Source organism: Apteryx mantelli, chromosome 2 (assembly GCF_036417845.1).
Source record: "Apteryx mantelli isolate bAptMan1 chromosome 2, bAptMan1.hap1, whole genome shotgun sequence".
In the NCBI taxonomy this organism is placed as follows: domain Eukaryota; kingdom Metazoa; phylum Chordata; class Aves; order Apterygiformes; family Apterygidae; genus Apteryx; species Apteryx mantelli.
Window position 1 is genome coordinate 67,504,416 of NC_089979.1, and position 61,433 is coordinate 67,565,848.

The 61,433-nt window shown below is 41.7% G+C and overlaps 1 protein-coding gene across 1 annotated transcript; it reads right to left on the reverse strand.

The window, feature by feature from the left end:
* Nucleotides 1-3,307: 3,307 nt before the first annotated feature.
* Nucleotides 3,308-27,980, reverse strand: PXDC1 (PX domain containing 1). The gene is made up of 5 exons (XM_067290799.1): nucleotides 27,656-27,980; nucleotides 14,585-14,676; nucleotides 14,174-14,291; nucleotides 10,133-10,244; nucleotides 3,308-4,907 (listed from the first exon to the last, which is right to left on the reverse strand). The coding sequence occupies exons 1-5, from the start codon at nucleotides 27,909-27,911 to the stop codon at nucleotides 4,790-4,792; spliced, it is 696 nt and encodes a 231-aa protein (XP_067146900.1). The 5' UTR covers nucleotides 27,912-27,980; the 3' UTR covers nucleotides 3,308-4,789.
* Between the last annotated feature and the right edge of the window lie 33,453 nt (nucleotides 27,981-61,433).

Genomic DNA, 61,433 nt, shown 5'->3' on the forward strand with positions numbered 1-61,433 from the left:
GGAACTACAGTTCCAGTGACTGGAGTGGAAGTCCTACACATTTAACATGTTTATTGTGAAGTTTCACTCCACTTATTGTGGAAGTTACTGCACAATACTAGGATTATACTTCACTGATTGCTTTTGCCCATGTGTTTATGCCCTCAGCAGACCAAGTTTTTTTTTTTTTTTTATATTCACTCATAAGTTGGCAATATTTCCATAAAGATAAATGAACATTAACGGCCCGCCACCATTGCTACACTAGGACAAAAGAAGCTACATAAATCCCCACCGTCTTACTCTCTTTTTTTGGCAGGAATGGTCAATGGGAATTATCACTCCCTCACCAGCTACAATGAAAACAAGGGAGGGAAAAGGCTGCCTATGCTTCAGGATTTCCTCTACCCTGGGGATTAATTTTTATCCTAACTGGAGATAAAAAGCAACTTAGGAGCTTGGTGCAGTCAGCTGCAATTTACACTGATACAACCTGCTCTGATTTCAAGCATGAGTAAGCTTGTTCATACAGATGGGCTCCACGAAGGAGTTCCAGCAGTGCAGTTACCATCAACCATGGATAAAAACTAAGGCAAATCCCAAACATCTCTGCTTTTGGGGATGAATCCACTTCACAAGACTTCTTTTAACCCTCCCAATGGAGAAGCAGCTGCAAGAAGATAGGAAAGTTTTGGGCAGCTTGACAGTTGCCAGCATGGCTTGCGGTCTCCAATGTGAAAGAAATGGAGAAAGCTAAGAATGCTTTGGGATTTTGTTTTAAGGAAGTCCCTTCTTCTTTGAGAAATAAATTTTGTTCTGTGAGGGATTCTTATTGTGACAACAAATCAACTGACTGAAAATTCCCCAAAAGAGCACTGAGGAAGGAAAAAAAAAAAAAAAAAAAGCAACCTCCCACCCCCTCCCCATGAAAAACAAGACCTCTTTCCTCCCTCCCCCACAAAAAAACCTTCAAACAAGAATTTGCAAGGCTGCTTTCTGACCTCGAGAGAATCACTCCAAAAGAAGAAACATATTTGACCCACAGACTGAACACTAGGGTTCCACTTAGACATTGTTAATTTGCTTCTGAACACTTACTGAGGCAGATACCACAGGCCCAAGTCTCCCTTCCCTTAGGGACATGTAACTGGGAAGCCAACAGGAGCGACCCAAGCACTGCGTGAGGGCCCGGGGCGACACAGGAGAAGGTGGGTGCCTGCTCTGCAGTGGTCTTGTGCCTCCACAATTGCGGGTGTACTATGTGCCCATCCAGTCCTAGAGAGCAATTCAGAATATGATAAAACATCAGCCAAAGAATCACTGGTCCAAAATAGACAAGAGTCAATAACAGGATACAGCAAGAAGAAAAATTTCAATTGGAGTTTTCCCTTTCTCAGCAGAATGAGAGCTGTTACTACTGACTATCTGCTCACAAAATATCCTCCTAGCATAGCAGGACAACACTCTCATGGCTAACACATAAGCTTAGGGCTATTTACCTTTAACACAGTAATAAGGTTACATCTTAGCACATTATTCACAACTCACATGCATTTGTAGTTGTGCATACTTTCTCTTTTTCTTCACATTTCTACTGTTAGCCCTTGACCACACTGTATTTATTGAAGAATATATTCACTCTTTGGCACTGGCTTAACCAACTACAATTTTAACTGTAAGCTTTACACAAAGGCCTTTTTCTACCTTCATGGCAAAACATTCTCTTCTGACATTGGAGGACATTACTAGTGTGTAACTAGAGCTGGTTGAAAAAAAAATGGAAAAACATTTCAGCTGAAGATCACCATCCAGTCAACCTGTTGGTTTTGAATAAATGTTAGTCAAATGATTCTGCTGTTTTGAGAAGAGGAGACTCTCCTGTAAGGGAGAACTACAGAGAAACTGGACCAATCCTGCTTGAAACACAATCCTACAAAAATGCAAAAAAATAAAAACTCTGTCATAACGCACACAAACAGGAAAGCTCCATGGGAAACTAACATTCAATTTCCTAACTTTCTAGTGCTTGACTTAACTATCTTAGTTATCCTTTAACAAAACCTCTTGCACACACAATCTGCATCTTGGATTGTAAAGGCAAGTTTCATTTTATTCCTCAAAGACAAGCTTGGTTCTACTTCATCACTGATCTGTCTTGAACATATAAATTGACGATATGCAAAATTCATACTTTAAACCTCTCCCAGTTGTAGAGACCTGGTCCACATGAGAAAGTTGCAGTGATTTAACCAAATAAGGGGTTTTTTAATTGATTCTATGCACAAAGTAATATACATGGTCATTTGCATTCCTTTGACTTATCACATAAACAGATTTTAGCTAAGTGAAATAAATCACGACATCACCTATGGAACATATTTGGTCAAAATGGCTTTTGAAAAACCTAGGTGAAATTGGTGTAGCTTCTGTTAGTAGATTAGTTCTGTTGCATTAGACTCCTCCTTCCCTGAAGGCTTCACTGTGAATGCAGCTCAGCTAGTGCACATGAGGAATGTGGTAGTGCATTTTAAAAATCAGCAACACTTCTCTATTTATTTTTTAAACCATAGATTTTAAAGTGCTATAAAAAAAAGGATAAGTAGCTATCAGGGGGTTGAAAACTCACAGGAACATTCAAATGAACTAGGGGACAATATTGCATCAAAAGCCAAAGAGGCTGAGGTGCTCTTGTAAACATTACTCAAGGAAAAACTCAGGCACAGGAAGATGAACTAGAATTACCCCAAAGCAGCATGATAGGCTGACAACAGGGCCAAGAATTGAGATCAAATATTCCAATTCCCAGTCCAACACATTTGTTTACTAGATACTGCTTCTATCCTGCCACAGTTCAATGAAAGCACAGACAGTTAAGAATTAAAACTGATGAGATTAAAAAACAACAACAACAACAACAAAGCAACAGAAACCCATGCAGTTCCAATTCAAGAGGCTGCTCAGAAAGCCGCTGCATGAGTAACAAGGACATTTCCCTTTCTCTTCTACAAGTTTAATATACAAGAATATGCTTTACTCTCAAAAAGCCTAAGTGTCAGGTTTGATTTCACTCACAGTTGTGAAAATAGAGGATTCCTCCATGAAACTTAGTGGTATTAAACCATATAGACCTAGACACAAGATCAGCAGTCAGGCCAAGAGGTTTCACATGAGTATACACCATATCTGTAGTATGGGCAGCACATCGAGCCTGGAAAGAGTTGCCAAAACTCAAATATGTTTCCAAAACTACTGGAGAAAGAAAGGATTTGGCATGGGTGGGGAGGAGTCCTCAAAGAAAAATAAATGGAAGTCACTGTTTCAAGCTGTAGAGAGTATACCAAAGGTGAGTAATACTTTATTTCATTAAAATATATTTTAAAAACATACTGTGTAAAAGAATTAGGATTCTCAATAATTTATTATTTACCTTAGCAAATCCTGTTTGTTATTCTACAGATAGGAATGAAAAGTCTGCAGAAGGAAGGGAGCTGTACCAACTTCTTTAGGCCCAAGCAAAGCCCCTGCACAAAGAAATAAGTCCAAAATCCCTTCCCATTTCAATCCCTTCAAATTCATTTTTGCAATTAGATCACAAAAAGCTCAATGAAAGGTCATGATGTTGAGTGTTGAGCACTTGTAATTAGAGCTGGGAGTTCAGAGCACTCAGCAAGAGAGACCCCCAGAAGAGATGTTAATGTTACACTACTCAGTAGTAAAGAGACTGCAAGGTCCAGTCCCGCTCTTGCTCCTGCTGGCCTAACTCCACTGAAATCAATGGAATTACGTGACCATGAAGCCCGCATCCAGCCCAACAGGCATTTCTCAGAAAGCTAGACACACTCATTGAGCCAGGTTGGCAAGGGAGAGAGTGTTTTTCCTACCACTGTAGACACACTGTAGCTTATCATTAATTTTCAGTCCAAACACATCATAAATCTCATTGGCTTCCTCCCCATCCTCTGGGGAGTAATACACATAGGGAATTCTCTCTCTGATGTAAACAACTGTAAGCATCATTCCCATTTTCTGGTCTATGTGACAAAATTCGTATCCAAGTGCCTGTCATAGCCTGCACCATTCTTAGCAGGGCAGTTCAGCTTTCCCATCAGCTTTCCCAAACATTATGCACAGTCCATTGCAATGCCAGCTACTGTCTGCTTTACTATTTCAGGAAAAGGTAGCCACCTCTCCAGTGAGGCTGCTTTACTAAAAGAAGCAAAGCAGTCAATTCATGTGTTCTGTTTCCCTGGAGGCACTCAATGGTATTTCTGACATCTCACGTAAGGCACCAGTCATCTGGTAGCTGAGCAAAAAGTGACCTGCCAAACCTGTGTTAAGAAACTGCAGAGGGAACTGACAAAATTCAGCTGTTTTGTTCCATCTTCTCACTTACACAGCATAAAAAGTGTGATCACTACATCCTGGGAAGTTTCTGGTGGCGTCCTAAGAGAGGAAGCTTCAACTTGCACTGCAAGTCAAGGAGCATAGGCGACAGCAAACTACACCTCAAGTTTCGATGGCTGTGCCTGAGTGGCAGTTGCCATGGACATTGTATAGATTTCCTTGAGCCCCAGAGGCCACTGCTGCCTTGCTTTCACGCAATGAGAGTTTGTTGTCAGCAGTGAAGCTGCTCCTTAAAACACAGTGAAGGGGCAGACCACAAAACCACCTTTGTGGCATCCTTACTGCAACTTCTCTGCTGTTGGTCTTGCCTGTACAGCCTTATTCACAGAGATGCAACGCTGGAAACAGCAGAGCCTATGGACAAAGAGGTTAGCTGGATGCTAGCGGACGAGGTCACTGGGAAGCCTCAGTCCAGAATATCAGTTTCAAATGGGACCAGGTGGTAGTATGTCAAATTGGTGACATAAGCTGTTGGATCATCACTGTCTTCTAGCTCTGAGGTAAAGTCACTAACACTTTCGAACCTAAGAAGAAAACAAACAAAAAAAATGGCATTAATGTTCATTTTCAAAATCCAAGTCAAAGAAATAGGAAGAAAAGAATTGGGGAGAGGGAAAAGGCTAGAATATCTGAAGACTGATCCCTGGAAACTTTGAGAACAGATACTTGTGAGGGGACCATTTAGAAAAAGGGCTGCAGGCAAGAATGCTTCTGTTGGCACCTCAAGTTAAAGTTGGAGTAAATATAACATGTGGACTTGATTCACACCAAAGCAGTGTTGCAGTAGAAGTATTTCTAATGCTGATTTGGAGCTTCAGCTTTGTGAAGCTCAGTTTGCAAGACAAAGATAGTCCCAACTCTTTTTCCAAAGCTTCAATGTCTCTCTCATTCCCTCTCTTGGCAGCTTGAAATGCAAACCCATACCAAGTTGTCAAGGAAGGTCCATGCAGATCAACTGTGAATCACGAAGCTATAGTTTGTCTGACATCAGCCTACATTATGCTAAGGTAATCCACTGGAAACACCAGCAATGACATCTACTGCCATTTTCATTAAAGAGGACACAGCACTTATTAGACGGTTGAGAAATAAATGGAAATGATTGCTCTCCATATCCTTAAATAAACAGCAAACCACTTTCTTCTAACCCATAGAAATGAATGAGCCAAAGAGTTCGTTTTCAGTAAAACAGGATGGCTATTCCCCTTTAAACCTGTGCTAAAACACAGCTGCATGGCAGACTAGGAGACCAAGTTCTCCATCTCTTTCATTAGTAGTCTTTAGTAAAAGGGACTTCTGTGGCACTTCTCTAGTATGACAGTGACTGTTCACAGCACTTGTCATTATAATGCCTGAACTTCATTTCTCATGACACTTCCTCCTCTCATAAAACATGACACCTCATGACACTTCCTCCTACTAATAAAAGAATGTTTTCCTAGGACACAGCTTCTTTTTGTCAGGCAATTCTGGATACCTCTAAAAGATTTTTATGAGCCTAGAGGAGCTTTCACTGTGGTATATGGACAACTTCACAGAAAGTATTCAGAGCTGATCCCATCCAGCTCCTATGGTTTATTTATATACACGTGTGTGGTGAGGACTATGAGAACCATGGTGTACACCAGTAAGTCATCTTGTCCTCTCATTCAAAGTTACTAGGGATGAAGGAAGGAAACAGTAAGTGAACTATGGAAAAGTGAGTCACGCAGCTGAGGTCCACATTCTTCCATTTCGTTCTCACAGTATTTGGCAGCAACACAAAATGCCTCTGTTCCCAGACAAAAGCAGAATGGAAACTGCCTTTGTTTTGAGTCTGAACTCAGAACTCTCACCCTTTCACTTTATAGATACCTTCTCTGCATTTGGCTTTTGTACAAGGCCAAATGTTCAACACAAATGGGAAACAATGACTACAGTATCCTTCCTACAGATCCTTGTTGCCCTCCCCATGGCATGAGATTTAGATTTTGACAACCATAGACCATCCAAATATAAAAAATGCTCCCAAATTTAATTTCACTTGTTTGAGTATTTTCCTCCCCACTTCCTGACTCTTGTGGTATAACCAGAACTTTTGCAAGGATTTCCCACTGTCTCACTCCCACTCAAAACCAGAAGGCATCAACTCATTGAAACCTACACTTTCCTCGGTAATACATAATCTAGTTTCAAGGAGGCTAGAATTCCTAGTATAAGAAAACACCTTTCTTCATCCCAGATAGCCTAGCAGTTAAAGGCAATCACTTCAGGCCAATGTTTAAATCTCTGCTCTGCTCAGTCAGGCAACAGACTTGAACTGTCCGATTTCTTTCTCTCACACTCTAAAATTTGAAAGATCTTGGATTCATTCTCATATAGATTGAGAAAAAAATAAAATTGAAACTGAAAAACTGCACAAGATGGAAAAATAATTTCTAACCTAGCTCTGACTATAGGACATGTCTTTTTAGGGATATATTTTCTAACATCTTTTTAGGCTGACATACTTCAATTCTCTGAATAGCAGGCAGACAGATGAAGATTTAAAATAATTTTGTTTAAAATTGCATCTCACCTTCACATGAACTAGTCAGACTCCTGCAGTAAGGTAACTGCAGATATCCTTCTAACTCCACCTCAGACAACCCTAAAAATCAGGTAGAAGCATTGCAAGTTACTGGATAGCATGGTCTATGCATTCTGCAATGTATGGACACAGCTCTGTCTCTTCTCCACAGTCCTGCCTGGTCCTTCACAACTCAGCTATGAGGACCATAGCACTTTTTGAATAGAAATTCAAGGATTTTCTCCTGCAATGCCCTGGCCTATTTACTCCCAAAGTACCTTGACAGATACACTGACCTTACTGAGGGCCTACTTCTCATGCTGTAGAACAACTGTTCTTCTTCAGTTTCACTCTAATACGTTAGAGTTACTGCTCACATTTGCCAGGAAGAAGAGGAAAACAAGGTACACAGATGCTAATGCTCCTCATGAGCACAACTCACAGGAGTAACCCCAGTGTAAACACAGTGTGAGACAACAGTGCAGTTCCTCTCATCAGCCTATGTAAGAGCAGTATCTGAGCAGAGCTCCTTCCATCTACAGCTAAGACTGTAGTAGCCCCACAGCAGCATTTTCTTTTTCTGTCAAGACTAGGATTTTGTTTTCCTGGAAACATTCTGTATCTAACTGCACCATCTCCGTTCTGCTCTTTGGCATCTCCATCCATGCAAATCTCTCCTAAGGAACACAAGATGCTTGTGACAACAGCAGCGCTGCCCTGAAAACACACATTTAGTACTGCAGTGAATTTGCCAAAAAAAGCAGCATGTCCAACTCCACAGCCTTTGCTGCCTGCTGCTGGCCTAGAAGGCAGAAGTGCAAACAGTCCTGGGGGGGGGGGGGGGGGAAGGCACCTCCCTGTAACAAAACCAAAGTGTAAGTTAGAGTGCTTGAGTGCCTTTTTAAATTTTTTTTAAACCATCTTTCCTTTCAGAAGGACTGCAGAGCACTAGAACCATATATAAAGGACCATTTCTGCCAGACTGAGGTTGAGCACACTGGTTTCGCCACATTTTGCAACAGTACGGTGTACTTTAGGACACAATGTAATGAGTACTGCCAAATAAAATGAGAAAGAAAATGAAGGTATCAGAAAGCAACCCCTTCAGAACAACAGAATAAGCAACTCTAATTTGCAAAAATGCTACAGCTTCTTTTGTGACAAGTATCAGACTTTTCAGCTGACAGACAATTCAATATATAGCACTACCAGCAATCCAACAGCTAACCAGTGCAGCAAGGCTTTAGGGAAATGAATGCTACCTCCTGAAGCTCAAATTGATTCTCTCCAAAAAACAGAGGATTGCTTTGTAAAATGTCTGATTCAAGTACATGTGCAGCCAAAACCTACAAGTCATATGGAGTTTAATGTTGCTGAAAGGAAAAAGTTCCCAACTGAGGATATACAAGTCCACAAGGAATTAACTCTATTTTCAGAATAGAAAACACCAATCCAATAAATCCAATTTTAAAGAGACCAAAAAGGAACTGCATAGGATTTTGAAAGATTTAAAAGTTCCTTTCTGGGCTGCTAACCTACATTTAAAGTAACAATGTAGAAAATTTTTGCTTTTAAAAAAAGTTCACTCTTTACAAAACAGCTCTGCCATGACTTCCCAGCTATGAAATACACCTACAGGAAAGGCATATATAGAGCACTACATACAACAGACATTTGAAACTTAGCAATTTCTTGATTCTCCCTTGAAGTTACAATATGAATGCACAAAGCCAGGCTGTTACCCTGGATTTATTTCTTCCACTGCAGTTTCTGGGAAATCATGCCTACCACACAGATTTTCGTGGATTTACTTTATGATATTCATACTTCCTGGCCTTCATATACTCTGACTCCCAATATAGAACAGACAACGGAACAATAATTAGATGACAGCAGTTTCTGATCCCCAACCATTAAGTTTTACTAGGGTTGGAGCAGATTTTTAAAATCAAGGCTGTTGTTGGTTTGTTTTGGGTTTTTTTGGTTTGTTTGTTTTAATCAAAACTTTCTGAAATAATCAAAAGGAGACAGGAAAATAAACAGACCACTTTTCTGCTCCAGTGGTTTTTTACTCTCAGCACTAACACATGATCCACTATGAACTATGTCAACTTTACAGAAACCAGCCTTGTAGAATTTCTTCCAGTGTATCGCTACAGCCTTGTGTTAAACTGCTGTTAGCAAGATCTAGGTTCACAACAGTAAGTGATAAAACCCTGGTTCTTTTAAAAGTTAATAGAAAGACTTCAAGCAATTACAGTGGGGCCAGAGCTGCACTCCAGCCTCTGACAAAATCCTGTTAAATTCTAAACCTTTCTGCAAACTGGCAATGCTCATATTTCAAATGTGGCAAGACAGAGCTTTATGTTGAAAGATCAAACTTCCAGATGGCTTTTATTGCCATTTCCATCATTTTGACTGCCCTAATGACAGAGTAGGTCAATGTTTCTCATTAAAACTATGTAGATGTTTAGTTACCTGAAGCACATTGATGCTATTAAAGTGAAATATCAATCACCTGCCATGACAGAAATCCACAGGAGCTGATTTCCATGAATACCCATTTGTCGACATACTCACTGACTTGAGACCTACATAAAAGCCTTACTGGTTACAGGTCTCTGACCCCTGAGTACCTACGTATATAAGGAGGTAGAATTTACAAATAAGACTAGCCTAACTTCCTCTTCCTTAACGCAATACATGTGCTGCACCATGTCACAGCACGTGGAAGCATCAGAGCAGCTGCCCAGCTTCCTTTGATTAAGTTCAGGCCTGTGTTCCCCCTCTGAGGATGGTGTTTTGCTTCCCAAACAAATCACCTCCATCTTAGTAAAATATTTCATTTGTAAGGGTGTTTCGGGTTTCCACACTTGGGCTCAAAGGAGGTCTCATCACAATCATGAGAGAAAGAAAAAAATTCCTCTGGTGTAATTCTCACCTGGCAGGACCCCTAGGACAGCCACAACTTTTTCCATACTGACAGGACCACACTCCTTAGGGTCACTAATTCTCACTGCAGCAATTTTATCCACTTTAACAGAAAGAGCATTGAAGCCTTAGCCATCAGGCCCTTTAACCAGTCAGAATGACCACTGCACCAATCTTGCTTCTATACAGAGATTAACATTTTGCTAGGGAAAAAGAAAGTTATAGTATATCTTAAGCTGACCAAATTAGTCAGGAACAAACTATACTTACAAGTGTTCCGCTGAATCTACGTCCAGGTGCTTTTCCTTTCCATTGGGTATACTGTGGTCAATGACTATTGTTTCAGTGTTTGCTAAACAAAATCCATTCGATCGCATGATTTCTGTGGGGAAAAGAAAGGAAAAAAAGATATAAATGCTGGAGGTCCAGAAGGTTCTCTAAAAAAAACTGGACAATAAGTGTATATCATATGTAAATGGCATGGTTATGAACAGGGATGTGTACATGACATTGGAAATCTGTACAGGATTGCTGAAATGAAGAGTTGGGCCCACACGCTGGTTTCATAGCTTTTTACATCTGCAACCTGCCAGATCTTAAGCAATTTCATTTGCATCATCAATTCATGATGTAGAGATTACATTGTGGAACACTGAACATATCTTGCCATTGAAGCAAGGTCCCATTTCAGTCCCATTAATGCCAAATTCCTATCACCTTTAGCAGAATGGCAGCCGGTCCATAAAGTTGCAATCTTTCACTTCTTAATTGTGCTTCTCCTAGATGGACTTCCCAGGCTTAAACTAATTAAGCAAAAACCAAAAAGACAGGAAAAATGAAATACAAACTTACCTTCCAAGTTAATTCAATCACCATCTTTAAAAAAGGTAAAACAATGTCTTCTACATTGCTTTCAACTTTGCTTACTTCTTTCTCATGGTGTAAAATGCTGTCAGTCCAGCATAGCTAAACTTTACAGCTATTTCTACTGACTTACTACCATGGGGAGATTTTTTGCTTAAAAATAGTATTTGATGTGAATAAGAAGTTAATCCTGGTCTGTATGACAAGGGAAGGCAAACAAGGCAAATAGCAAAGATTTCCTCTGGTCACACAATCTCAGATGAATGCTAGGGACAACACAAAATTAACATATTTCTCAATTTAAAGCAGCACTGACTTAAGTAGGATGATTCATTATTTGCCTCAAAGTAAGAGGACCCTGTGTTACATCCTTGCATTATCAGCACAAACAAAAGGTAACTATTCTGTGGGCACGAAAGATAAGTATGGGTAATCCCTAAGACCTTGCCCCAGACAGACAAATTTCAACAATACAGTTCAAGTAATGTGTGAGGAAGGACAGCGGAGAAAGAAGGGAGGCAATTTTTAAGTGTACATTTACATACTCCTACATAAAGGTAAAACCAGAACTCACTTCCATGTTTCTGTTGACAAAGTGATCTTTGACTTTCAGTCTATATTTTACTGCAGCCCACTTTAACAGAGTATGTGTGGGGATAGTAAAATCATTGAATCCCAGGAAAATCACACTTCACTCATGACTCATCCTGAATGAACATCATACAATAGAACAAGAGCTACATCACAAATTCGAATTCAGCTTTCAACTAAGAGAGGGGTCCGTTTCTCCCTTCCCCATCACCCATCACTGAGCAGGACCGTGCAGGGGACAATTTGTTGTTTTAGAGAATACAAAATAGTTTTACTGTTATTCTGATTCTGCAGGTCACCTAGAAAGCTGCACCATGACCAACATGAATGCCACAGTGCTTTCCTAGAGTCCTTGATGCGACCTAAGAACAGCAGCATTTCAGTGCAGTGTGAACTGCTTTAGGAGTTAACATTTACTGCCATCTACTGACACCATTACCAGACACTGAAGTCATTTCCAGTGCGCAACATTCAGGTGAGGCAAATATCACCTGCCATCAGATTTCAGTCTACGTTTTCAAATTCTTTATGGCAACCACTTAAATGATAAAGCTAATTATCACAAGATGCTTTTGGATTGTTGTACAGGTAGGAAAGAAATCTTCCCCCAAATAATTAGGTATGACTCGTCTATTAAAATCAATTTAGGATTAAAACAAAACATGTTATTGTTTGGCTAGGATGGTTTCCACAGCTTCTCTACATACAGGCTAACATGAGGCTTCTCTTTGCTGCTAGCCTCTGCCTATCAGCCGGACACCCTCACACTGTATTCACAAATTTATTGTGCTCGTCTTCTATCTGCCGTACCCACCACACCATAGATTCAGCCATGCACACAAAGTATGTGTACCTGAAGGGAGGTACATCCCTTCAAAAAAATTAGATGAAACCCTTCAAAACAGCAAAAAAAGTCAAACCAGACCAATGTTGCAGTTTCTAACCAATGCAACTCCAAAGATATTTTTCTTGTTATTTGCCTGCTTGCAAAAGGAGCAATGTATCAGATGACAGTAGTCAGGCTTTTAAACATTTTTTATAGCATATAGTTTGAGGGCACTTAATTTCATAACTGGCAACCCCTGGTATCAGAGTAGCAACATATTTCACATGGAAACCACTGAATACACCCTCTAGGGTCAGTGCTGAGAGCACATTCAAGCATTTAGAAGCACAGTGAATAAACCACATTCAGTCTTTGCCTTTGGAAGAATGACACTAAGAACCTGCACATGAGAAATTTTACCTGTAATTTCTACCTGAACTCAGACATCATCCAAACCTCTCTAGTCACAGATGGGGCAAGACCTTTGCAGAAGGGCGCCGGGGGCTCTTCACAAGCACTGTGCTCACGGCAGCCTGCGCTCACAGGGAGCCCTACAAGAAGGCACATGGCCCAGATGGGCTGGCTAGACTGCTCCTCTCACTAACACTCTGTATTAAACAGCACATTTCCAAATAGTTACTAGTGGGCTAGCATGCCCTTTACAATCTAATTAAAAAAATAGCTATTTAACACTGTTAAAGATGACTAGTTTGCTTAGAATTAGTGCTCAGGATCGGCTACAAAAGTCTACCCTGTGGGAAAGATCAATCCTTAAGACACACCAGTTATATCCTTAGCATGTAAGCATACTGGCTGGCCATTAACCAATATGCTGTTAGTACCTATGAAAACTGACTTGTATTTCTTGCTAAACACTTTATGCACCTCGGAGGACAATGTTGTATTTCATTCTCTGAAATAACTCTCTTCTGTTGACACAAAAACAGCCACCCCATGGGATAACTCAGAGACTGCAAGCTCCTAAGGAGAAGTCTGAATTTCCCTTTAGGCCCAAAGGAAACTTTTCAACATAGAAATACAAAACTAGGCACATCAAAAATCCACACACCCGCTAGCAATGGTCAGTAGCAGATTCAGAGGGGAAAGACTAAAAGCATAGTGCAAGTATAGTATAAAACTCCTCTCCAGTACACCCACCAGCACTCTGTGGCTTAGAAATTTCCTGAGCCTCCGCCTGTGACAGGTCTCAATGCACATTTCTTCCATTTACTTATCTAATTCTTTTTTTGAAGTCATTTATACTTTTGGTTCCACAATATCCTGTTCCGTTACTTAACTGCTCTGTACGACAACAAAACAAAACTGTAACTTTTCTTTTGTTTAATGCCTGTTGTCTGACAATGTTAATGGATAACCTACAGTTCTTGTGTTTTGAGGTGTACAGGGCAATGGACTCTTGCCATTCAGTTTTATATACTTCCATCATACCATCAACTCTGTCATCTCTTCTCAAAGCTGGTGTCCTCTATTTAACCTTTTTCATAGAGAAGCTGTCCTTCAGCTTGAAACCTTGTCCTTTATTTGTATTTAATTCTATTATATCCTTTCTGAGATGGAGAGACCAGAACTGCACACTGTATTCAAGAAAGGGGAGGTTGTGCTCCTTTCATCTTTTGTTCTCCTCTCCTTTCCTAATAATGTCTAATATCCTAACTGTTGTTTATGAACGCTGCTTGGCACTGAGCTTACATTTACATAAAACTGTATCAATAACCTCAGAATCTCTTTCCTGAGTGGTAATAGCACTATCGTGTGGGACTATAGTGAGAATTGTATTTTCCCCATTTCCACTTGTTTGCATTTATCAGCCTTGAATTTCACCTGCCATTTTATTGTCTGAACATGCGCTGCATAGTTTGTCATGGCTAATTGTACATTCTACACTATAAAGCAGACTATGGAGCTCCATCTTTTGAATTGCTGGTAGAGAAAGAACGAGGGAAACGAAAAATAAAGCAATTTTCATTACATAATTCTTGCGTCCATTGTAGGAAGCTAGCCACTCTTACCTGATATTTTAACTGGACTTTGAAAGCTTGGCTGAATTTTATGGACATTGTCATTCTTTAGAACTTGATCCAACGGAGATCTCTCAAAGAACGTGAGGACAACTTCAGATCTTGAATACTTAAAAAGAGACAAAGAAACAGACAGCTGTTTTTAACCAACAGTTTTCTTTGTTCATTTCCTCCTTTCCAACTCTTCTTACAAGAATAGAAAGACTTATTACAAGCAACTGCCTGGACCTATAGTATGTAATGACATGGACCTGGCACTCAGCACTTCTCCAAGATATTCAGTAAATTGCTGCTTCTTTCAGAGTCTGGGGAAGCCCATCACTTTCTAATCTCCATGAGAGTGCATTTTGCCACCAAGGAGGAGTCAAAAGCTGGGTTCAATGTGGAGCTGGGCATACTCACCTTCCATGGCATGTTTATAATGGTCTTCAGAAGCTTTTCCACTTCATTAAGTCTAGCTTCTATATCATGGGCTTCTTTTATTGTGATGAGTCCTAGAAACAAAGTAAACAGATCATGAGCAAAGACAAAAACACACTTTCATGCGCACGTACACATCAGCAGCCAGAAGCAGCTTCTCAGGAAGACGAACAACCTGAAACATCATGCCTCCCAGAAATAAATCTTTTAACCCATACTGATGATAAACCATGTACCCCAAACTAAGGTGAGCATACTTACAAGCATGGATGCAGGCCTGACACAAATTCATCTGTTTGTGATTGTATTTAGGAGCTGGAAGACAAGCAGAAGTGGAACCACCTACTCCCTCACCCACAGCTGCACTATACAGCATTCCCAGCAATGATAATCAAACTGTCTGTTTTCTGCTTCCAAAAGCCATGATTCATCCTTTTTCTGTCAGTAAAAGGCAAAAAAAAAAAACCCAAAAAACAAAACCCAAAACAAAAAAACACAACCCACAGATAAGAGGAAAAGACTAAACACAAGCTAAACAAAAGACTTCAAGAACAGTCTTGTATTTCTCTGAATGTAAACCCCAGTGGGTGGTCAAAGGATGATTTCTCAGTACCATGTTCTTCAAGTGCAAAACAAAGTTTTGGGGTTTGTTTGTTTTTTTAAATCACAGAATTATCACAGAGCTGCAGAAGGGATTATAAGGGAAACTTTTCAGGATGATGCAGTACAATGCTTCTGATTTTGAAGAGCTCAATATGGGGAACTTCTACTGTAATACTATATTTCATATGTATAATTCGCAGGAAATCTGTAACTTCACTCTCCTCTAAGAGATTTAAGGAGATGTAACACAGGTTATATGCACATACAGGTAATATGAGGAGAACCTAGCCCCAAAGCCACCTATCCCTCTAATGCCCTTCTGTTTGCATTTGTGTGGCTTTTCCAAGGAACAGAGCACATGCATGAAAATTTAACAAGCTTCATAACTGAAAAAAAAAAAAAAAAGGAAATCCAAACAGCTGGAAGAAAAGACCCAATAAATCAAAATTGCCTAAATAAAAATCAAAACTAAAAATCTGCAAAAGAGTCTCTGAGAAACCACTTCAATATACTAAAATTTTAAGTGCTAAACTCTTCTCAGAGCACTCCTTTAAGTGTATCAGCACCTCCCTGCATAAAAGGTGAATGTACAGCTGTGAAACACACAAAATGGGGGTGGGGAAAAAAAATAACAAAATGTATCGGTCTCCACAAATCCTTGCTGTTTGTTACTTGTGTGACATGAGCAAATACAAACTTTCCAGATAAAGGTGTGACTGTTAAACTGTCAGCTTTCCTCGGATTACAGCTTTAAATAAAGGCAGAGATTGTCTCCAGAGCAACTAGGTTCATTTGACTGTTGTCCCACACAAAAATAGTCTTGCTGTGGAGGCTTTTCTACGAGTCCCTCATTTTGCCTTCTTTTGCCAGCTTCATTACCATTTCTTCCTCTCATACAGCTCTTCTGGCAGGAGACCAGAGCATACAGACAGGCATATATGCAAGGTAGCAGGGTGTCCTTTTTTTGCCTGATGTGTACTACAGTTGAGCAGCTTTGCATGGAAATTCTCTGAAATCAAATCATCTGCATGGGCCAGCTAATACAGACTGTATTAGTTGGGGTTTGCCTTGGCATTATAGACCTGAATCAGTATGGTGCCCTTCATCTTCCTAACTATTGGGCGTGAGTAGGCCTGGGTGGGACTGCTTCACCCCTCCACAAATTCATTCCCATCCCACATCAGAACAAACTTCAAATCTTTCAACAAAGTGTTTTCATCTTTCCAGAAAAGGCTGCCAAATGCCTCACAGCTCAGGCACCCACCTATGATGTTAGAAACGCGCTGTTGCTCTGCCATAGCCCACATCAGAGACACCCGAGCTAACCATTGTGGTGCCAGCTACTGCAGGGTGCCCCTGCTTCTCCTGCTGGTCTTGCTCCAGTTTGTACAAATACTGAAATATTCAGAGCAGAAACTACCAGACTGCAGCTCCCATGTTCCAGACAAACACCCTCACCACTGACCCACCAGGGATTTGGCACTAAGCTGCTCTCTCTCAAATCCACCCTGGACCTCAGACCCTTTCCCAAATTAACACATCTTGTTGAAACTAGTATTTTACAAGGAAGAAGGGTACTTTCAACCAAACAAATATATTCAGAGCAGCAAAGAAAAAGGCCAAGAAAAAGCCCCCACCTCACCAACAACACTGAGTGCTCATACTATGGAAAAACTGCCAGGCAGTTATGGTTTTCTCTCATTAGTAATCAGGGAAAGCATCTGCAGCTCCACACGGCCTTTTCATATTTTAGCAAGAGAATGTCACACAAGATCATCAGTCTGTGGCACTTCCACAGATCACCCAGTAGGAGGTTTTATAGCTTCCTGTATTCACCAGGAATTTCCACCCTTTGATATTGCTCTTTCTAGCTCTTGGAAAGGAACCAGTCATGCAAACCCTACTTGGAAATTGGCACAGAAAACATGTAACATCTGACACAATAAAAAATGTTTCTTACTGAAACTTTTAGTAATATCAGAAACAAAAGGCAGACAGCGTAGGAAGAAGAGTAAATGATACATCTGCCTAGACAAATTCCCATGTATGCTTAATAATTACAGAAGCACAGCTTTGGGGTGTAAAGCTGATGACCTTACACAATTAGTCACCGGGAATTCAGTTTGGTTGGGTTAAAGCCTTCCTTTTCATACTTCTAACAATCCACATACATGGAAACCAGTTGACTGGCACTATATATATATATATATATATATATATGTATGTGTGTATATATGTGTATGTGTGTGTGTGTGTGTGTGTGTGTGTGTGCGCCCTGTAATTTCTTCCACAATAGCTACAAAGTTTGTTAGGCCCTTATTTATCATCATTTAAAAGTCTCTAACAGCTAACAGATGCCCTCGTGGTTTCCAGTTAGTCATAGGCTATGATCCAACAACTCATGGGATTGCTAACAACCCAGCCTCTGCCCTAACCCATGCAAGACGCTGCCCGCCTACCCAGCCAGGAGCAGCAGAGGCCCTCGGCCCCTCATTTCGCTTTCTTTCAGTGCTTGCTAACTGCTTGCTGTCATCGACCACAACATATACGTGCACAAGTAACACTGGTTTCACGAGATGAAGTGTCCAGTGGCAATACTGGTTTCAGGTGCTCTCAGCCTTCCCTGCTGCTCATTTCCTCTCTCACACCACAACACTTCACTCCCTCTGTTTTGCCAGCATAATTAGTTGAGCAGTGGGGAACACCTCAAACCAGTATTGTCAAAGATTTTACCTCAGAAAACCCCAGCCTTAGCAGGAGAAGCAAGACTGCAGGCTAGGACACCTGGTTCAAACTCCTTTCTCACCTAGGCACTAGAATTGCACCCAAGCTTTCCATCTCTGCTATCCATACTTTCTAACAACTTGCTCATACACAGGGACTACCTTTCATGGGGGTTTCTCCCCCACCTGTCTTCTTTTTTCTATTCAGAAGCTTTGATGAGGTGGGGAAAAAAAAGAAAGAAAGAAAGAAAGAAAGAAAGAAAGAAAGAAAGAAAGAAAGAAAGAAAGAAAGAAAGAAAGAAAGAAAAAAAAGCTAGAGACTGGTGTAGGATCTCCTGACACTGCAACGCCTGGACAAATAGCAGTGACACATGTGCTGGCTGACTCTGTAGATAAAAAGTCCGTCACTTCCACAATTCATTAACCCTGACATGACAGCACCACAGACTGGATGCATCCAGAGTGCACTGAATTTACCACACATGCACTGGCCACATGCATAGCATCTGTATGGCAGGTATGATGGGTCCTGAAGCCTTTGTCTCCCTGTGCATGGACCATAAATATGTGCCTATCTTTCCACTGGAACTTGTAGACCCCAGGAACCCTTATTCAGACAGCTGGCCCTAAAAGTAAAGACGCTAATAAAACAACTAGTAGCCAGGAACCAGTTGTGCTTTCTTCCACATGTTCAGTCTTGCAACAGAGCTGAGCGCAGAGCTGGGAAATCTCTTAGCGAGGTCATGGTGAAACGCTGTTCTCATGCCTTTTCCTCTGCCCTGGCTGCTGTCTGACTGCTAATTGAAAACATGTGCAAACTCCTCCCAAGAAAACTTTGCTCTCTGTCTTGTTACACATAGCGTGCTTTGACAATTAACTATCATTTCAAGTAATTTAAATGCTATAAACACCTATGTTTATAGGGCTTGAGGTAAACTGGAGCCCCTCTGGCTCCTTCTTTACCACAAGACCTTTTGCCAAATACCACAGACTTCTAAGATTTCTTCACTCTGAGCACAAGGGAGCCTACACACTGGGTCATGGGAGGGACAGCATAGGCGCACTGTGTAAACGGGGGTGGTGCTTGCCTATATCTCGGATATTTGCTTGTAGCAGGCTTCTGCTGTGCATGCAAAATTAGCTCATTGGCTATGGGAGTTAAGAAAGAAGGAGAAAATCCCTTTGACATCTCTGCCCTTTTCCTGACTGAGAGCCCTGAGTAGATTCCTTCAGGCTGGATGAATAGGATTTGCCCACAGTTTGAGACCACGCATACGTAGCAACTTTACACGTAGCAACGCATCTCTGGAAAAACACAGCACAAACAGCAACACAGGTCTGCAGAGTCCTTCCTGCTCTGGGACCCCTGTGCCAGAGGCAGCTGCAGGAGAATCGGAGAACAGGCAACCAGCTGCGTACCTGGCAGGCTGGGTCATGGCATGGGAGAGAGGCCCAGAGCTGAAAACGAGCAAGAAACGAGCTCAACAGAGGAGGAGAATAAACTAGGAGCCAACTATTGATGTCAACACACAAGCCTTGATAGGTCTGTAACATTACTGCCATGTGAGTCACCAAATCTGCAACTAATGACAATTTGGAAATCACATGTTTTGACACTGTATGCTTTTACTAAACGAAGGGGGACAGGAATTGCAGCGCATGCTCCATGGCTTGTAATGAAATCATGGTGCGATCTTGACGACCAATGTCCATGACGAGCAAATTGTTCCAATAATTCTCTAGTGTCTTCCAAGGAAGAGTGAGTTCATGCCTAAGTCAAGTGCATCTCACACACCATCCCTCGACGATGACACAAAGGAGCCTGCTTTTCTAGTGCTGTGTTGCTATGTGTAAGTTGCTAGGTATACATGACCTCAAACTGTGGGCAAACCCTGTTCCTCCAGTCTGAAGAACTCTACTTGAGACTCTCAGTCAGAAGAGGAACAAAGAATGTCAGAGATCTCTTACTTTCTCAAAATTAATTCAATAACTATGTGCTGAGGGTAAGGTGTCCTTTCTGGAGATATGTGCAAGATGGAGTGGAGTTACTATTAAATACTGTGTACTGTAATATGTATATGAAGATTAAAATATTGAATTGAGCCCTTCTCACCTAATCCTGTCTTCATGCCCTATGGGGAAGCCCACAGAATAGATACCAAAGTGGAAAAAGGAACAGCAGATAAATCCAGAAAGAAATCTTACCACATTTTGCTAAACCTGTACTGCAAGAAAGATTTAAGGCCTATAGATTCAGATCTTGAGCTCATCCTCAACCCCTTTGCACAAGTTCATGAGAGGCAATTAGGGATTTCAGATCTTCAGGGAAGACACATAAGCTGTCTTGCACAGATGACTGCTACTCTACTCTCTCTCTTGACCAGAGGCCATATGACTTCAACAGGTGATATGTCCCCTTTCCCCACTTCCAGTATTCGTTAACACAGCCATGCTCAACCTTTTTTTTTTTTAAACCTTGTACCCTCATCCCTCCTTCTTCCCCTCAGACATGTTCTAACACATGTGCACACACACACAGCTCAGGATAAGGATGCAACAATAGTGGGAAGATCCCAGCCACGAGAAGGGATGCACAAAATCATGGAATAACAAACACTGGAAGGGAGGTTGGGTTGTCATCTGGTTCAATCCCTCCCTCAAAGGAGGGCCAACATCAAAATCAGGCTGCTCGGGGCCTTGTCCAGTCAAATTTTGAATATCCCAAGGATGGAGATTCCACAATATAATGCAGGAACTGAAGCTACTGAGCTGGGACATGGATGACAGCTGAAAGGTGACAGCTCAGCTCAATCATTCCTCCTATTTTACTCTGCATTGCTTCTCATTTCCTCCCCTCTGCTGAACTGAGCTCTTTTCAGTATCATTTCAGCTACCATCTGTCCCTGTTTCATGGCCACATTGCCTCTCTCCTCCCAGCAGCTGCCCTAGTAACATCCCTTCCTTCCCACAGACATACGTTCCCTGAACCTCACTGTCTGGAAACCACTGCATTATCAATGTTAGACTGGACTCTTAGGAAGACAAAACAGCTCCCACCTATTACTGCCTTGCCTCTGCATGGACAAGAAGGGGCTCTATAAAGGTTGTTGCAAGGACAAAGGACATCTAAAGGTAGGAAATTCAAAAAACAGAGGTGAGAAAACTTGTTTCACACAACTTTTCTTCAATAATTCTGCAACACCACAGGAATCCCTGAAGTCCAAAAACTGAAAATATCCAAAGAAGGACAGATAATTACAGACAATCAGGCATATCAGATCTCCAATTACTAGAAACCACGATCATTACTTTTCTGTTCTCTGCCAGTTATTTATGCTGTCTTCTGGAACATCTGGTTGTCATCACTAGAGATAGGATGCTAGAGCTAGCTATGGCACTAGTTTGACTTAGTCTGGTAACTCTGGCTCCAGCAAATCCTCTTTGATGTCTCTTATTCTATATTAGAATGTCTCCTAATTCTGTGACACCCTTCTCTTGGAGCAGATATTCTTGCCCCTTCCCCTCATGGGGAAATCCATCCATCCATCTCATGTGTCCCTACAGTCCCTAAGCCATTATGAAGCCTTTACTATTCATGCAATATCACAAACAGAACCCATCTTGGTGGCATTCCCTAAGGAAAAGGGTATGACGGAGCTGAAAAGACAGGCAGAGGGTATGGATTTTTGAAATTTCTTGTATGTTGTGCTGGCCTTTGTAAACTCAATTGTTGAGGGAGAAATTAGGGACAGAAGTAAAAATATAGATGAAAGAAGGTACTATTTGTACAACTGTCTGACTGAAATCCCCCAGAGCAGGGATTACAAAGCAGAGTAACCACAGAGTGAAAGGAAGTGACTGTGACCACTTGAACAGTGGCAGGCCCAAGTAACCCTACAAAGCACAGGAGGCAAGCTAAAAGCAGAGAAGTCCAGGCCTTCAGCTGATGGACATGCATTATTAGTTATGGAACCTCCCAGGAGCTCTCAAGGGGGAATGACACCTCCCAGTGACAGCATTTGACAGACAGACTTTCCCAGCACAGCTCCCTGTTTTGATGCCCGATGAGCCACAAGAAATAGAAACATGTCAAAGAAGCACAAGATAAAAGTGAACAAAACAGTCAGAGCCTGATGAAAAACTGTAAGCTCCTACAACCATTTTTAGTGATGGTTTGTTATCAGCTGAGAGCTATCAGGAAAAAAATAACCTCAGTTCCTTTCCTCTCCACCTAAATTCTCCCAGACACTGCCTCAGTCCATCACAAAAAGACAGTTTGTGTTGATCATTATAATGACAGAGAGTGCTTCATTTATCTTCAGCATTACAGATGAACCATGACACTCAACCAATAAAAAAACCAACCCAGAAGCCCCAAATTTAATCTCAGTTATACAGTACTGCTAGAGTCTGATAACTAAGAGCTGCATCCTTTGTCTGCCAGACAGAAGCTCTGAGCAAGGTCCACTAATGAACTGTTGACAATGTCAACAATGAAAAGAGCACAATAGATATAGTGTATTTATCTTATTGTCACAGCACTGAAACAGCTGCTGTCTGTGGAAACCACTATGTTGCTTCTGTGGAGCTCCCTCTTTTCATAAATCCAACTCCCAGATGGTCTTGTAAACAACAACAGCAGCATAATGCAGCATATATAATAAGTTATGAATACAACATTCACAGAAAACCATGCAAAAAACACAATGCTCCTAGGCTGAATCTTTTCTTCAAGAACTGCCTTCTGCTTCATGCAAGTCCTTCAAGCTGCAGCCCAGGAGGAGCTGCCCATGTGCTTCCTGGTGCACAGCAACTCTGACACAGAAAACAGCTGATCATCTGCTTCCCACATGAGGCAACCAAGCTGGAGGGCAGACACAATCCACAGAGCTAGAGTTTAGCATTAGTCATCTGTGAAGGCCTGCTCCGGGTCTGCTACGGGTGAAGAGTGAATTCTTCTATGCCATGAGGCAAGCTACAGATGCAAAGTTTCTACAAAAAATCTCCACTGCCACTGGATGACTTTTACAGGCTGAAAGAGGTTGAGAGCCAGCACAGCAGAAGATAATAGAAAAGTTCTCAGGAGCCATGGATAATCGGGGATGCCAGCTGTCTGGGGAGAGAAACCTGAAGGCAAAGAAAGGGAACAGAAGGTAGTTCAGGGAAAGCAACTGGAGAAACAGCCAGAGATAAAAATAACAAAAAGGAGAGTGAGGAAAGGAAAACAAAACAAACAAAAAAACAAAACAAAACACAGAGCAGAATGACTCGCTGGAGGGATAGAAAGAAGGAAGGGGGAGGGAAAGAGCAGTTTGGAAAAAGAGGTCTTATCTAGTAAAATAACCCTGTAGGACTGAAACGAATTTCTGATTTGACAGCTCAGAGTATCTGAGCAGGATCAGGCACTACATGTAGGCATGACACAAACAGCCACAATGGAAGAGCATCTGAGCTTCCAAAAGGCAATATAACATTAGTATCAGATAGTGAAATCCTAGCAGAATAGTATTGCCAGAAAACACCCTACCACTCTAAAAGCAAAACTTCGAAAGGTTGCTAATGAGCTCTTCTGGCTTCCTTGTTCAGCATTTAAGGGTCTGATCCTGCCCACACTGAAGTAAGAGGCAGGCATTTGACTGTAGGGATTGGATCAAGTTCTAGGATAAATCTTAAATATTACTTCTAAGGAGTTCTCGGTTAGTTACTGGTTTCCAGTATCTACTGGGCCCGTTGCAACTATTTCTAAATCACCAAGTTTAAGTCAGCTCCTAAGTCCATAGTGCTGCCTTTCTCATGAAGAGTTATTTAAATACAAAGTCATCCATTTTGAAGATACAGGCAAACAGACAGATTAGTAACAATTAGGCTGTGCTCTAGCTCTGCTAATAGAGAACTAGCCTGTGTTTCTCTGTGATCCTCTTTTGTGCATTTGCCTAGGCCAAGGGATGGGCACATTTCAGACACAAATAAAATACTAGCAAGTTACTGTAACATCATAGTGAATCATATTTAATCACCCTGCAGGTATGCACATATCTAACCTTGTTTACCAGCTTACTAGTAAGATGCTTTGTGTTGTTCAATGTCCTTGGCCCTTAGCATCATAATACACTCCAGATACACACACAAAGTGCACTTTGCCATGTGCTGTTATTACTTATCCAAGACAAGAGCAGATTGTGTGGAAGCCATTCTCTGCTGAAACCAACAATAATAGCAACAACCATTACTAATATTGCTGACATATTAAAAAAGTTCCTCTTAAGAAGTTAATAACATCAAATAGCTCGAGCTTTCACTCCTCAAACATATCCCTTAAATGTTACATACTGTAGTTTGACTAAGCTGTAGGAAAATTCTAGTTCCTTTAATGCTACTTAAGCAAATCTGTAGGAACTTTGGATTCCTTCAATGAAATGCAAATTTGATTTGCAATGTTTTACCACTTCCTCCAGATAAAAGGCACAACTAATATTCAGCTACTTTCAGAAAGCCTAAGATAAACACACGCACACATATACATATATACATATATATGTATAAGAATAGTCACACACACAAATGTATATGACTGAATGCTAAGACACACAAGAGCGTGAGTTTGTCAGGTGTTTTTGTTGGGCTAAATACACTGAGCTTTAATGTGGGCAGCAGGACCTCTGCTGTAAAAGAGAACATTAAGAAACTGTACTCACCCCAAAAGTTTTCTAAAGATAGGACATGCTCCATGCAATCCTTACTTACAGCCAAAGCTTTGCTTAGGTGTCATTTGGTTAAATGAGATTTTTACGTATCCACTATAAGGTTACAGCCAGTCATCTTAAAATGCTAGTATGATGAAATATTCTCTATGCAGAGAAGCACGTCCATGTCCCCACCGTGCAAAGTAATTTTCTTTAGAGCAGCTTAATTTTAAACAGACTATTATTGAAACTGTGAATTGCGCTGGTTTTGCTTAGAAACTACTCCTGGCTTTTATTCCATCTCTGTCGAAAGGTTAACCCCCACCCCCTAACCAAGCTGAATAGATCATGATCTCCTTACATTAGGTTTCAATTTCTCAAATCCTGGGCTGATGCTTTGCTCATTCCAGATTCTACTGAAGTCAGTACATCTATTACTGGAGATAAGGATAAGGGAAGGTTACTGGCTCAAGATTTAATGCAGGAATTGAGTCTAGGAGGCTGAGGATGCTTAGTGTTTCCAGCTGTTCATGCACGAATAGTGTATGCTACCTAGGACTGTCAAGTAAAGATATCAATTTTCCAGTGCAAGTGAATATAATCCCATCCAGCTCCATCTGCACAAACAAAGTCTCAGAGATATGTGAAAACAGTTTAATATTTTGCAAAAGCTGCAACGCATTCTGAGGCGGGGGAGGAAGCGCGCGGACTGGCGACACTGAGGAATGTGAACGGCTTTAGGAAGTGCAGGGCCTCCTCTGCCTTAAGCAATGGCGAGGAAGCAAGCTGGGAGGGGCAGGAGACCAGGGCCAACAAGGACCCAGCTACTGAGCAGAGTCTGTCTCTGGCTAGACCCAGCACATACCCCAGCCTTGCTCCCAAACTACTTTTCAAAAGCCCAGAAAGCGAATATGTGCAAGCACTACCTTGGGAAGTCAAATTTTAGTGATCCTGGCAGCTATGCCCTGCTGTTCTGGACATGTTGTCCCAAGTCGGGGATTCGTTACCCGGTAATTCAGATAATGGACCCGCTGGACACCCATTAAAGCAAAGGCCCAGGCACCACAAAGGCACTGCTGCTTAGAATTTACTGCCACTCAGCATTACTAAAAATCAAGCCCAGGGTACTTCAGTTTGGGCACCCACAATGCATAATAAATTTTCCCTATATTTTAGATCCCTGCTCAGCAATCTAATCGCTTGAGTCCCAGAGACGTGGCACAAGCACTTATTGACTGGCACGCAACAGGGCTGAGAGGTGGGAGCGGGGGGATCTGCAGAGGAAGCCACAGGACTCCTCCAGCTCCCGCCTGCACCCAGGTGGGGGTGACAGTCCCCCTTGGGCATACAGCTCCTCAAACTGGCCCGACCCTCCACCCTAGCTGAGCAGCAGATCCTGGGCTGCCATTCCCCTGAAGCAGTGTATTCCTGCTGTCTGCAGAGGGCACTCAGGGCTTGCAAGTGTTAGCAGAATTCACCGAGTGTCAGCTGAGAGGAGATGCCACATCCAAGGAATGAGAATGAGCAAGAGCAACCCAAATGAGGCATTTTCCATTACCAGCAGGTGAAAGGACAGTGACTCCTATGACCACAGAGCACAGCAGAAAGAAAATAAGGAGAGGAAAAGGTATAAATACGTTTAAACCAGACAAAAAAGAGACCTCGCTAGAGGTTAGTGATTTGGCAGGACAAAAGAAAAATGCAGTTGCAAGTGACGGAGCCCGCAAGACATATCTCACTTTAAATACCTGTCAAAAACCACACTTGGCAAGCTAACCTGGGAGACACCCTCTCAACGCTACCTTCCATCTCAAGGAACAGAGTCTGCCTCCACAAAAGTAAGACTCAGAAATAAAACTGGTGGATTTACATCGGTATGAAGGGTGGAGAATCAACCCCTAGAATTTCAAAACCCAGTCCCTTTGCAAAGAGGTTCATGTTTGCAAGGTTTAAAGAGAAACTGAGAGCAGCAGAGAACTTTCCCATTCTCTCAGAGAAAAATGTACACAACATATTGGCTTCTCCCTGTTCCCATTTAATCAAATCATTTATGTGGTTACTGAGACAAGTGGGGAGACTGGAAATGATAAGCACACATCAGTTTTTAGATAAGCAGATGCTCCACACCACCTTACTTGCTTGAAATATTTTAGAACAAAACACATAAAATGAATCTAAAAAAAAAAATTCCCACCGAACAACACCAAAATCCCAGAAAGACTAATAGGTACATTCTGCTTCTGTACAGATCGGCCTGAGTATGGGTGACATCGCCTGAACTTGGTTGATCCACTTCAGAAGCTAACAGAGAAGAGGAATATGGCTTTAACTGCTGGTGCAACTCCCCTGTTTTCAAGAAAGTTATGTGAGGAATTATTTTAGCTCCCTGAGTTGCTCCATCCACTGGCAAGCACCGCAGCTTTTTTTTTTTTTTCCTCCTTGTGGCAAACAACATACCAACGTGCAGAGATTTTTCAGCTACAGCCCTTCTCCCGCCACCAAAATCCCCCCTTCACACATCCCTGGGGAAGCGTCGGGGGGAAGCCGACAGCAAGGGGGAGGGGCAGCGACAACAAGGGCCCTTTTGACCCCCAAAACGCTGCCTGCGCCACAACATCCCCGGGGCAGACAGGGACACCCGGGGCGGGGGGAGGGGGGGTGGTCTGGGACACTTTCCTGCGGGAACCCCGACTTCACCTCTTCTATGGGGGCTCGGCCGCCCGGACCGCGGGGCAGCCTTTCACCTCCGCTTTGCATTTATTTAAAATAAAAAATAAAAATAATTTAAAAAAGAGGCCCCGGGAGGGGCTCCCAAGCCCAAAACGCCTCTGCAGCTTCCCTGCCTCCCTGCCCGGTGCGGCCCCACAGCTCCGGCTACTCGCGCCGCGCTCTCCCCGCACGGGGCAGGGGCAGGGGCAGCCGCCCCGTCCGCCCGGCCACCCGCCCCGGGGGAAGCAGCTGCCAAAAGCAAGCACGCGAGAAAAAAAAAAGAAAGAAAGAAAGAAAGAAAAAGCGGAGGCTTGGCCCCCAGGGGCTGCTCAGACCTTGGAGCAAGGGGGACCGGGAGAGCTCGGGACGGTCCTCGGGGAAGGAGTCCAGGAGGCGCTTGAAGAGGCGGCCCAGGTCGGAGTAGCTGCGGTGCAGGTAGAGGACGTTGCGGTCCGACCACTCCGTGCGGATCTCGTAAAACTCCTCCTCGTCGCCCCGCCGGCTGATGATGAGCCGCCGGATCCCGTTCACCCAGCAGCCCCGCACGTACATGTTCACCAGCGAGGTGCCCTCAAACACGGCCGAGGCCATGCCGCCGCCGGCGGAGGGCGAAGCGCACCGCCCCGCGCTGCCGCGGCCCCGCGCCGCTCCCGAGCTAAGGGGGGGAGGAGGAGGAGGAGGGGGAGGAGGAGGAGGAAGGCGGGACGGGACGAGACGGGACGGGACGGGACGGGACGGGACGGGACGGGGGTGCCAGCCGGCCCTGCCCCTGCCCGCCGGGGCCGAGCCGCCTCCCGGCGCCGGAGGGAGGGCCCGGCGGCGGCCCGCAGACGGCGGCGGCCCCGCGGCCGCTGCTGCCCCCCCGGCAAGGCGGAGCCCGGCGGCGCGGGGGCGGCTCCGCGGGCGCTGCGCCCCCCGCCCCACCCGCCCCAGCACCCCCGCGCCGCCGAGGGACGGCGCGACCCTCCTCTTCCTTCCCGGGACGATTTCGCCGACGCCACGCACACGATGAAGATTTTCTTTCCCCTCCCAGTGACCCTAGAAGTTGCTTTTATGGTTTGTTTTTTTTTAACTTCCAGCTCGGCCCGCTGAGGAAGGAAGGGAGGGAGAGAGAGAGAAAAAAAACCCCAACAGTTTATACTGCCTCTAGCTGCTTCATGCGAGGCTGTCAGCCCCCAGCACCCCACGCAGTTTAAAGGCAGCTCTCTGTGCCGTGAGACACCTACATGGAGACCCCAAGCAGCAGTGCCGGCACCTCCGGAGAGAGGGGCTTTGAGGGGGGCTGCAGCAGGAGCAGGGCCTCGGAGCAGGGCTGCCCTGAGGCTGGAAGCTCATCCGTCACCAACAGGAGAAGCAGGTGGAAGAGCAGAAGTTGCTGGTGACTGGGATATGCTTGGCCTCTTCTTAACAGGCCTGTGCAACAACATCCCCGAGGAAGACTGCAGCTGTGCCGCCTTCGAGCAGGAGGCCTGCGCTTGCAAACACTTGCCCTCCTTCCGACACAGACCCCAAGCAGTGTCTTAACAGCTACAGAGCGGGGCGTTGGGAGAGCTCACCAGGGCTGCCACCGGCCAGCGGCGCCTGAAGTGGTCAGACCCAGTCATCTGTCAAAACTAGAGAGGCATTTTACAGCAAGGAAGTGTGGAGGAGACACCTGGAGGTCTGAAAACCTCTAGAAGTTGCAGAATTAAGATACACCTACTGAACATGAAGTAAATGACAGCACAGAGATGTAGGATGCATCCCCCAGGACTGGCCTCCGCTTGCAGGTTGTGGCCTCTGGCACTGAGCCTCCTGCTTCACTGGGGCTCGGCTGTGCGGAGAGAAAAGGTGGGCGACTTTCCTGGCTCATGCGGTGGCCGAGGATGGAAGAGATCCTTCCTGTTTGGGTATTTTTGGGAGGCTGGAGGTTGTTGTACTCACACTGCACGTTATTGAACTAGAGTTGGTTTGCCAGCATGACAGCTGCGGATCGTGAGGCCAGGAATTCACACAGTAACAATTCAGCTACTGTTTAACAACTCAGAAAAATCAGCAGAGGCCAGAGACAAGAGCTCTGTTATGGATACCAACCAACCAAGCGGTACTGGGAAAACACCCTAGCTGAATCAGCTTGGGGCAGTACAAATAAGCACAAGCTGAGTGAGGTGAGGGATATACAGAGGTGAAAGATGTTTAACAGCTTTTGGGAAGTGCACGGAATAACTGAATCACACTCTTTTCAATGTACAAGGTATTGCTGATAACTGGCTAAATCATTCTGATGCCTCATTGCACTATGATAAACCAATTCCAAATCAACAAATGGTATTATGCCCCAGTCTCAGTTCAAATTAAGTATTCAAATACTTAATTGCATTTTAGTTCACTTTGAAGCGCAATCATATGGTAAGAAAACAAACAACTGAGCCATATTATTCCAAACAGAAATACATGTGTCTGTTTACTGTAGTCCCGCTCTACAACATCGGCAGACTTTTCATTAGAGAAATCTAAAATTTTTAAAAACAGGATCAGTGATACTGAAGATGTTGAACTGGGACCTGAAGCGTGCAGAAGCAATTCCTGCCAAAATGACTTCACTGAAAACAGGATTGGGCCTGTAGCTACTATATAGAAGTAGACTAAATAGAGGACCTAAAGGTGCATGCATTCCAGGCAGAGTAATATACCCCAGCATGGAGTGAAGTGTGTGGTAAAGGCCCACCCACTTCACCTTGGCTCACCACAAAAGGGTGTTCACAACACTGGCAGGCTAGACATCTCTTGTGTACCGGATATTAGCTGTTCAGAATATTCAATGCGGTTTCACAGGAAAGGAATTGCTGTGAACCTTTGTAGTGTAGGAAGATCTCAACACAGTTCTTTTTGTTCAGGATAGGCCTTAATCGGGGAGGCCTCTCCTCTTGTTCCAGTACATGGTGGTCTCCCCAGTTCTTCCATGTAAAAACAAAACAAGAAAATAAAATGCCTTCTCTTCTAACAGTCGCTGTGGTAACCCAAAATAACCACACATCCTAAGGAAGTGAAACTTCTAGGAAAAGAACTGCAAGACTAACCCTTTTTTTTTTAAGATATCAGCCTTGTGTTGCTTATAACTGTTCAAGCAGTGAAAGCACTTGACTTGTGAGCATTATTCACTCCTACTGGTATTTTTCTCCTTTGCAGTAGAATGATTTTTGCCATTGTCAGCCTGCCCAACAAACCATGTGTAACTCAGCAGACCTCCAAGGCTCTCAGCAGCTTGGAAAAGCTCATGCTACAGCCTGATTCTGCAAGATCTTGGTCAGGGGTCCTCAACTTCAGCTGGGTTAAGGGTTGCATCCACCATCCTATAGGCTTAGGCCTGCTCAAATATTAAATGTTTGGTTCTGTTTTTCTCTTTCAATACCAGTGCCACCCTTCCAACTGAAATAAATTATTTAAATTACGCAAATCCTATGTGCCTGTCACTGCCTGCTCCTGGAAAATGAGCCTATGCCAAAAATTTTGCATTTAAAGTGCTTGATGCTGACAAACTGATGCCAGATCCTGATTTTTAGAAGTACGAAAGGTAGAAGTACTCACATGCCTAATGCCTCACAGGTACACAAGCATTTGCTGGATGAGTTCCTTATTCCCCAGTGACTACGGCATTGTTGCAGAAAAAGGAATCTTAATCCAGTTAGTGCATGAAGTACAAGATGCCCTTTTCAGAGCGCAAGGATAAACTGTGGCAGAGCTTTAAAACCTGCCACAGACCACTTCCGCCATGGCCACCTTGTTGCCTGCGGGCTGGTCGATAACACACTGGAATTTAATCTTGTTCTCAGCTCAAGCAGCCAGATACATCCTTCTACCTACCTGGTACACTCTTGAGCTTCTCTATCACAGTGGTGTGGTCCAGCCCAGTCATTAAATCTGGGCAAAACTGTTATACATGAAGACTGGCTTAGCAATAACTGTCTGTTACTGATTGGCTCCATAAAAGTTTTGCTGGAAAATGTTCACACAGAGAAAATAAATGTTTGCAGTAGAACAGTGGTGTTCCAAGGAGCAAGGCAGGTCTCGCAAGATTATCTGCACCATGGGACGGAAAATGGATGTTCGTAAGGATGGATAATCACAAGGGACATCGACATCTTGCAAATGAAAATATCTCTTACTATTAGCACCTTCTATTGTTGCTATTCAAATTGTGTTTGTTGTGCACTTTTAAAAGTAAATAGAGGGTGGTCATTTGCATTTGACTAGTTTTTCATGTATATGCAGCATGGGCAGAGACACTGCAGCAGCATCTGCTCTTCATCAGAAAATGGGAAACATATTTGTCTTTTCTTAAAGAAAGGCTTTTATTAAAAGATATTTATAGTCCTTTTTGTGTGACATGTAGGGTTACTATTTTCCAGATTTAACTGATGAGACAAACATAATTAATGGCAATTGCACCTTAGAGAATAAAGATGCCAGCTGAGTATGTATTTTACCCCCTTGCATTATTGTGATCTTATTTTCTCGTTGCAGTCAAAAAATACTACCAGAATGCATGTATTTTCTTGGCCAGTTATTATTTTGATTTCTACCTAAGAATTTTTCAGTTTTGCATTTTACTTTCACATACTGGTAATCAGTTTCATGCATTTAAAATACATGCACTGTACCTACCACACATGTTGTTAATTGGGTCGCTGAAATGACCCAGGCCCTGTGAAGATTACTCTGGCCAAAAATTGACTCTCAAGCCTTCAAATGAGGAAAACACAAAGTGGTTCAGCAAAATTGCCTGAACAGGAGAAGAGGCTTGGGCCAAATCTTCATGTTTGGCTTGGGTTGGAAACAGAGGTGAGAGGTGTTGCATCTCTGGAGTGGGCACACATACAGGAGATGGTTCTCATGAAGAGCCAAAACTGAGCTCAAGAACAGAGACAGGCTGTGATTTGAAGGCAGCCTGGTTTTGGCAGCACTGTTAGGAGATCCTTCTTCTGCACCACAGTAACTGCCCCTGCGCATAGGGCTGCCAGGAGATCTGGGTAAAAACCACAGTATTGTGGCATGGAGCAGGAACAAGGAGTCAGGGGCACAGAGGTACTCCTTCAACTGCTACTGCCACCACAGCCGGGCTTTTGGGAAAAGCTGACTTGAGGAAGGAGTCTGAATAGCTGAGATGCACCATCCTGGGAACAGGCTAGAGGAGCAAGGTGAGGATAATGTGTGTCATGGGGAACAGAGGCTCTCTAGTTGTTTAAGTTTTCCTTTGCTCAGGGAAGCTGACTTTACACATTCCTGAAAATAACCAAAAATTGCATCCAAGGTGTCTGGCTCCATTCATAATTTCTCTAACTGGAATAGGGATTCAAGACCCAAATAATTTAGCAAGCCACTTAAGTCAAAAAGCAGTAACAGGTCCTAAGCCTGGAGTCATCAAAGATCTCCTGGCTAGTGACTTTGGAAGATCATTCCTGCTGTGAAAAAAATGCACCACCTAGACTCCTCAGTGAAGAATAAAGTTACATTTCCAGGCCTCTCTCCCCTAGCAGATTTGTAAACACAGGACACCAGAGTCTTTGCAGAGAGAGTCAGTTAATCTCATTCTGCTTTGCTGCCAGTGCAGTACTGAAATAGCTAAAAAAAAATATTCACCTATTCCTCATGTTCAACAGTACCAAAAAAACATTTGGAAAACATAGGGACCGAAGTTTTATCCGCTTACACAAATAGTAAAAAGAAGATAATGAGCTTTAAAAAGCAGTCCATACCTCTGTAATACCTGCAAACAATGTGGAGTGGGTACTCATATTCAGTTCTCTCATGATGGGCACCCTTCTATTAAAAGTTTGGGGGGGGGGGTTATGTGCAATCCCAAGGCAAAGCAGTTCCTGTTTTAGTCTTAAGTTCATATGACAAGATCTTCCCTTCTGAATGCCTCTGGTGAAAGGGAGCCCTGGATTAAATGAGCTAGTGACTGAAAAATCCTTTTATGCTCCTATGGGGTGGTTTGACTGCGAAAGATTTGAATGCACAGCCAGAGCACTGCCGGGACTGTGTATTCTCACTTTGTTCTCCTCCTCACTCCTCCAGGCTGATTCTGTGAAGTACTGAGCCCTCCAGGAGCCAATGGGAGTTAAAAAAGTGCTCAATATCCTTCCAGCTTTGGCTACCTCATAATGTAGCCATTAATGTATGCACAACCTATTTTTAGAATCCATAACATGTTTTCTGGGTAAAAAAAAAAAATGCTTGAAAGACCCTTTCCTCTCCCTCAGAGTTGACATTGAATTTGATTTAATAGAAGAGCCTGAAATTCTTTCCATTAAAAAGTGTATTATAAATGCTCAAGGAGCTGTAACTGCATTTGAAAGCTAAGTATATTCCTGCCGAAGGGGTAAACTAGCTTCATCTAACAGGAGAATATTTCTAGTTGAACAATTTACCCTTTATGAACCTTTTTGCTGGAGACAACACAGAAAGTATATCTTCACTATGTTTCTGGCAGAACATCTACCTGCAGATTACTAAAAATCACTGGCATAAAAATTATCTACATTTTCAGACTCTTAACCTAATGCAATCTACCAAATGGGTGCTGAAAGGTCCACAGTACTGGGTTTCAGTATGGTTTGCAAAGATCCCTCGTCTGGCTTAACACTGCCAATATGTACTGCACATCAAAATAGGAAGCCCCAAAGTGTTTCACAGAGACAAGCATCATTATTTGGAGTCTGCAGAAGTGGAGACAGAGCCACAGAGCAGAGAAAGCAACTTGCCTAAGACTGCAAAAAGAGGTTGTCCTAAAGGTTGCAATATTCTCAGCACTTGGCACATGGACTTGTATACAACTTTTAGAGAACATACTTTTTCACAGGGAATAAAATCACATTGCATATGTCCCCTAGCTCCTTAAATGTGCAACAAAGCAGTATGCACACACTGTGTTTTGAAAATCATGGCGCTGCTCTAATGTTCTTCCAATAATTTTTCTCATCAGTGTGAAGAAAAATCACTCAGTTTAAAAATGGTAGGCTGAGAATAATAACTTCAGACAGGGTATTTTGTTGCGACTGTTGTTAATAACTGGATAAAATGCTTCCTTTTCTCTCCATACACAACCCCAGGATAAGCAATTGGCCTCCTTTTAGACCGTCAGAAAATTCTGGCTCTATCCTAATCAATTATCATCTCACTTAAAATATACGAGCAGTCCAGCTGAACTGCAGTAGGCTACTCTCGCACATCAAATTAAGGGCACATGCTAAGTGTTTTACTGTGTGAATATGGAGCCCTTCAACATCTGCTCATGGTGAGGAAAAGTTCTCAGTGAAAGAAATATGTAAGGAAGCCACAGCAACAGGAATGCGGAGTATGAAAGAAATGCACGATTGGACCCTGAGCCTGAAGAACAAGTATTACTGAGTTGCATTCATTCACATAGCTGCATCCGTAAGATGCAGCTCATCAAGGTTTGCTGCTTCAAATTCTTCAAGTCAAAACAAGCATGAGTGATTTGATGTGTCTACATGGCATAATTAGAGATGTAAACAATGATTGCCATAGCAGAAACTGAAGCAATATGCTAAGTAATTACCTGAATTATTTCAGTCTAGCTATACTCTGCATCATTAGTATAATTTACAGGAATTAAATTCAAGCCCAGAATACTTTTCATAGTTCAGCTTGTGCATAACAACCTGTCCTCAGTTTTCATGACGTTTCTTCCATCGCCAGGATGGCCCTTACTCTCCCCTGTTTTTAGTTATCTGAGCCGCAAAGGAAAGACCCATTAACCAAAACAAGGTTAATTATGCTTTCATCAGAAAGGTTTCAGAAAGAATTTCTTCTGAAAAACAGCAGGGTGGGGAGTCCCTTCATTCTATCCCTTTTCCCCCTAAAAAGTAAAATAAAACCACACACTGAATGTCTCTACATTTCAGAGTTCTTTTCATGCCTGGTATATCTATGTGAATGTATCAGATATGAATGAAGCATGAATACTATGCAACTGTTTTTCCTTTTTTCCCTATATTGCCCAGCACTCTATTTTTCTAACTCTTCCCAAGAGCAAGAAGGAAACCATTTCCCTGCCCCCTTCTTCTTTGTTTCTTTTTCTTCTTATTCAGGAAGGGGCTTGTAGTGAATCTGTTAGAACTATTGTGCTAAATTCATCAGTTCTACTTAGCGCAGCTCATGTGTGAATCAAAGCTCTTTTCTCTATGAGAAAAGATATTTTGCTTTATACTGTTCTAAGTCAATTACTTTGTTGGCCTTATGTACTTTTTCTTCAAGCCAGACATATGATAAGTATTTTCCCTAAAGCCCTTTTTATTATTTGTCATATTATAAAGACTGGAGTACCTTAAACATACATATGGTTTGGTTCATGTACACATTACAGAAATTGAGTGAGAAAGGTCACAAAAGGTAACATAGCACCTTCTTATGAATAAAGATCGAGATCTGGTGGACTAGTCTTACTGCACTCAATATAAGGAGGTTAATAAAGCATCTACAATTTTTTTTTTGCTTGCATGGGACAGTGACAATTTTTGCCTTAACAAACAAAGTCAGTTACTTCAGCCAACAGTTGAATCTTAACTGAACACACTGTGAAGCCTCAAAGGAACATGAACAATGAAGCAAGAGACATGCGATGGTTTCAGTACAGAAGAATGTTGGAAAGATAGCCTCTAAGTATGGTGAAAGCCTTTGGGCTTGATTGTATAGCTACTTCAAACACAAAAATATGCAGGGTTTCAACATTAAGGATTTGTTGTTGGTTTCTTTTGGCAGAAAGTGGGACACAAAGTCAGTGGGAACTGTCTGGTTCTTGTTTCCATATGATTCAGGTATAAAGCTCATTGTATCCTTCTGATAATCCCACTATCCATCAGCTTAAGTTTCAAGCACAGTCAGGCCCATGTTAGACCAACTAAAAGAATCTACAGAAGCCACCTGGCTTCAGCAAACTGTTTTCACATCCCCTGGGGCAGAGCCAACAAACACTGCAACATGCTGCACCAACCCAACTTGTTTTGTGAGAGAGCGAGGGTCTTTACAGTCAATGTCAAAAGTACAAGCCCTCAAAATCTGGTGCAGGCAGAGGCAAAGAGATAAAATAATGCAATCTTATCTTAATCTAAGTATGGTAAAAATTGTATCTACTAGCTAGTTTGTTGATCGAGCTGGTTCTCTCAGTTGTTGCCTGAAAAAAAACTATGGCTTGTTTTTCTCTCCTGATGCTTAGGTTTCTTGGTCATCTAATTTCCCATTAGCCTATCTCAAGCTAGGGTGACAAAAACTGCCTAGAATGGTTACTTGTAGCTGCTAAACTAGAACTCTAATTTTTTCACTTCCTATCACCGGTGAACATCATATCCTAGTTCTTATGTTATCTCATGGTAACTGCTACACCTAGGCCTAAAATGTTAAGGTTAAATGAGAATCATAGGCAATGAGCTGGATGTTTCTTCTCTGAACAAGGGGTGTAAATTCCACTGTTATGTGCAAGTCTCCTTAAGTTGTATTTATTTTTGGAAAGCTGATGAACAGTGTAGATTCCCAGTGCATGCTCTGATTCAAAAAATTGTAGTACTGGTTTCACAGGAGTATGTTCTCATTGGGTTTCAGTTGCTTTCATGTAGCATTTGTGAACCAAAAAGCACAAGACTGTGTTTGTGTAGCAAAGCTCCCCAACAAAATGGACCTGGAAATATAAGCACCATTAATATTAGTTTACTCATAGGGTCCCAAATGCAAAGCAAGATTCATTAGTTGCTGCAAGAACTTTCTCATCACTCAGCTTGCAGGAATGGATAAGAATAGAGGGGTAACAATCTTTGTGAGGATGAATGGCAGCAGAGGCTGCCTTCTCCCTCAGCCCTAATAATGCTCCCCATAAGCACTGGAGGGTTCGCTGCATCTGAGCACTTTGGACTGATGTAAGTAGGCAAACCTAACTTCATCAGTGCAAATCACTAAGGAGCTCTGGTTGCACCCATGTAAAACCATGTGCCAGCATAACTAAACAAAGGTGCCAATAGAACACATGCAGAAGTAGGCACAGAAGCTGAGCTTTATACTAAAATGCTTCAGTGGGGCCAGGATTTGAAATTTCTTTTCCTTCCTACAGAGGGGGAACCAGGAAGGCTCTAGGGAAGACAGAGGCATCTGCATAGATGAAAAAGAAATGAGAGACCTAGGGAAGACCTACAGGGAATAAGATGACAGTCTAAAGCTTCAAAAGCACAGCAGCATTCTTGTCTTTGTAGCTGCACAGAAAAATCAATACTAGGGCCCTGTACCCTCCTTCCTATCCTGAAAGCAAGCAAGAAACACAAAGGCAAAACAGCATAAATATCAGCCATCTGCCTGGGGGGAGCTGTCAGTTGCATGGTCCCCAATCAGTGATGGACTGAAGCAAGCCCTTCCTTCTGGCAGGTGGGGTAGGGACTAGCTTTTGTTCTTGCCTTGGCTTGATTCAGAAGTGCTACGTTCTCTCGAACAAGAAGTTCAGCAGCTTCTCTCTTTAGAGTGGCTGGATTCTCACCACATGCCATAAAAAACCCCTGTCTTCAAAGCAGTGAAGAGCTAAGTTTTTATATATAGTCAGCCCCTTGCGCAACAGCTCAGTAAAACAAGGGAAACTCTTTTGACTTCCTCTCCTCCACAGTTTAATTTTAAAATGTGTGTGTCGGGAGGACATTCAGCTGCCTCCTAATTGTTCCCCAGCTTCCTGTCAAAAAGATCCAGACTTAAATCCCAGGAAACTTCTCATTCCCTGTCTGAGGCAGAACTCAGGAGAACAATAGCTGGCTACAATCAATAGCACTGCAGCAGAGACTTGTTAAAATATACATTTGCATTGCTATGTGCTACTGAGAAGTGTCAACATATAATAGCAGCACACAACAGTTAAAGCACAAATGTATTAGTAATTCTAAGTGCTGAAAACCACCAACTAACTTATCTTTTAGCTTCTCTGACTGCTAACAAGAATTATCTCCCTTTAAAAAGAAAACCAGATGGATGAAATAAAAAGGGCTACAAAGAAATTTGCTACAGTACAGAGCAAAACCATGGCACAGTCTTGTTTAAAGTATAAGAGCCCATTTTCCCCAACAGCATTATTTTTCATCTTGATGTTAGTTCCCAGGACTGATGATGCTATAATGCCTGAAATGGTGAAATAGGGTGGCCCTAAAGTCATTATTTTTCAGATCCTTCTTGATGCTGTATCACAACTTTCCAAATTGATTAGCAGTTTCTTTTGGTGGAAGCCCAAAACTTGTTTATCTCAAGGCCCTAAAAGTACTTTCCCAAAGCCATAACTGATACCCAAATAAACTGGCCTGAATTTCCCAGCAAAAGCTTCTTTCCCTTCTGGAGTAATGCCACGGCTGTCTAGCATGGAAGACAGGGCATGTGCTGCTAACCCCTTCACATGGTTGCCAGTATCAGACAAGACACCCCAGCATGTGACTCAGGGAAAAAAATATTAGGATACATAACAGACTCCATCTTTCTATAAAGTCTCAGTCTTATTACCTACCATTGTCAGCACAAAACTAGTAAAAATTACATAATTTATTCCAGGTTGCTTCAGTAAACCTGAAAAGATTTCCTCTCTAAATGTCTCCCTCTTCAAATCCTACTAAGGTTTCCTCTAACAGCAGGGGACATAAAAAGAGAAGCAGATTTGAGGCTGACTTCTTTGAGAAGGAAGTGAAGTGTCACCTCTTATTTTTCTCTCGCATTGCTGACACTCATTTGAGTCTCCTACTCAACACTGGGAACATCCAAGATGTCAGCTCTTCCAATTGATTTAGAAATTTGAAAAATCAATTCTGAAAACAGTGAACTGGAGTGGAGGCCCAAACCCTGCTTGTCTGGCATTAAGAAAGAACTACACAGTGAATCAGTCCTTCTGGTCCTACGGCCTGCAAAAAAAAATGAAGTGCAGATGCGATTGTATAAACATTAGTGGCTTGCTTAGGGAGATCCAGTCAGACCACAGCACATCAGTTAGATTAAGAGGCCAAGTAGAGCACAACTTTTTCTGTCCCTTTGAGGCCTGGGAAGATCAATGATCAAACTCTCTGAAAATCAGACTACTTACTAAGAGCATCTCTGCATATGAGTGTCTGTTGCCTACCCATAGGCAATCAAACTTGACCAATTCATACAGCCTAAAAATGTCAAGATCACCAAGGAATTCTGTGAAAAAACAGGAGTAAAACCCTTATTGTCCTATCACTACAAGCCTTTCTTTCTTCCTTTGTTAGAGTAATGCATTTTGTACAGATTTAATAAGCTCAGTCTTAAAGTCCTTCCTAAAACAGATTTGGATCCAAGCTATACTGCATGTTAGCTAGTGTAACTGAAATGAGAATCTGGACTTCCATTCTTCTTCATCCCTTACTAGAGAGCCTCCCATCTCCTTCAAAATAAAGTGTACTTCTCAACTACAGAATTAACAGTTTGTCTCTACATGAGTCATTAAGAGGGTATTTTTGCAATACTTTTTGGTTTATTAATAGCACTATGGAATGTCTGAAAAGTAGTGGTGGCTGTTACAACTAACAACCATTTTAGTAATAGAAGTATCGCTTCATTTTGCTTTTCCTATTAGAATTCTGAATATGCAGTAGAAACCCCCTGAGTGCATCTCAATCTCCTGTGGAGATTGTTACCAGCATGCACATTTTTAATAGAAGCATCATCACTGCCTTGCTACTTCAATGGACAGGAAAGACCGCTGTAATGAATTCGTAACAATTACTAGGCCACAGATTTTGTGTGTTGAGAAAGGATCATTGAGCTCTTACTTCCTTAAAGAAATGATCATCAGAAAGCTCAAGGGCCTGCTTCTGATCTGGAGAGGAAAACCCCTGGTCACAGTACAGGCTGGGGGCAGCCCGGCCAGGGAGCAGCACTGGGGTGGTGGTGGGCAGCAAGCTGGGCAGTGCGCCCTGGCAGCCAGGCAGGGCAACAGCATCCCAGGCTGTAGCGACAGCAGCACAGCCAGCAGGTTGAGGGGACGATTATCCCCCTCTGCTCAGCATTCATTAGGCTGCATCTGGAATACCACCTTCAGCTTTTGCCCCCCAGTTTGAGAAGAAGGTTGATCAACTAGAGCAAGCGCAGTGGAGGCTCAGGGGACTGGAGCACGTGCCCCTAAGGAGAGGCTCTGGGAAGATTACGGAAAAGGCAGATCCAGGCACTTTATGGAGGTGCACAGCAGGAGAACAAGAGACAATGATTGCAAATTGAAACAGGGGAGGTTCCGACTGGATATAAGGAGGAAAAAAAAAGCATGAGAACAGTCAAGCAATGAAGCAAGTTGCCCAGAGGCTGTGCAGTCTCTGTCCTTGGAGGTTTTCAAGACCTGATAGGACAAAGCCCTGAGCAACCTGGTCCGATCTCATTACTAACCCTACTTTTGAGCAGAACGTCGGGACTAGAGACCTACTGAAGCTCCTTCTAATCTGAATGAGTCTATAAAAAACTCTGAAGCAATAAAAGATGCAAGATACCTACACAAACAAAAAATATCCACCCCTTGTCACAGTAGATCTGAAAAATGTTAGGAAGCCATATTCTTCAGATGTGATGTAAAACACAAAAACAATAACCCCCTTGTTCCTCAAAAACATGTAATATTGAGCCATTATACTACAATCTACTCCAGATATCATTCTCTGACACCTAAACTTTGTTCTGATCAGTCACTTTGGAGATTAATGAGTATGGGATTCAGAAGAAAGAAATCTCTTCCTTTCTTCTGGCAGGTATTCAATAGCAAAGCAAAGAAGGGAGTGTATTATTAAAGCCTAACTGCTGTTTAAGCTTTTGAAACAGGACTTTTGCCTGGCTTTTCCAAGAAAATCCCTGCTTGCCTGCTTTACAAACATAAAACCAAACTAAATCCACTAGTGTCATCCAGGGAGATTCTTACCCTGTTTACACTGGGCTGAGTCTGAACAACTCCCCAAGAAAGAAATTCCATTTGATATACACCACAGGGGCTGAGAAATCTCATCATAAACAGATGTACAAAAAAAACCCCAATCAAGCTAGGTATTGTTTAGGAAGAATGAGAAGACATCAAAAGAAAGTAGTTATCACATATCATTCTGTGTGGGCACAGCACGTAAGTAGGAAGCCACATAACACTCCAACCTCCTATATTTATGTGTCACATAAATTTGCCAAAGGAGCCTACAGGACTTGAACAGGGGAGGTCTGTTACCCGCCATCTGCACAGGGACATCTAAAGTACTCTCAGATGTAAGGGGTCCCGCATGCTTACTGCACACCCCATCAAAGGCCCAGACATGGCATTGCTTTCTCACAGAATGGAAGAAGTCAGAAACCACTTGCAAGTCATACTGCTGTGTTAAATCTTGTAATGTTGAAAACTGTGAGCCTGACTTAGTGCTTCACAATGACCTAGATCAACAATGACCAACTTGAGAAAAATGTAGAGAATCAGGTTGCACCTAAGAAAGAGTTTTTAGCTGGATCTTAGGTGTATTGTGGGTTTCTGATCTAGAAAGACCATACATATGGCAACTTCTAGGGTGAAAAGTAAGTTCTATGCTGAAAACCTGCCTCATTTCATGCTTTGAAATGCTACATCCTGTTTTCAAATTAACTTCTGTTATTGCTTTGGTAATGTAAGTTTAAATACTCATTCATATACCTCTGTATTTTAAAAAGCATTCCAGAATGAACTGCTCCCCCTGCAAGAAAAATGCTTTGAGGAATTTGTAGGAGTATTGGAGCTTTAGCAACAGTATGCAAAATAAAATATTAAAATAATCTAATGCCTTTTCAAAAACCAGCCCTTCAAAAAGTGGCATTTTCATCTGTTCAGGTGGTAAAAGCCCTGCCCAGGAATTTTCTCTGCTCTGAAGTCACAGCATTTCTGCAAAATAGGAAAAATTGAATCTGGAACATAGGGACTGTAATTATACTCCACCATTCAAAGTAAGGGGGAATAAAAAGCACATGCTTCCTTGAATCTTAAAGCTGTAATGGCCATGACCACGAAGGAGATAGTAGAGCCTCAGGACAAAATTCCAGCTTTACTGAAGTTGACAAGGGCTCTCCCACAAGATTTCACTCCGAGAGCTTGAACCTGGCCTTGTGCTGGTGCAGCTCTGTTAGTTTTAATGACAGTATGCAATGATACATGAATCCCACATTTCAAAAGGAAAAAGTCTGGACCCAAAACTCTTCCTCTGCCTCACACACAGATGAATAAGCATTCAAGTCTTTAGTTCAGTAAATGATATATGGAATTTTCAATAAATAGAAAAGTTTTTTTGTGTTTTCAAGAACAAATTTCAGTTCTAGGTAATATTCAGTAGCCTGTAATTACAAGAAATTTATGAAACTTTTCTTCAAAAACATGAGGGATAATTAAACTTTTCCTTCAGAGAAAATGTGGTATCATTCAGACCAAACCAAATTTATAAATGTGGCTAATGAAGAAGTTTATTATGTGTATGGACCTACACATTCTTTCCAGGAAGGTGCTGTGTATCTTTAACATGCCCCTGTACACAGAGAAATACCACCTTCCAGGAAGAGGCATAGTGTTTATAATGGGAGAAAGTCAATGATCACAAAAGATTGAGTAAAACAAAGATAAAAAATAGGTATTTTTTAAATGGTATAATATCAGAGAAAATGTAAGAAGGGACAATTAGAACTCAGAGGGTTAAGTTCTTTGTAATGTTCCTAGTGAGAATTTTGGAGTTCCTGCTAATAATCAGTGTCAGAAAGAAAAATAAAGAATAACATTTTAAAAAGGAAAACCCATTCCTCAATTTTGCTATTCCACAGAGGAAACTTACTGCACACAAAGGAAGACAAAGGAGGTTGCAAGAGAAAGAGACTGCTTCTCTAGTAGCAGTGGGAAGCTGAAGAAAACTTGCAAGGTACTTGCTGGCAACCCCATGGGCCCAGTCCTGGAGCACGACGTATCAGCAGTTCTAAGCTGGCTTTCTCTATTAGGGGCAATTTCACTTTCGCCATACTGATTCAGGATAAGTGAAACCTTTAATGAACTGTGGCTCATTACAACATGCTGTCATGCCCAAGCAGCATCCTGTGTGATAATATACTAAAGATCAGTGATCCAGGTCAGACATGATAAATACTTACCACTCAGTTCACACCTGTCATCATCATCCAGTAACTAAAGGAAGCACATTTTAACACTCCTGCTATGTAGTCTTATTATATACTTTTTGTTAACCATTCATACCTTGTTTGCAAATTGTGTTTTGCATCATGTTTGTAACCCTGTAATTCTGGTTGGATTAGATCATCTGCCATGGATTGTTACCAAGACCTGCTCAGAAGTCGTATAGTTTTGTAAAAGCTTTTTTAGAAGTTTCTCAATTTGTTCCTAGTTACCTCTCTTCAGTTCTGTTACAGGACTATAACTACAACCCAAAAGCATCTTTTGGTATATGGCATGTCATATAATACAGTACATTCCAGATGGCATATAATTTATTTACTGCTTTGCAACAGACAATATTAGTTCTGTTATGCCTCGGGTAAACTTTGGCAAGATATTACAAACATTTCAGTGTTAGACTTATCCTTAAAGACATTCTCCTTGGGAAGTTCTCATGCCCCATAATTTACCTTCATTTTAATCTATTTTCAAGGATTAAATCCCAGATGTCTTTGTTGTACCCAGAGAGAATTAAATATACCGGAAATGCTAAAGCCTGTAATATCACCATCTTCTCTTTTGCCTTGTTTATGGTCATTCCCTGTCCGTTGATATACAAAGCAGTCATTCCCTTTAAAGCCTAGTTGGGAGAGTATAGAAGGAAACAGACTTTCTTAAACCATTGTTTTGCCGTAAATGATGCAAAATGCTTACGGTCATTGACTATGAGTAATGAAGTAGTCATTTAAGTGGCAAGAAGCCCTATTTTTGGACTAGGTCTTCTGCGGTCATTTAGACTAATAAATGAAGTATGATCTTTCCCTGGTATCTATTCCCAATAAGGAGAGATCAAATTATTTTAGACAGGTACAATTTAATATTATTACAGAATGTAATAATGCTTCCAAACTCATGTTGACCTCTCCCTTTGCTGCTCCAGTACCCTTAGAGGAGCCATCTAAGCCAAAAGCCTTGGCATAAAATCTTCTACCATATAGAATACATCCATATAGTCTTACAAAGAGTCTCACAAAATCTGACAACTAGTCAGAACTCAAGAACTTCAAAAATTTACTGTAGTTTGAAATTAAATAGTCCTTATACCAGGTAGTCCTGCTACTGTGCTGGCAGAACAAACATAGTCCAAAAGAAATTAGGGGAGGACAGTATCTACTGAATGCTCCATGTTGTTGTTTTCATTAAGATCATGAGGATTTATTATTTGTCTCACTGTAGGGCTTAGACTTTCCAGGAGAAAAAAAAAGATCAGGGTCTAAAGAAAGACAGAAAAAGATAGTTCTTATTCAGTCTGCCTATCAGAAGATAAAAAAACAAACAAAAAAAACACTTAAACATGCTCTTTCCTCATTTTTCTGACATAACTGGATTTTGGTTCACGTTTTCTTAAATCCTGCCTGAGGAAAAACACTCTCCTAACTGGGGTCTAAACTGTTCAGAAGGCCACACTGAGGGTTTAACAATAATAGAATTATCACTATTTTGTAATTAAGGGAATGAAAACAGCAAGGCTGAAGGTGCTATGGAACCCCAAAGCCACCTTATTGTCACCTTGGACTGCCACTGTTGTGTGCTCTGGGCAAATACAACTAGAAACACTCTCTGCCCCAAAGAGCTTACTAGTCCAGTTCTGTGCTATTTAAGATTTTATGTTATTGCTATTCATCTATTTCTAGAGTGTAAACTCTCTAATGCAATGATATTGTTCCTTATGTGGTACATCATTGCTTATTGCATACACTCTAGGACATAAATCATGCATTTATTTTCTGCTTAGGGTTCATAGTTTTCCTCAAATTTCTCCACAACAATTTCACATGGTTCAGTCGTACTCTGTCCAAGAACACAATTTCAGCAATATTTTTAGATCATGGGAGTAGGAGAGCATTCTGCTTTTCTTCACCCTAAGTATAGAGTCTAATTAGCCTGTTTCTCCAGCTTAATTTAGTCAGTCATAACTACTGGAGAGGAAGATGACATCTGACTCACTTCCACAGTAATTAATTGTGATTTCATAAAAGCATCATTATGTTATTGATTCAGACAGAAGGAAGTCGAAATAGATAAATAATAGTTAACAATTACAGATGTACTAACTATAATCACGCAGTGTACTTGTAAAACCCTTCAACCAAGCAATTCAGTTACACAACCTCTGTTTAAATATAATAGAAGAAGATACATAAAAAGCATACATAACTGCATTGGAGCAGTGGCAAGTGTTCATACTTGCTAGGTAGTTAGAATATAACACAGGCAGGCTGTCAAAAAGCTTCATTCAGAATGAAACACTGAACTAGGATCAAGGACACCCATCTCTAACTCAACACTAAATTTCTGAAACTTTGAACAAGTCTCTTCTAATTAGCTTTCGGTGGGAAATTGTTTTCTCTGGTCTAAGAAACTGGTATTTCAGCAGTTTTCCCTATTTTGTGTCACCATCAAAGGCTTTTTTCTGGGTTAGCAGAGACCAAGCCTGAAGCCTTGATACAGATGAAGAACTTGAATCTCATCTATACCCACAAAACCATGAAGTACACATTTAGCTTTACTGAGGCAAAACCCTCCATACACCAGCATGTTCAGGATCCCAAGAATACAGCTCCATTTATGCTGTCTCCAGAACAAGGCCAAGTTTAGTATGCCATGGTCCTTTCTTGCCCACACAAAGCAATTTATCACCCTGTAAGCTGTCCTGATGAAACTGTTGTGAGACCAGTCCAGACTGTAAACTGGACCAGGTAAAAGAAGAAAGCCTCGTGTTTGTAAAAAGGTGGTTTCATCTTTCTGGTTTTATAGCATGGCCCCCCAAGCAATTGCTTTGACAAAAATAGGAAGGCAGTAGAAAGAAACCACACTCTATTTTAGTGGCTCCGTTGCTGAGACTGTTTCCATACTCTAGTTCCATTTTAGACAGCAGCAAATCGTGTATTTACTTTATCTTAGGTCTATACATGTTTGCTTGTATTTGTCACTTCAAAAGCTCAGTTTGTCATAGCAGGTTCTTAGCCTGAGTTTCCCCTAAAGCATTTTAAATGCTGTCTGTCTGGACACTACTTGTATATATTAGGTCAAAATTATTCTCTCAGTTGCGCTCAGCTCTGGGCAGTAACTCCCTCCTGTGTGGTAAACGCTACAAAGACCTTCCCCTTCAAAAACTGAAGGGAGGATAAAGATGGTATTTTACTAACATAGAAGTCGGCCACTCCTTATTAAGCCCAAAGAAAAGTGTTTAAAAATGAATTTTCATTGGAACTTTTCCCACTTTCATTTACCTACATTTTCATGTTAAGATGTCTTACAAAAAGAAGCAGAAAAACAAGTTTCTGTATTTGGGTGTTTGTTTTGAAATCCATCAAATTTATTTTCTCCTCAATTTCACATCCAAACAGATTTTCCAGGAAAATAACATAAAAAGTAATAGACAGAAACCAATACTAGCTTCTCTCCCTTCCACCATGGGAAAAAAAATAACTTAAGAGGAAATTATGGGCTTGCTACACACATATGTACACTAACTCTTTCACCTTCTCCATTAGAAATCTAGCACATTTAAGAGCATTTTACTACCCGAAGTACACTTCCCTTCATTATTGTATTAATGTTTGCAGAAAATGGAGTCTATTTCCAGTCAGCATTCCATAAGAGCATAAACATTTTAAGGGCTAGTTTAGTAGAACACCTTATCGGAAGTTGCTCCTGTTCCATAGGAGTCAGACACAAAATTCCCAGGCACAGAACTAGCTTGTCCTGTAAACAGCTACGTAAAGAGAGTTTCAACTTTGTCCATTAGTTCTTTTTTAAATATAATACACTGAAGGGTTGAAATTTCAAGGGTTGATATGTGTTCAGCAAGGATTAGTGGATTATGTTCTGCCTTAGGCAGCAATGAGGTAACTCCACCCTAGCTGAGCGTGATAGTTATCGGCAATATAAAGGAGCCTGGAACACCTTCAAAGTCAGACTCAGCCCTTGGCTCACTGATGCAAATGCAGAGGAATTCCTTGCGTCTATGGAATTACATTAATGTCCCATGTTAGAGGACCACATTTGGCCCACGTATTTCGATGAAACTATTCTCAAGTTCAATCTTTGTTAGTGGGGACTGTAAAGCTATTTGGGTATACCAGGAGGCCAGCACAGAACCAGCCTGTGCATGACTGAGACGTAATGAATGCCTCTGTGAGGGGGAGAGGAAAAGTAAATTCTTTGTCCATATACAAACGGAACTTTTATCATTTGAAAAGGGTTCTTTTAAGGACACTCAGCGAGGACAGATTTGGCATTTTTTTGATAGCTGCTACATCCCTTCCTTCTTTTCTAGCAAAGATGAATTGATGCTTTTTGACAAACTCATACAGCTCAGAAAATTCCTAGCCAGCCATCACATACCATACCATTTAAAACAGCACAAAATAAAGTAATGCCAAAGGTTTGGGGGTTTGAAGAACAACCTTTTACAATTTCAGCCAAAACATGTTGCCACCAAAGATGGTTGGTGCTCTGGGGCTTGCAACAATGACACACTCAGCTTACAGCTCTGGACACTTGATCCAAAAAGAGCTAATATACAGGTCAGTTCTTTGAAAGTCTAAGAGGAATGGTAGAGGACACTACTAATTATACCATCTTGTAAAGACAATTTGCAATTATAAGCTATTTTTTGCCAGGAAATACTGGAAAATATCCCCACTGGGCTTGCTTGGAGTATGCATTTGAAAAGCTGAACAAGGAAGAAAGATAAAAAAGATCTCTTTGTGCTATGTACATTGCCCTGCTGCTTCGGGGATGTTCTGCAGACTGCAGAACTGCAAACCCCATCAACTGCAAACCTGGACTTGGTGGACTCTGTAATGGAAGGTAGCAACAGAGAGTTGCACTGTAAGAAACAAGATCTATAGAAAAAAAAGACATAGAAGGTTAAGCATAATCCAACAAAAATGCATTCTTGGTACCTGATCATTCAGCTACACTTTTGTTACAAGCATAAATGGGACAGTTTAATTATAGGATGCAAGAGGAAGACCATGCCTTCTCCAAAAATTATTTCTTTACTAATAGTGAAGCATTTATTCTAATGCATTCAGCATGTCCTTTTGAGATCCTATTATCCATATGCATTACATTGTTACTGCTGTGTTTAAACCATTAAGGCCCTGGATACCTCAAGTGATGAAGCCTGATTAAAATGAAAACTATTGATGCAGAAAGGCCCACAGAAACAAACTTCATACATTCAACCTGATGGTTTGGGGCATTTTGTAACTTCTGTCAGTGCTGAATATGATCACTTCTAACATCTTAAGGAAAGTTAGAGACATCCATTGGCAGAAACCCCAACAAGTACAAGACAGTAAGATACAGAATCACTAGTATCTGGTTAGCAGGCTCAGCTAGATTTGCAATTGTACACAGATCACAGAATGGCAGGCATTAATACGCCACTCTACTACCACTCCCTCCCTTAACCTTAGCTCTGCTTATCTCCTGGCACATACCCTGAAATGCCAAATGGGGTAGGGAAGAACTGGGCAGTCTGGGGCTCACCAGAAACTCCTGGCAGAAGGGAGCAGGGAAGTGATGGCAGTCAGAGAGAAAACAAGTCAGACAGAAAACACACGCACCCCAGAGAGTAAAGAGGAAGCTGCTCTACAGCAAAGGACAGCACTCGCACAGCCCCTGCCAAGCAGCTGAGGGACACACACTCTGGAAAGGAGGATGTTAAGATACACAGAAAGTTTGTAGTCACAAGAAGCGCTGGAATGCAAAAGTCCTCACAAGTGCAATCAAATACAGCCTATGGCAGCAACAAAGCATGTAACACTGTAGTTCAGATTCAAGCCAAGTTACGCCACTTCTTAGTAGGTGACCCCTTAGATGTATGTACACTTGCATAACAAGATGAGACAGTTGTGTGCAAAGGAAAAGTCAGTGCCAGTAATCCAATATAAAGAGACAAGTATTTTCAAAATAATGGTTTTGTTTCAGATGAGATTAACAGGCTTTTAGGGCAAACTGTTGCAGTCCCTCTGATCTCACAATGGCCATAGAGGTGTAGAGCTGGAAACCATGGATTAAATCTGAATATGGCTCTAGCTCAGTTTTGACAAAAGTTTCCAGAAAACACTTCAAAGGTGACAACAGCCACTCTGAGAAGACTTCCAGGGTTGTGCAAGGCTCTTCCCAGTTTCCACCCCACCTGACAAAGTATGTGCATATACGCAACAGGGAGAAGCACAGTGCACAGCTCCAACTTCTCTTCAGGGGAAAGGAAAATAGCAAGAGGCAAGACAAGTAAGAGATTCCATGTAAAATCATGAGGAGGTGGTTGCAATAAGCGTATCTGCCCACGAACAACACTTCCCAGCTTGGAAGCAATAGGACTGCTATTGCTTTAGCACTCTTAGCAAGATCTAAGGAGTGAGAAAGTCAGAGAGGTTAATTGCCAAGAGGAAAAACACCAGATGTGAAGCCTCTGCTCGTGAAATCATGTGAGTTTTGCCATTGATTTCAGTGCAGCTAAGCCTTTGCTGTAGGGTCCTTTAAGGAGAGCTATGCTAATTTCTCTGAGCTGTAAAGGAAAGTGTGGAATTTCCTCCATTTTCCCTCCCTTGAGGCATTTTCAAGTTTACTGAATAAGGTACAATGAGGACTGTGCATGAGACAGGGTAAAACACAGCCTTTATGTAACTTCCACTGAATCTGCTGGAATCCCATTCACACCAGAGTTAACTTTGGCCCAGTAATCTCAACAGATGTCTTGCTAGTGTTGGCAGTCCCTAATAGTGTTTGTTCCTGCTGCAATGCATTATCTAGAAATCTCATGTCTCTGTTAAAGACTGATTTCCAAACATCTCTTATGTCAAATTCATTATGCTGCATAGGATGGCCACACCATTTTAAAACTGTCCTCTCCATGATGAATGATCTGTCTGGGGAAAGAGTAAGGTGCCACAACCCCTATTTTTCATTATTTCTCCACTTGTAACACATTTTTCTTCTGAGGGCACTTTCCCCACAGCTCTGGTTTCAAAGTGGAAATCCCATATTTTCTTCATAGGAAAATCAAAAGTAATTCTTTGCTCTTGAACAGCTCACAGGAGCCTGAACATAGCTTTTCCAACAGAGAGAGAACAATACTTTAACAGGGAAGAAAATTAATCATCTAGATTAACACTGTGACTAATACTCAAAGATACTGATCAGTGAATAACACCCAACATTTTTCTAGACAGAAACGAAATCTAAATGAAGCTTCTTGTTCTGTCTCCCAAAAATTCATAACCCATGCACAAAGAAGGCGCAGATCTAGAAAGAATCCTCATGGCCACTTTCATTAGGAAAATCACATTATTTTCCCTGCAGGTTCTCAGAAGACCTGTGAATTGCTTGTTTGTACTACAGCAAGGGAGAGTAAGTGCTACATGTGGGACTGTTGTCTTGGTTGAATCTTTATATGTGCTGATTTTACTTCCTTACTTAATGTGCTTGTTTGTTCAAAACATGAACCTGTGAGAAGAGAAGCTTCTACTATTATATTATTTCCTGCAGTGTCTACAGAGCATCTTACAATGCTGATAATTACAATTTTAGATTATAACAGCAGCAATCCTGGTAATTGAAAAAGAGCCACAAGGGAGGACTACAACAAAAACTAGCAGCAGAAATTCCTGAGTGAGCCAGGTTGAATTTCTTCAACATCATAAGGACTTTGAAAAACACTGCAGAAAGGGTCTTGAGAGATATTTGGTTTTAACTTCTCTACATTGCCCTGAAATCAGCTAAATCACTGCTAACAGCTGTTGGAAAACTCACCTGATGCACAGACAATTTTTTCAGCCTAATCATTTCAAACCTTCTCTGCTTTTTTTATACTTGCTGTGTCTCTCACCTGAAGTTCATATAAGTTTTAAAGAATCCCATCCCTCACTTGAAGCTTTTAGGTGAAGAGAAAATATCATGACCACATTGCTCTTCTTTGGGCTAAGCTGCCAAGTTAAGAAAAATAGCTTCTGTTCTTAAATATTTTTCTTTCCCAGATGTTTTCATTGAATATCAGTAACTCAGTGCTAAGTAGTTAGTCTAGAAGGCTCACCAGGATGCAGCACTCATATGACAAATTCCTAGGAAGAAAAAAAAAAAGAAATTAGGAAAGACTGCCTCCAGTGGGTGTTACTGCTGCTCAGTCAACAGCGGGGAATCAAAGTGTCTGCTTCTTACCTGGAGGCTTAGATAATTGTATTGTGTGATCTTCTCGGCCTCTGCCAGCTCACAGAAATAATAACCCAGGGCTGCTCCTGTACTCTGCCATGATCTCACAAGTTTAGCTGCCAAGCAAGCTCCTGTTTTGACTCATGTGGCATGGTGTTAAGTGCCAGTCTCCATCCTCTGCACTGACTGTGAAGCAAAGGGAAAACAACAAAGTCTGAATGCATCACTCATTAAAGACTGCCAGGGTTCGCTTTCACTTTAGGTTGCAATGCTTGGAGTTAAGTTTTATTGCTATCACGTCAACATGGGAAGCCTTTGGTCTATGAAATCATTCATCCTCCCAACATTTTCCCTCTTGGATTTATGTCCTTTAGCCAAGCCAATCTTCCAAGTATTTCACAATGCTGCAATTATCACTGTCTCTAACATCAAAGCAAGTGCACAATGAAGAAGCCTGTGTCGGTAACCACAGAAATGGCTTAGGAGAGTTGGGAGAGCCAAGTTTGGGAAGCAGCACTGAGTGACATTACCTCCTGCCTCTTGGAGGGGTTCAGCTGCCTTCCCAGCCTGTAGCAAACACATCTTCCCCTCTGGCAAAAAGGAAGAGTCATCAGTAAGTGCTACCTACTCCTGCTATTATTTATGAAACTAATACACACTTTGAGGTAGTTTCATAATTACACAGAAAATTTAATTAACTTCCAGTGTATCTAATTACAGGAGAGAGCACTGGGCACAAAAGCAGAGGAAAGCGCCACAGCCTAGATTTTTAAAGGTAATTAAATGGTATTCCTCAGCATTGATAGGCCTAAATGTCATTTTCAGGAGTAGCTCTGGTCTGTGGAACAAAGTCTCAATGACAGTCAATGGCAACTGAGTCAAAGACTGAACTGAACTTTAGCTGTCCACATCACATAAGCTTTGCAAAAAGTGGAGGGACATCCAATTACCTCTAAAATCTGTCTAGGCCCTTCATTCATTTTCAACACTACCAGTCTTAGCAATCTACCCTTTAGTTCTTTTCTAAGAGATTCACCCATTTACTCTTCATAGTACTGGGAGCAAACCACTGATTAATTGATAAGCCTGCTAGATGACATGCATTGCTAATCATCTAATGATCTACCAGATCTGATTTGTCTTAAAACATACAAGCAATGTGTTCTTTTCAAAGCATGAACCAACTAGTAATAATAAAAAATATCTATTTTGGAGCTATGAGTATTTGGAAGGAGAATGGGATTTATCTACAGATCTTTAAATCTCTCTGTTTTCCCCAAAGGCCCCTCAGAAAGCATTCCTTTGTGTGTCTGGATCAAAGGAAAAAAGGGGTGCATAAGAAATCATTTAGTCACTTGGGTGAATAGACTATTCAATAGAACATGAAATATTAATGATAAAAGTTCTGCAACATAAAGAAAGTGTGAATGTTTAAGAAAAATTGTAGGTTAAAAAAATGTTCCTGGAAACATCAAAAAATGGCCCAAGCATGTGATTTGTAGTAAGAGAGTCTCAAAGTTGTTTTGAGACTGCATCTCATTAAATAGCTCAGATTACAGAACAGTTTGCTACCTCTGTGGAGAAAATTGGTCCTGATTTCCAGAGGCATTGCTTTCACTAGAGTCACAGTTTCATGGCTGTTCTCCTGTGGATCATACAAAAAGAGCAAGAAATAAGATGAAATGTTCCCCTCAAGTTTCCCAAGAATGTTATGAAACACTGGAAAACTGCCCACAGTTTGTCAGCGGAAGCCTGGACCCCCTGACGGCCGTTTGTATGAAAACCCTGCTAAAACAGAGTATAAAAATGCACCCAAGCTTTACAAATGGCCAGGCCCTGTCAGATACAGGCTGTTGCCTAAGAGGAACACGCCTAGACAAGGGCATTCAGCAGGGTATAGGATCAAGCCATAAGCAGGAAAACACGTAACACCGGACTGTAATGAAGTACAAGAACCAGATAATATGATATTGCTACAGTTTCTCATAAAGGCCCTAGGCCCTTTCGAAAACACCCTGTTCCTTTAAGCATATGCCCAAAGTCTTTTCCTGAATCAAGGCCATCTGAGGCAGTGAAGTAGATCCTGGTCATGGGAGTGACATGAGGAAAAGGTACCATGTGCTTTGGAAAGGATGAATTTTATCAAGAAACAGACAGCAAAAGCCAAACAATACCCATGAAAACTGAAACCACTAAAATAACATTTATTTCCCTGGAAAAGTAAATTCCATGCTTTGAAGATTCTGTATATTCTCCCAGACCAAAGATGGCCAGTTTCTATACGGCACAAGGGCCAGAACAAAATAATCACATTCATATAACTACTCTGGTCCTGAACAAGTCCTGCCAATGTTAATCTGGGTATAGACCTTCCCATAAAATACACTCCTTCCACATATAGTTGGCTTCATTTGCAGACTAGCAAGCATTCCCGGGGAGTCAGATAAGACTGGCTCACAACCTAGATCCAGCCCCATACATGCTAGTAACTTGAATCACACGCATTTTCTCTTAAAGATAGACTTCTGGCTACAGGCTAAAGGATACCAGTGATTATGTAGACCAGTGCATCCAAGGGAATGCCACATCTGAGGCAGGAACTGGGAATTGTTATAGGTAACAAGAAGTGATGGAGCTGACCTGTGATGCCTCTACCCATTATGGAGGTTATTTCTGCAGCTGGTGAAAAGGCTCTTGGATACATTGAGGAATGACAAAGATGCCAAATTCCTTCTTTGCAGGGAGCATCAGTATATCACAGTCATTTAGTGAAGAAAAATTACTTTAAAACTTAGACAGCTGCAAAACATTTTAAAAAAGGTCTGTATTGTTGTAATAGTCAGCACTGCATTTGGGACACAGGTTCCGTAGGCTCAGAAGGCCTCCAGTGTATTTTTTATAGGAAGCGCTGAATGCTTCACAGGTGCCTGGAGAGAAAATAACTTTTTCTGAGCCAAGGATAGTACACAGGAGTCAGGGGCTTCAGTGAAGTTTCCAACTCATTGCCTTTCAGATCCCTCTTTTGTAAACTGGGGGTGAAGTTTCTCTAATTCACGTGTGTGTTTTGAGAACAAGCTAATGTTTATGAAATGCTTTGAAAGCAGAACAGTCTAAGTATTATTTTCTTGCATTCACCTTCTCAGTTCCTGGGAATCATTGTGTTGTAACAATATCTCAAACACTTACCCTCATTCTCTTAACAACTATTGCTTTACATTTGCTGTTCAAAATGGATGCATATGTAAATTCATGCTGGTCAAGAAAGATGAAAGGTTGTAGCCAGATCTTCATCTAGACCATTAAATGGCAACTATTTCAGGCAAAGATCTTGATGCACCCCTAGCCCTCTATTATTTTAAACCATGGCTCAGACTGTGTCCACGGACAGCACTACAGCATTGGCACACAGAGCAGGAAAATTGTCCTCTGAATGTTCCTGGTTGCAGAAGAAGTAATGAAACAAACAACAAACAAAAATATGTCTGAGTCATTGCCCACAGAAATATTCCCTAGGGTCTGTTACAGGTGTTTCCATTACACAGAAGAATCTTAGATCCAGGGTATCTGAGCAGGTCATCCACCCTTCAGGTTCAAGCAGATACCACACACCGTCTGTAGGAAGCAAAAACAAACTTTCTAGGAACATAGAGATTGTCTAAAGAAGCTGTTGGAATGAAACTGAAGCTACCATAGCTAATAGCTAATGAAAAATCAGTAATGCTTTTACAAAATAAAAACCCAGAACAGAGAAAATACATTATAGTCACATACCACCATCTGAAAGAAAGAGGCAAAACTCACTCATTGACAGCCAATGGACCGAAGTAGAAAATTTTTTCCTCTCCCACACAGCTAATTAAAAATAGAGATGGTGTTGTGGGACATCTGTAATTGGCCTTGTGTTGAAGCTTTGTATTCCACTGGTAATTAAAACTATTGTTTTATTGCAACTGACTTCAGCTTCACTAAATCATCCATTTATTTTCTCAGCTGCCAGGGTCATGGCTGAAAACACAAGAACTATTCAACTTCCATCCTCCTCTTTCACACTGTAGTATACAAGAAACATCTACATATTCTTCATTTTATTCCTTTGACTTAGAGCAAATTTCCTCCAATAATGTGCACATTCAAGGCAAAATCCAGCACCCTCTGGATGGCAGGCTTTAAATGCAAAATAATTCTTTGCTTTTTTCCCACAGTTATGTCTCTCCTTTCAAAGTGCTACCAGAACAAACCCCAAGGTGCAACGTGAAATGCCACTGAAAATGTCCAGATCCCACATCAAGCTGCAGTCTTTAACACAGGTTGGACTTTCAGCCAGTGTCAGAACTGGGCAGTTTCACATGAGTTTCATAATAAAAAAATTTGCATAGCTCTGCTTTTAAGGACTCCCTTCAAAACAGAATTTTGCAGACAGAGTTCTAAATTTGGCTTCAGTGCAAGCCCACAGAGTTCATTAAAAGTGACCTTATTTATTATTCCTCGCAGAAAAGAAAAAAGCCTGCAACTCTTTGGAAAGTCATTCAACTGCAGGGGAAGTGACAGACTTCCAAAGCAAAGGACCAAGACACTTGTTCCTGGGGATTTCACAGGCAATGATTTTTGGTGAGGGAAAAAAAAAAAAGCACATGGAGGATTGTATAGGAATCTGAATTCCTATTCAGAAAAGAGTGACTAAAAAGGAAAAGTGGCAATGCTGCTTGTTCACACCTGGATCTAGGCACATTTTAGGGCTAAAGTCATCAAAATATATTAAAATAATATACTATATTAACCAAAATATTATATAAAATACACAAAATATTCAAATAACAATGGAAAATGCAGTTTTGTGGACAGGGAAGTGACCTGCAAATTTGGAACAAACTCATAGACTATTTTAGGTAAAAAAAAAAAAAAAAAGGAAAGGAAAAAGTAAGATAGCAAAAGTGTATTTTGACATCCACAAATAACTTCTCTTTCCATTTTGAAAATCGACCAAATGTAATTTTAAAAGGGAATCAAAGAAGGTTCAAACAAATTCAAATGCCTCAAAATAACTTGGATGCTACCAAAATATTTTATCCAGTCGAAATTGTTTGTTTTGTTTGTTTGTTTTCTCAAGAAAAAGGGCAATTGGGAAGAACTTGCTTTCATTTGTGCTTCCCACATATGAAAATAAGCAGTTTTCAGCATGTGTTAGAGTCACCAATTAATGTCATGTCTTGTGACTTGGCGTGACTAAGCCACATAAGGTCTAGTGGTTTGTGACTGGCTGCTGCTGCTGTGGGAGCATTCACCAGCCCCCCTGTGCAAACTCTCTGAACCATCAAGAACAAATATTCCCCCTTCCACACATGAAACTGTCCACTGTTGCACTACTTCCCCGTTTAGCCTTATGCTCGTGGGACTGCTGTAATCTGAATTCGTGCCTACGATGACAAAATATAAGGCTTTAACTAAGCTGGTTTTAAACACTCATCGTTCCTGCGATTTCCTCCCAGTGAATCACTAGTTTATTTTAGTTCCCCTGCTCCAGTCGTGCCTGCAGCAGTGGCACTGGAGCTGCTGGCAGGGCAGGGACTGGTGCGGACCGTCACTTGTCCTCCAAAACAGACGGCGTTCGTTACGCTCTCTGCACAGCTTCTTCCCTCCTCTCCAAACCACGTCTTAAAGGCAAAACAAGGCAATGTGGTGGCTAGGCTTGTGGGTGCAGGGCAGAGGCGCCCCTCGCCTTAGGCTCAGGCGTCCACAGAGCTCAGCGAGGGGTGCGTTGTGCCAGGGGAAGGGACAACGCAGACGTGACCAGCCACAGGAGGGGCAAAGGACCCAGTCCAAAAACAAGTGCCGGTCAGCGGCGTTATTGTGGGAGGCAAAGCAGTAAAACACAGCGACCTCCCCACCAAGGTTTTCTTCTGCGAGAGCACCCACGGCTCGCAGAGCCTGCCTCAGCGATGGCAGGCCCTCGGCACCAAACAGCTTTCTAAAATACCTTTGGCAGGTAGAGCCAGAGTGGTTCATTGGCCAAAATAAACACAGTTCTTAGCCTCCTCACCTGCAGCAGTGGGCAAAGAAAGGAGCTCTGCTGTTGCTGTCCTGGCCAAGGCCACCAGGACAGCTTACTCCAGGCAACTGGTGGCCGCAGCTCGCCATCTGCAAGCCGTCACTGCTTCACCCTGAAAAGCGTGGCACGCAGCTGGATGGCACCCTTTCTCCCACTCCTTCCTCAGTTATTTTTTTTATCTGTGTTACGATTATCGCTGCCTGTTTCTGCCCTTTCTTCTTCCTCCTGGCTTGGTCCGACAGCTGTGCCATTCACATTATGAACTGACCTTCCCGGCCACTCTGCTGCAGCTGTTTCCTTTCCAGCAATACTGGGCCACGCAGCCCCACGCATAAGTTAAAGCAGCCAGAGGCTGCTTCACTTTGCGCATTGCTCGTGCCTATTGCAAATGGGCAGTTAGGGAGGAATTGCATGCCAGAAGAGCAGTCTAACTGACTACCCCTCTTTTTCTGAATACCTTTTCCTACACTACACTCCCCCCAGTGCAATATGCAGAGCCCAGAAGAGCAACAGGCCTTATAATACAAGTGACGGTAGCAACCCAGCTCTCTTTGGAGCATGCACACCCTTTGCCCTGGGTTGGTATGCTTTATGTGTGATCCAGATTTCGCTCTTTCTAGAACAGAGCTGAACACCTGAGCCACACTGCTGAGACCAAAACTGGGATTTTTCAGTCATTTTATTAAGAAGATCATAATGTAAGAAAACGAATCAGTGTGCTTTTGTAAAATATTTTCTGTATTTTGAGCCTATCATTTCAGAAAATGGTGAAATATTACAAGGTGTGTCTTTTCAGATAGCTATACTATACCAGTAAAACATTGTTACTAACATTAAATAAGTGCATTCCCTAAAAACTGGACACATTGGACCTGAATAAGCAAATAATACAGTAACAGTGGTGAGGCCCCATAAATTTATACAAATCAAGTTTAAAAGACCAGTTTTGAAATTGGTACATGTTTAATTTTGTTCTCCACCAGCTCTCTATTAGTTTTACCCTGGGACGTGCAAGAAGAATCAGGCCCTATCAGTGATTTTTTATTTTATTCTTATATTGTAGCAGCTGTATTGTCCAAGGTGCTAACTACTGAGCTGTACTGAAGCAATGAACTAGATTTCACAAAGTCTTATCAACTATACCACTGAGTGGTCCTTAAGCCAAAGTCCCAGTTTGAAAGGAAAATATGTCAATGCAAGCATGTTGCTTTAGCATCTCAAAATTTTCCACCTAATCTCTTATGAGGTACCAGAAGCACAATCTCAAGAAGCCAGGGATAAAGGATCTCAGGTTGTGATGAGTGACTGGCAGCTTCCTTTTCATTATCTTGGAAAATAGATAAATTCTTTGCTAGTTTTGTGCTTACAGACTTCCCAGGAGTTGTTGCCTAGGTATAATCCCTATTTTTAAGAAAGGAAAAAAAAAATCCAGCCAAGCAAACCCGCATCTACAATCAGCTAAGAAATGGAAAAAAGACTACATACTCCTTACAGTTTCTGAACTTCTTATAGATGCATAATCGTCCCTGTTTGGATGGGATTTTTCTTCAATACTTTCAGCTATTTCTCTTGGTACAATTCACATATCGGTATCTCCCACTTGACTAGTTATTACTGATAAACCTTACAAGACTATGTCTGGTGTTATTCTGCAAGCCTGCCAAGGAACTGAACTGCTTCCGTCTCCAAGCATCACTTGGCAACACTTCTAGCAGCAAGGGCTGCATTTTCCAAGGCCTGGGACAGGATGCCGAAGCGCTTAAGTCATTCGCCTGAACTGCCAGGCCCTTCTTTTCCTGTTTCTCTTCTCTCAACAAACTCCTGAATCATTCCAGCTCCACCATGTGACTCAGACCTTGTTCCATAAATAATTGGAAGTAGGAGGGAGCAGAAAGCAATAAAAACAGAACCAAAAAGTGTTGGAATGAGATCGGTTGCCATGGTGTTGTGGGGTATTTTTTTTTTCCTTTCCATAAGGAAATCTGCTCTTTAAAAAGGAAAAAAGAAAAGTCATCTGCTTTATTTAGCTAGAGTTAGCAATACATGCTTTGTTCCCTGCAAAAGGCCAAGCTGATGTCACCAGCAGCAGCTGGCTGATAAATATTTTTCAGCATAGCTTCATATATTCCACAAATCCTTATATTGAAGTTGTGATGAGAGGATTCCAAACCGATTGGGCTGAATATGAGCCAAAGGAAAAAGCTCCTCTGATGACTTCATTTTGTGCTGTTGAAGGTATTCAGTAAGCATCCAATACCCCACTTAGAATAGTGATAAGACCTTGTAATCCCCTAGCATCTTGCAGCCAAGACTTAGCAAATATTAATTACATTAACCTTCAAACACTCCTGTAAAGTAAAGCAAAATCTTTATCTATCTTGTCCCCACTTTAAACAGAAGACAATGAAGCAAGGGCAAGAATAGACTTTTATGCCTACACATCCAATAAGCCTGCTCTAAAAACATGAGTAGAATAAAAGGACCAGATTTTCTTATTCATCACATGATACATACTAAACTGAAAAGGTTGTGTACTTTACTAGGTGGATTGGATGAATTACACAATATTATCTAAGCACCTGGAGCAAGGAGAGGTATCACAGAGTTTGGACATACTATAAAAACAAATAACCCACAACTCATTTACGACACAAAGGTTTTATTGATTATGTACTGGTATTACATGCACACCCAAAATTGACCTATATTGGTTTCTTGGGACATTATTGATTTGTGCAAGCAGTTTCTACTTGACAAATCATGTCTGAATGTACCTTATAACCTGTTCCAAATCTCTGTTCTCTTACTAGTTTCTGTGTTGCCAAACTGATTTGGCTGACCCACAGCCTATGGCAGATTTACAATATGCGCAACCATGAAAACTCTGCTTCAAGCCTGGCAGGCCTGCATTTGTACAGCAGAAATGCTGTCACTGTGGGAGCATGCTGTGCAAAGCAGCTGTGTTTGTAGACGACTGTACCTGAGGTGCCCATTTCCTTTTGAACACCTCCAAATCACCTCTGTGATTATCCACTCATCTAAGATTGCAGGCTGTGCTGCCCATTATTATAGGTTCCTGAGCAAAATCAGAACTGGTGTCAGAGTACTGGCAAATCTCTGCTAGGAAAGGGACGAAGTCATCCCTTGACAACTTGAAGTCATCACAAGAAAAAAAAATCAAGAATATATAAAAATAATCATGAAGCAGGAACAGAAATAAAACAGTAAAAATTCTCCACAGTTTGGATTTGTCTGTCATGGAGAACTATTCTTCAGTGATTCCACCACTGAGTGCTTTAAGGCATTTCTTTCACCTCTGACACTGAACAAAGTTCAGGGGATATGTCATACAGGTCGATAGGGTCTCAGCTTCTCATGGCCTGGGCCATGAGTTAAACCAGCTCCATCCTCCACAGAAAGGCACTAGCCTCTTCATTTTCTCTGAAGTCCACTTTTTCTGCCAAACTCTGGCACTGACACCCTCTGGGCATGATTCAGCCAATCCTTTCATCCACTTCAATGAGACCTGACTCCACATTAAGAGGATAATTTCTTCTCACAACTTCTGGGAACATCAAATGAAATTGGAAAGTCAGTTACTGGACACCATTTTTCTTATTTTTAGGGCAGCCTAAGTCTACAGTGCACTGAATCTATTTTCTTTTAATTTCTC

Excerpts from the sequence above, each read along its gene's own strand:
- PXDC1 (XM_067290799.1), bottom strand. The coding sequence starts at position 27,911 with ATGGCCTCGGCCGTGTTTGAGGGCACCTCGCTGGTGAACATGTACGTG. Across the intron at positions 14,292-14,584 it reads TTATAAACATGCCATGGAAG|TATTCAAGATCTGAAGTTGT; the intron begins GTGAGTATGCCC and ends TCTCTTTTTAAG. Across the intron at positions 10,245-14,173 it reads AAGTCCAGTTAAAATATCAG|AAATCATGCGATCGAATGGA; the intron begins GTAAGAGTGGCT and ends TTTTCCCCACAG.